At 38.2% G+C, this 52,936-nt stretch overlaps 2 protein-coding genes across 4 annotated transcripts; both read left to right on the top strand.

Moving 5' to 3' along the window:
* The first annotated feature begins 3,939 nt into the window (after positions 1-3,939).
* LOC122829832 (rab11 family-interacting protein 4B-like) lies at positions 3,940-30,208 on the top strand. 2 transcript variants are annotated; one of them, XM_044114697.1, is made up of 14 exons: positions 3,940-4,452; positions 17,381-17,622; positions 17,849-18,034; positions 18,889-19,023; positions 20,461-20,496; positions 21,526-21,625; positions 22,132-22,235; positions 23,298-23,438; positions 24,221-24,302; positions 24,713-24,850; positions 25,008-25,166; positions 27,228-27,308; positions 27,711-27,854; positions 28,826-30,208. In XM_044114697.1, exons 1-14 carry the CDS (start codon positions 4,375-4,377, stop codon positions 28,940-28,942), a joined length of 1,743 nt encoding a protein of 580 aa, XP_043970632.1. In that variant the 5' UTR covers positions 3,940-4,374; the 3' UTR covers positions 28,943-30,208. The 2 variants fall into 2 exon arrangements, with proteins under 2 accessions (XP_043970632.1, XP_043970633.1); XM_044114698.1 differs by lacking the exon at positions 27,228-27,308.
* A 3,195-nt stretch (positions 30,209-33,403) lies between these two features.
* LOC122829484 lies at positions 33,404-38,097 on the top strand. Of its 2 annotated transcripts, none has more exons than XM_044114066.1 (4): positions 33,404-33,588; positions 35,088-35,700; positions 36,908-37,044; positions 37,278-38,097. In XM_044114066.1, the coding sequence occupies exons 2-4, from the start codon at positions 35,096-35,098 to the stop codon at positions 37,451-37,453; spliced, it is 918 nt and encodes a 305-aa protein (XP_043970001.1). In that variant the 5' UTR covers positions 33,404-33,588; positions 35,088-35,095; the 3' UTR covers positions 37,454-38,097. The 2 variants fall into 2 exon arrangements, with proteins under 2 accessions (XP_043970001.1, XP_043970000.1); XM_044114065.1 differs by having other exon boundaries at positions 33,404-33,699.
* The last annotated feature ends 14,839 nt before the right edge of the window (positions 38,098-52,936 follow it).

Genomic DNA, 52,936 nt, shown 5'->3' with positions numbered 1-52,936 from the left:
TATGAATTATTGAAGTGAAGGGTTCTCGCAAACGCTGCCGAACCTTCAAAACCCCACGATTTGGTTAGGTTTAGGGCAAAAATTACGGTAAGGCATATGGTAAAACCCACAGATTACCTAGTCCTAATTCCTCTTCGAGGCAGTTAAAGATTGTGTAAAAAGTTTCAACAAGTGTTTCACCAAAACAGGATGAGGCACAATAACATCCCAAACCCATACAGATGGCACCAATTCTTTTTTTCACCATAAATGAGAAGTGTGAGCTTAAGAAAGAAAGGGTGTAGACTGTTGGTTGCAAACTTCCCGTGAAACCTCAGAGATGGTCTTTGAATTCAAATACTGCTGCAGTGCCTTTGGGGAGTTTAAATATTTGTGCTTTGCTTATCATTTGTTGTTGTTTTGGTCTATGGTGGAACTGAATCCAGCTTTAAAATTTGATACAGGATATTTTATTGTGTCTTTGTGAAACTACACTATGTTGAACTACATTCTTTGCTTAGCTGCAAGTTCTACAAATGTCTGAAACAAAGCAGTTTCTTTAGATGTGCAGTTTTCTAATTGTCGCAAGGGGCTATAATGTCTTTGGAAATATTTGAGGTATTAAAAACAGTCCACGTTACAATGTTCATAATCTTGTTGCTGACTGATGGTTGTCTCTGTTACTTCAATAAATGCTCGAAGAATTGTTACTTTTATTTTATATCACCCAAATTTTTATAGAAGTGTTTATTCTGGGCCATTCATACCTCATCAGCAAGTTCTGAAAGGTGAATTATCCCCATGTGAGAAATCGATACATCCATCATTGTGAAACTTTTCCCTACAGGCAGCACTGACCCAGTAGTTTGGTTTAACTCATATTACAGTCAAACAGATGCCAATAAATTGATGTGCCATGCTCCAGGAAATGACCCATTATTTAACAAATGAGCAGAAGGACTTGGTCTGAATATATTCTGTGTAACTGGGTTCATTGCTGCTTGTTTTTCAACACCAGGAAAAAATGTGCAAGTTGATGTATTTCATCAACTAGCAAGAGATTAAACTGCACAGACCAATGCAATACTCTGTCCTGTTTTTGGTTCATTTGCCTATGTTGCATTACAAAGCCAATTGCGGAAACAAGTTTGAGGAAGTTTGTAATACTCCCTTTTCCAGTTACAAGTTTGTGGTTATCGTCATTTAAAGCCCTATAAATAAATATGCGCTGTCTGCTTTATCATGCTTTCTGTGTCTTATTATGAGCAATCTGCCCTTTTTCCATGGTATAGATGTTCAGTAGCACCTTTTACCAGAAGTACCAATAATATAACAGTCATCTTGTGAGGAAATACTGACCCATGTAAAGTTTGATGTTTTCTCATTTCTTTCATTTCTCTAAATGTTTTACTATAGTTGCTGGTCCTACTTCATCATGTATTCCTGTACTGATTTAAAATTTACCCAAAGACACGCTCTTCCAGTTTCATCCTTCACGTTTCACTTTCTATAAATTGTTGTATGACTTGATCACTTTGCTCTCTGACTTCCTTTTTAATGGCAGCTATATCATTTCATGTAGAGCTTCAGTATTAAATCCAGCAGAATGAGCAGAGAAGGTGGGTTTTTGCTATATTTGCTCGTGAAAATGTTTTTACATATAATTTTGACACTGCTTCAGAAGTGTGACAGATCAGGCACTTCAGAGAGTTTTTTTTATCATAAAACATGATGAATCTGAAAACTTAGTATGTCATGTTATGCACTATAAAGTTTCACCCAGTGAAACATTCTGATGATCTACAGGGTTTAAACTTAACAAACTTTCCAAAAGGAGAGTGGAGTTGTTGCTTTATAATCTCTGTTATACTGATGACCTACAATATATGTGACTTTCAGCTCAATGGAGTTCCTAATATCTCAACGATGCTGCAAATAGTTCAATAACTTCGAGCCTTGTTCCACACCAAAGGGTTTTTTGGTTAACATGACCAAGTAGCTTTAAGGTTTGCTGTTTACTATGTATGTTTCCACCGAGCTTAAATGTCAGGACAACAATAGAAGATCATTCATTATTTAAGAGTGAGAGCACTGGCAGTCCAGTTTCTCCGTTGTTAAAATCAATGTAGTACCTCGTTTACAGTGAATGTTTTTTCATTTGGCTTGAATACAAAATGTCCTCTCCTCAGTGGTGCAGCTTTGAATCAATGTAAATCTAGAGCACAAAATCATTTACATTTAAACTACAGGCAAAAATCCGGTCAGAAAAGTGAGTATGTCCAAATATCATTAAAACATGTATGAAGTAATCAGTGTTACCAAAACATAGGATTCAGTTTCTCACTGAACATCTTATTTGAAGGGATTTGCAAAAAGAATGGAGAACTGCAGCAGCAGGACTGTATCCTCTTGTACTTTCTGTCTATAGTGTTAACATTTTCTGAAAGCATGTGTCAAAACAAGCCACCTCATCCAAAATTATGTATTCTCATATGAATGAGATAGGTAGGCATGAACAGAATAGTAAACGGGTTCTTTGGGAAGGAGGAAAGGGGCCAACCCTCTTACAAATTGCAAGTAAACAAACAGAAGCGGCCAATGGCTGAGCATCAGCCAACATCTTTGAGACATGAGGATGAAGGAGCCCAACAGAGGAAGAACTGAGCTGTAGGAGGGGTGCATTCCTTTCCACACAATTAGGTTTCATTGCCTTTGCTAGTATGATATCTCTTTCCTATATCTTTCTTCTCAGCATGTTTTCCTCACCATTCTATTACCAAGAGATTTCCGGCATCGAGCTTCAAGCTTCTCTGTCAAAGACAGGAGAAACATGACTCATGAAATTCACAGTTTAAACATCTCAAGGTGGAGATGGTGATATAATAAGATCCCTGACATTTCCTTTTAACTTTTGCTGCTTTTAGCTCCTGCCACAGGTTGTTGGGTCCAGTAACTAAAATAATAATAATGATTGTTTTAAAAAAATTACAAGCAGTAAAACCTTATCTAACCTTACATATGAACAATAACTCAAATGAATTCCAGATTTCTGTTTAAATAAATAAATAACTACAACGCGCAAGTCATTCCTATCACCTTTTCTACAATGCTCTCACTCTTGGGAAAGTTACAAGATTGTTTACACAAAGGTCTAAAATGTATTTTGAATTGTTTATAATATTTCTACAAATTGTTAAATACAATCCCCTTTATTAATACTCTTAGATAAAATATCATCAGGGGTCACCTAATATGTAAATATGTACTCAGGGGGCTTAAATATATGCACTCCACAATTATCAGATTTTTTAAGGAAATATGTATAATATATTTATCATTTGACCAACTGCACACAACTTTGTGTAGGCTTCCTGTAGAAAAATAAAAAAAAATAAAATAAAAAAAACATGACAAAAGGGATATGACAAACTTTACAAGAAACTCCTCAAAATCAATAATTATAAATTATTTTATTTAATAGCTGGAAACCAGTACGACACAACTACTGTACAACTATGCACCCATTTGTGTAAAATCCCAACAAAATATATTAAGGTTGTGTTGTTTCAACATGCCAAAGCAAGCCAAAGTTCAGTGGATGCTACTTTTAAAAAGGCGGAGTTTTGTTTGTTTTTCTCCTATTCCCTGCCTCCTTTTCTATCTTTTTCCCATTTTGTGTGATCGATGCTGTGGAATCTGCTGCATCACTGAAGACTCTCTGTTTCTTTCTCCCATCACCTCCCGCCCCCTCCAGCCGGCCCACACAGGCTCTGGCCTCTTCTCCGTCGGAGCCAGACAGAAAGCGGGGCAGGCAGGGCTTGCTATGCAAATATAGCCTGAGTAGGCGGCAGCCCCTGAGCAGAGTGTGCAGCAATGTGAGAACTCTCGCAAACCCCGCCTACATCGGTCAGTTGCTAAGCAACCACCTGCAAAGAGGGAGGGAGCGGAGGGGAGGGGCCATCAATTCAACAACTGTTGCCTGATCTGAGCGCTCTCACTGTGTGAATGCAAGTAAGCCGGCGAGCCAGTCAGCGACCGAGAGGAAGTGTGTGAGGGTGATAGGTGCAGAGTGTGTGTTTGATGTGTGTGCGTGTGTGTGTGTGTGTGTGAGAGAGAGAGAGGACGAGAGGGAGAGACAGAGACAGAGAAAGGCAGTTGCACTTTGTGTCGGTGCAGGAAAGATAGCCAGGCAGCCGGTGCAGTGCTTTACATCCTGCACCCTCTCTGCCACTCCGAGGACTGAACCACTACCGGGGACTCACTCTGTGGACTATTCCGACGGCTTTCCTCTCCACTCGCCTTTGAAGGGAACACCTGACCTGTGTGTGTCGAGAGAGAGAGAGAGAGAGTGCGAGGAGACTCCACGGACTTGGCGCCTGAGAGCAGGGCGGGTGGATGACTTCAGTGGATGAGGGATTGGTCGGTGGAAAGAGGGAGACTGCTGAACATGGGCTCCCCTTCGTAGTTGACGGGGTAAGAGACATGAATGCACCCAGCCTGCTGGAATGTGGGGGTGATGAAATATTACTTGACAGAATGAGAACAAAACATAGAATCGGGTCATTAGAGAGAGTTGTAGAAGAAACGCGACCAAAGCAGTGACTGCTTGTGTTGGTGGGGGAGTTAAAGGGGAGCAGTGGGTCCATTGTGGCCCCGGTTTGTGTCTGAATGTGGTTGTTAAACATTGTTGACCCTGCCCCACAGCCTGCCACTCCTTATTTCTCAGCTGTTGGGGTTTCATCCCCCTCACAACATGTCTCTTTAGTCCACTCACTTTTCATCGGCGTCTTCTTTCCTTAGTCTTGTTGTTTTCTCTCTTCCTTCCTAGTTCTGTTTCATTTGGCGGTCCAACATCTTTGCTGATGGTAATGGGATTAATTGGAAATTAGGGTTGCTGGGAACAACAGGGATTAATGAGAAGTGAGTGACAGGTATGGGACTTCACATCCAGGTAGATTATTTGTGGAGAACAGATGAGAGAGGAAATGGGATAACAGGTTTGTTGACTTTAAAAACATCATGCTGTACATAAATGAGCATTTTGTTGTGATTGGATTCCATGCATTTCATTTTAATATAACATACCAGTTTAAAACCTTTGGCCTTTATTTTCGAATGTATTTTAACATTTTTAGATGCACCCACTTGTCCATCCATAAGAGTATCCCAATGATGCATTAATGGTGTTACTAAGCTCATACTGAAAGAATAGCATATCAGAACTCAAATATAATTTTGCATTTATATTTTCGTGTGTTAAATTTATTTGTGACTCATGTTTTGTTAAAGATACTGCTCTGTTGTGTATTTTGTCACCCACAATTATCCACTAGTGATGATAACTCTGATTGGTCAGGATGTTCAAGATTTGTTCTGTGGGATTTTGCCAAAGCACAGAGATTTTAACAAGTGCACTGAAAGGTAAAACCCTGGCTTTTCTGGTTTGTTTTTTGTATTTAGCTTAAATTGGATCACAGGGCGCCCAAAAGCCACAATGTCGGAGCAGTAACAATTGATAGACTTTAATATGGACAGTGAAATATTTAAGATGAATTTTAGTTGCAAGTACTTCAACTTTCGTCAATTTGACTCTCATGAACTCCATCCATGGTGGATGGTGAAGCACACGGTGACAGTGAAAACAATTGTTGAATCTATTAATGTTCCCGTTTGAATTTGACCTCATTTGTTTCTTTGCATATTTGGGATTTGAGTAAATGTTTTTGTACGACTTGGCTAATTATAAGACTGTCTGGGTATCATCAGAATATCACGTGATGCTGCAGTAGTGCAGAAAACATTATTAGTATCTGAAAATAATCTAAGGAATGACCTGATCGTATGGTTTTTATATTTACTTGATTTGAAATCATTCCAAAGATCTTAAGTTAATCATTGAAATGTTCTTAATCCTGAAATCCCTTTTAAATGGTTTGTTGCTGCCTCATTTCCAGTGTTCTGACTATTACAAGCATGCATTTTGAAGTTGAACTTTAATTAAAAATATGAGAATATGAACAAATAGCAAGATAAATACTATTTGACATCTTCATCAAAACTCTCAAAAGTTTCTCCATGCCTTATGTGATGTTATCGGTGGTCCTGCGTGTGTATTTTGTATTGAAACGTGTGTTTTGGAGGATATGTATTATAATAATTAACAACAAAACTGCAAAACATATAAGCTGAAAATGTGTATCTGATTAAATTTGGTTGATTGTACAGAAAATTCAGACTACTTGCTGTAAAAATAATAAATAAAAAATAAATCATGTGAATAAGTAACAGTAAAAACAACATATTATCCTCTCTTCAACAACATTTAAACATTGGCCTTTCATACGTGAAGCTGAGCTTTACTTGTATTGTCGATAGCAACCTGTGACGTCAGACAGCACTGTCATTTTGAATACAGCAGGTCTGTGACTGGACATTACATAATGGGATTGGACTCCCTCACCAGAGCAGATTTGCTGGTGATTGTTTCAGGCTTGAAACGGTCCCAGACATCTTTCCTTCAAAATATATTTCCTATGCTTCCTTGCTGTGATTAATTTGAAAATAATTAGATTTTGTCTTCCTAAACGGGACCACTGCAGAGTCTGTTTTCTTTGTTAGTGTACAGTAGTTCCTCAAGCACCAAAATAACTAGATTAAGTCAGTGCTAAGATGTACAGAGTGGAGGGAGGTTAATCTGCTGTAAGCAAAGCAAAACAAAGACTCAAATACAAAGTGTGCATTAGGTTCTAACACGTTGGGATTGAGAAAAAGGAAACTACAATCTAGACTAAACAGAGGACTGCTAGCCACTAACACAGGCTAACACATAGCTGTTTAGAGTTTATGGGCAACAATGGCAGACGTTCTTGCAGTTCTCTAAGTTCACAAGTAACAGCTGAAAAGTGACAAGAACTTCACCACTTGCTGAGTCTGCCAAACCTGCAGAGTCCAGCCCTCCTAAACTCCTCCAATCAATGAAGACCGGAGGTGTGAGGGTGTGGGGTGCTGCTTGACGCTCCCCCACCCGCCGAAAGAGAGTCAACACATTTTGTTAAAAGCTGTGATGACACAAAAAGAGACAACACCTTTCAGCTGTCTTGACAGATGGAATACAAATTCAGTCTGTACTGAGACAAGCGGTATAGAGCTGAATGTTGTTCACATGTCCAGTCATGCGTTCAGGAATCAAGCCTCGGCATTGAATTTCACTCATTAACAAACACACAACAAACAATTCATCAGTGACACTTAAATCACTCACCAGGAGGGTGTATATCAAGTTCTCCTGGTTTGACACAACTACACTATAAGCAAATCAGGACGTGCACGTACGTACACTCTGGTACATCAGCTAACGTTGGGATTCAAACACGTTTGTTGACTTTAACTGTTGTAGTTTCATCATCAACCTAATGGTGAAATCATTTCCTTCTCATTAAGTCAAGTCAAAAGTGAAACATTAAATGTGGTTCATAGTCTTCCCCATGCTGGGGGTTTCACATGTGTAACTGAACTGGGTTTCGTTGACAATACCGCCTCTCAGTCTTCATTGGGCCTCAGCACTCCCTCCCTGCATTGTCCCTTTGTCCATTGCAGCATTCCTGGTAATCCAAGTAGCTACCTGGCTGCTCTTTCTGAAACAGAAGATTCACATTTGACATTCAGTCTGAATGTAATAAAGTTCTCACAATCTTCCTAGTTGTGCATTACTGTTCAGTTAGCATACCGGACATTTGGGGCGTGCTCCTGTGGCGTAGAGGGTAGCCCGCCCCACGTTTGGAGGCCTTCAGTCCTCGACGCGGTCGTCGCGGGTTCGATTCCCGGACCCGACGACATTTGCTGCATGTCTCCCCCTTCTCCTTCCCCCTTTCCTGTCAGCCTACTGTTGTATAAGGGACACTAGAGCCCACAAAAAGGACCCTCTGTTGGGGGGGGAAAAAAAAAAGAAAGCATACCGGACATTTTCTTAGTGTTTGGCATAATGGTAGTGAAATATGAGTCATTATTTCCCGTTTGTGTAATGTGTTGGTGTGCTCATGCGTAGGAAGAGTGTTGCCTTGCAGAGGAGCATTATAATATGGATCCAAAGGGAGATGGATGCACAAAAACACAAGCTGTCCTGTATCAGGCTGTCTAGGAAAACTAGAGTGGAGATAATTGTGGAGGTACAATAACAGTTGCAGATGTGGGAAAAATGGCTTCAAAGAAATTAATCTTTAAATGCTGTTGTGTAATCTTAAATTCAAAGTAGTACAAAATTCCAACCTTTAAATTAAAAAGTGGGGAATATACCTTTGATTAGAAGGAAAAAGCTTAAATCAGACACCAGGGTCATAGCTATATTCACTTATGTCAGTATTTTGTGCAACTGCCTTTTACCAAACATGGCAGCCGTTTGCATTCCAATGCTGAGTCATTTTTAGTTTTGTGGTACAGTTCCTCATGTTTTTATATTGGCATGCCCTGTTATTTCAAAAGTCTATTGAAGATTCAAAGGGCTCTTGGATGACAAACATGCCCACAGCATCTCAGATCCTCCACCATACCCAGTACTGGGCATGAAGTTCTTTTCCACACATTGATCTTTTGTTTAATGACAAACCAACCTGGAGTGTTAGTCCAAGTCTCATCTAACTAAAACATGTGAATACAGTTAGTATTCAACTTAAAAAAGTAAAGTGTACATTTATAAAATGTTTGAGTTGCTTTAATTTCAAAGGAATTGCTAAGGAGAACCAATAATTGTGATTATACAATACACCAAAAACTGGGATTTTTTTAATCTACTGGATAATTGTAAAAACTGCATTTCTGAAACTTTTTTTAGGGTAAGACTATGCAATGAATCTTATGTTATTAACTCAATATTAATATGACAGAAATATTAATGTGATTATTCTATATACAAATTGAAGGTCCACGAAACACTATTTGTCCATTTGACTTGAACTTGAGTGTTTAATTTTTTATTGTAGCTTATTCAGTCTCTCTTATAGGCTTGCTTGTCATTTAAAAATGTGACTAAATACTTAGAAACACAGTGGAATGTATAAATGTCTTGCATATTTACTTGGAAAAAAATCCCTTGTGTAGGTTTTGGATTTAAAGTGGGCTTAAATGTTCAGAACAGCCTAACAGGCTTCTCCGTCCCGGCGCTTCTTATTATCACCTGACAGGATCCAGGACTTTGAGGCAGCCAGATTTAACGCAGAGTATCAAAGCAGAGGTTAAACGCTGCACCTTTTAAGTTAGTTTTGTTGTGGCAGCAATTCAGGAGCTTAGAAGAATGGCAAAGAAGAGGGGATAAATGAACAAAGAGGGAGAGATGCAGGAAACGCCTCTGCAGAGAAATGCCTCGTCTCTCTACTCTGCCTGACAAACACAAGCAGGGAGATACTGCTGCCATCAGTCCTCCGTTTCCTCAATCCCTTCCTTTTTTCTCTTTTATCCTACCCTTTTCAGTCTCTTTTTCCTGCTCAATCCTTTTCCTGCTGACTCAGACTAATTTGAAGCACCAGCACAGTGAGTCTATAAACATATGCAAGTTTATCTGCCCGTTCATTGATGTTTCACTGAGATGTTTCTCTCCTCCTTTAAGTCCCTTCTGTTTTTCTTGCTAAACTTGACCGGATGACAAAATGACTAGTTACCATCCCAACTACTTTCGCAGCTAGTAGGCAACAGGAAAGGCGCCTTTAAAAGCTTTACAAGCTAAATAATTCCTTATAATCTAGACAGGCTCTGAAAACATGCCACAAAGATGCTCCAGAAATCTTCTCTGAGGGCAGCTTTCAGAACAGATCTCAGCTCTTTGAACATCTTCAGAGACTTCAGTATCTTTGGTGAAAAGAAAAACCTATTAATTATGAGAGATCTGGTGTAAATCAACCTAAAACAAAATGTCTTGTATTTTGCTGGGGTTTTTTTCTTTAAGTTATTTATGAGTAAAGGAAAAACTCTGCAAATGTTCAGTATGCATAACATTCTTAATAAACATTTACGGTAAGTAAAATCTCAATGTTGCAGTTATGGTCTGGAATGTTTTATGTTATTGTTTTCTTTTCTATATGGAATCAATATGGATGCTTTAGTGCATGGGCATCCATGTTGTTCTTTACTGTGATATATATTAAAGTTATTGAGTTGTTCAGCTCTAAAATGATATTGATCCTCAGCAGTAGACTGAACTGGTGTAAGCCGAAGCAACTTTTGTGTCTGTATATTGAACGACAGATGCCATATGCGTTAAATTTGTTGGAAAAATACTTTTCTTTGCTGATTGAACAGTAAAATTAACGTAGCCTTCAGTAATTAACCTGTGTCACTCCAAGCAAACGTGAGCATGTGAGCTTTTATCAAAGCATATCAACAGATCAAAACGGGCAGTTTGAGTGTAGGAGACAGAAACATTTCTTTTAATATCTAACTTGAAATATTAGTTAAATATTACAAATAATAATTAGATTTTCTGTTTGAGTTTGTCTTGAATCCCTCATATTGTAGGGCTTTTGTTTTATGCCTTGATTGCTGTGCTGCAGAAATGCCTTTGCTGATTTCGTGTCCAGTTTCTAGTTACTTATGTTTAAAATATTAGCCCATGTTGGAATCATAGACTTACTTTGACATCCTTTGATTTGCTGTAACAAACTTTACAATTCCAGTCACAGTTTATCTAGTCTTGGTTTATACTTTAGCATATTTAGCAATAGTTTCAAGTGGGCCTTTCATCTATGTGTATTGACCATCTGGGACATGTTGGGATGAAACTTCAATCAGAGCTAAAGAAAGTAAGTCAGTCTGCTGTCAGTGGTTTTTGTTCCAAGCCGTCAGCATGATGACTTTACAGAATCTTCATTAGTGCAGACAGGACATCTGCATAGCTCAACATTAAATTAAGTAAAGTTGCAGTGTGGTCATTGCTGCAACATTTGATGAGTACTTGTGTTACATCTGTTGCATGAGCGTTATGTGGAGTCTCAGATGTGTGATGCTCATTACTACAGAGTTTTTTCATATTGCAAAAAAAAATCACTCTGGCTTAGCTGGGGAATAAATTGTGTGTTTTACAGTAAGAGATGCATAAAAAGGCAATACTGGAGAGTTCTTTACTTAAAACTACATCTAATATCAACTGAAACTCAAGGCAAATATCCCTTCTGAGAACTAAAGGGCCATAATTATACCTTTGACCCCTTGGTTTATTGGCTAAACATTTGGGTATGAAACCACCTCAGTACAGTGATGGCTGCAGTGACTCCACATGAAGCAAATATCTCAATTCAAATTGCAGTTAAAGCTTTTCCTGTTAGCGTATGTTTTGTTCGGCTGCTGCAGCTTTCCCTGCTTTAGACTTACAGTAAGCAATGTGTCTCAAAGCCATGTGACTTTGACATGCAGGGAAATTCTGCATGTCATTGATATAGCTGGATAACTGGAAAGATTTCCATTGCCCTCACTTCCTACACCAAATGTGTATTTTTAGTTTTTGAGATGCTGAACCTCGCAAAGTGTAGTTGGGACATTCTGGTGGAGGAAGAGAGAGAAAAAAGCCAAGGTACATGTGGATTAATCGCAATAAATATCACAGTTTTGAAGAAAAAATGTCAAAATCACACATTTAGCTGCTATTGAACCGTCCTAATTAGGCCGATAGAAAATTGTACTATTGACCTTGTAACCACAAGATAATCTAGTGTCTAATATTTTATAGCATATCAGACCTCTGGAAGTTATCTTTTAAAGGCACATGGGATACAGTGGAAAAAAATATGAGTCCAGCCTGTTCAAAAATGTGCATGGTATTTTATCTGTTGATTACAAAGGGATGGTTGCTATAAGCATGTGTTCTTGTACCAGGACATAAGCAGCATTAGTTGAGGAACAGATAAGAAAGAACAAAGGTTTACTAAAATCTAACTTGAAGTCTGTGTACCTCTCTGGAGCAGTTGTTTCTTGGTGACTCACTCTGAACCAAAGTAAAAATACAAAAGGTTCAAGCACAAAAGTAGAATTCCTGCTTGAAAACCGCTTTAACATTCTGTTGAGCTGCAATCACTATCAATCAGCTGTCATCTTTGTTGCTTCTCTTCTTATCTGCTGCCAAAATTCCAAGAAAAGTTTCATCACCGAAACAGATTTATGGTTTATAAAAATAAAATAAAAAAAGATTCCTGGCTTTGCTTCAGTTTCCTTCTCTTTGTATTTATTCTATTGATGCCACACCATCAATGTTTGCAGCTCAACGGGTTTCTAAGCCCCCTAATTTTGTGAGGAAGCCGGTAAACATCTCATGATGCTCTCTTTATGTTGCTTGTAATGTAGAAGAAGAGCTTGTGCGAGGATTCATACCCCTTGAACCATTTCACATTTTGCTTTGTAACATTCACTAACTTGGTGTTCAGTTTTGTTCCACTCAAAACTGAAAAAGCCTCAGGTAGAACAACCTTTTGCTGTGCTTAGAGCTACAGGTTCTTTGAGGTATTTAAAAAAAAAAAATAAACATGCTTTGAACCAATGCACTAAAGCATTATTGTCATACAGTTGTTTTGGATGGAGTTCCTTTGGGAAGGTGAGCCAACACCCTAGTTTAAAGTTTTGCTATCTTTCAACATTGCCTTCGACTGTGGGGATAGTGTATTTAGGCTCATGTTCAATGTTTGATTTCCATACCCTGTTGCCATGTAGGCCAAGAAGTTGTCGTTTGACCAGAGCACCACATGTTTACTGTGTCTCCTACGTTTTCTGTTTTCTTTCAACTGTCTGTCTTCTTGCCAGTCTTTCAAAAAGGGAATTTTGAGCTGCTTGGCTTTAATTAACAGATTCTCCCACCTGGGCTGTGAATCTCTGCAGCCATTTGATGCTTCTTTGATTAATGCTGTTCTTGCTTGGCCTTCGAGTTTCAGTGGATGGCCACATCTTTGTAGGTTTCAAGGTGTGCCATGCAATGTTTTCAGGTGATGGATTGAACATTGCTCAGTGGGATGTTGAAACTTGGCATAATGGTGTGTAACCTAATCCTGGTTTAAGCTTTTCCAAACATTTCTTCCTGGCCTATCTGCTGTGTTGTCTGGTTACTGATATTCTCTAACAAACCTCTGACACGTTTACAGGACAGCTGGATTTTTACTGAGATTAAATTACACACAGGTGGACTCTATTTATTAGTTAGACAACGTCTTAATTTGGTTGTATGTAGATTTTACTTTGGCATTTTAGAGTTGATGGGACTATATGTAGATGGCAGATTTTTCATATTTTTGTCAGTGAAACTATTGTGAAAAACAAATATTGTTTTTCTGTAACTGTTCAGTTATGCACTTTTTGTTGATTTGTCTCAAATCAGGGTTGATTTGGTTCAGATTAGGAATTAAACTGAATTGGATTATACAACTGAAAGCACAACCTTTGTTTTTGTTTTATTTTTGTTGTTGTTTTTGTTTTACACACAGCGTCACTGTGGTGAAGATTGTTATGTATAGTGATGACTTGCAACACTGTTCGCGGCTGTTGCAAAATATTTCCTGTTAAACCCTGTTACTAAAAAGTTGCAGTTAGTGGAATCAGTCTGTCTAACTCTCTGCCAATTATTGACACCTTCCTGTATCGCTGCTAAACAGCCACATGCACTTGTTTTGAGAAAACTCTGTTTTGCTGACTTACCTGGTCTCTAACCCTGCAGTAGCAGCTGTACAACAACATCTACAGGTCAGTGTTTTCATTGCTCTAATCCTCCACAATGTTGCTCAACTACTGAGGCATAAAAATTTCATGACTCAACAAGATAAGTTTCAGGATGAGCTTTGCATGGTTTCATTGGCAGCCAGACATTCATGTTTTAACATTATTTAACTTATTCCCAACTGAAAACAAACTAGAAAAACAAACTGCTCTTACTGGCAATGTTTCACATGTCCTGGGTTTCTCTTTTTATTTTGCTTTTCTCTCTCTTTAACTTTTTTTTTTCACAACCTTCCTGTTTTTGTGTAATTTTCAGTCTTTTTCTGTCACTATGCTGCCTGCACTTGATGTGAATAATACATACTTTTGCATATCCTCCCTCCCAGTAAGCCAACCTTCTTCTTTCCTTTTTGCTTTGTTTTTTTTTTTTAACTACATTTCTCTTCTAAAGCATCTGTGCAAAAAGGAAACCTCTAGAGGTGTTTGACCCCGCTGTCACTTGAATAATAGTTCTACATGTTTCATAACACATGTGGCATGTATCAGGAGGCATTTAAGGAGGCAAGTGAAGAAATTAGCTGGAATGTTTTGAGAAAGACTGAAAGTTACTGATATTATGCCTGAAATTAATCTGCTCATGTAAATGGCAGTCTTATAAATTTATAATCTAATTTCTAATAAAATTTTCCTCTGGGATCAAGAAAGTATTTTTGAGTTTGAATTGAGTTAGTATTTAATCAAGGACATCTACATATAAAATATATTCAATAACTGTGCAGGTAGAATTAAAATAAAGGCAACTTGAATGTCTTCATATCTTTTTTTTTTTTTCCTGTGGTATTAAGCTCACTTGTGGGACCAGGAAGACGTGCTGGAGAGAAATGACAGTTTGTATTTTAACTAGGTCAGACTCAGCAGAGAACAATATTTTTATAGAGTAAATGGAGAAGGAAATGCATGCACTGAACCAGGCATTCATTGGAGAGTACTTATGTTAAGATGCATTTGTTTAACAAGATTCTTTACAGAAATATCTTCAAAATAACTGCAGCCCAAAATCCCTGACCAGCTTATTGACTGTTTTTATTAGAAATCATATACCTACCATGATAGTTGACTGGTGAGGGTATTATGTATAAAACAGGTATCCCTTTTATAAAAAGCATCAGTCACTGGTTTTAGCTCCAATAATTAATTCCAGACATTTTTCAGAAGAACAGCACTTAGATTTAAAAAATAAAAGCTAATTGGAGAAGTGCAGACAATAACAAGTTGCTTAGCTGGAAAGATTTCTGATATTCATAAATTCAAAAATCATAAAATCCAGAATGAACTCCAAATTGAAGAATTCTGAAAAAGGCTCAAAAGACTAAGCCACCAATCAGCTCCAGCGTGATCAAAGGTCAACAGTAATCTGTGCAGATGGTAACAGAGGTGAAGCCTCTGCGGATAGCTGTGTTTCTGCTCAAGGATATTAAACAACTTGAAACATCCTGTAGACTCATGGTGGCAGCTGAAGCCTCAGGCTGTCAAAATACATACTGAATGTAGATTTGTTTTACTTTTTCATTAGTCCGACCCCGTGCTGCTTGGAGAGTGTACATCTATGCATATGTCACCATCCATAATTGGCTGCTTTAACACTTCTGTATAGTAGCTCCTATTAGATCATATTAATGCACATATATTCTGCACACCTCAGCGATCAACTGAAAGATGTTGACATGAATGGGGAGTGTAATCCAGATAAAGTTAGTCATGAAAATGACCATAAGATAAGGTAAGCCAGGATCCTGGAACAACTGTGAGATAGTGATTTGATATAAAACAGCAGGCCCGACTCAAATTCGGGTCGAAACCAGACCGACTCCAGAGGATCAGCAGTTCTAATCATGTACACTTAGTTCTTGCAGTCAGAAGATTCTGAGCTCTGCATGTGAATCATCTGCATGCTTTGGCGCAACTCTTCTGTTGCATGTTTGTTTATCTATTATTTCAAAGGCTTTACGTGAGCAGATTAATTATTCATAGAATAACATTTGTGATTTAGATCTAGAATTTAGTGGGGAACTAAAGTTTGCTCTATACCATCTAATGTATTAAACTTCTTACCAGAACTAATGCTGGCTCTTATAGTAGTATATGCAGCACATGTTGTTCAACTTGAACATTGCCTGACATCATTGGAGTTTGTGTTCAATTCTCTGGTTGCTTCTTTACCTCGTCACACAGTGTGTGTCCTTCTTGGCTACAGGGAAGGAACGGTAAAAGACTTTTCTTCTTCTTTTGTTGTGTTTGCTGTGACTCACACTCAGAGCCCCGGTCGGCCCTTTGTTACAGAGCACAGCCCCCATTTGTGTTCAACCACTGACGGTTGCATGTAAAATGCTCTACGGGGACTGTTTGAGTTGCTTGGTAATGGCATGAGGCTGCACATAGCTCTAAGCTAAACAAATGCTTCAAATGACTGTTTCAGAGTTCTGACTTCTTTTCTCCTGTTTATTTTTAATTAAAAATACTTTCAGAACTTTTGGGAAAATACATTAAAATAGCTGCAGTTGTGAATGTCATGGGGTTCCTCTAGAGTCCTGAATAATCTGAAAAAAATATGTAGGGTGGGCGGATGGGGATGGAATATGTCCCTTACATTGTTTCCATTTCATTGTTTAATGTTATATTTATCAGTCTGGTCCTTCCAACATCAGCCTTCTCACCTTTGTGTCCATTATTCATCAATTCATTCACCAACAATGTGTCATTATGTCTATTTATGAGTTAATCTGTCCAGTCTTTCATTTGTCAGTCAGTTTATTTATATGTCCAACCAACTGTTTTATCTCTATCCATTCACTCATTAGTCTCCAAGTCGAGCCATTGTTCATCTGTCCATCTATCAGCTTGTCTATCTGGTTGCCCCTCTATTCATGTATCTGTTCATCTCATCTGTCCAGTATTTCATCCATTCATACATTTATTAGTTTGTTCATTGATCCTTTCTTCCATAAACAAATTTATCAATATTTCCATCTGTTTGTCTATCCACCCATCTGTAGAAATATCTGTCTGCAGTTCAGTTAGTTTGCATTTTTTAAGTGGAACCGTTTGTTAGCCAGAGCTTTTTTCTTTAGTTGGAAACTCATACTTATGTAAAATTGAAAGATAAACTCGTCAATCTTGATCAGTTTTTTATCAGTGTATAATATAACCTAAAGTCAGGTTAACTTCCTAATCTGACTTTAGGTAAATATTTTCTTCACACAGCCCATTTCCTTATACACACACAACCTGCTCATTGTTTCTGATGTCCTACTCATTTTTTCAGTAATAACTTTCATTGCTGTCCATTGCATTCATCAACTTTCATTGATCTATTTCCTCTACTTTCTATCGCAGCTTCTGCCATCATGATCCCTACGCTCAGTGAGGCTCTTAACGGTTTCATATTCAGAAATGACTGATATCCACTGATGCATTATATAAAATTTTGGCAGGTTTACATGACAAAAATAAGACAAAGTAGGACCTCTGACCGCTGACCCAATGTTCTTACCATTCTATATCTTTAAGGACCTGCTGTGTTAGTGAATTACTAATCAGTGGAGGAATGTTCTTCTAGCATTCAACCCTCCCATAGTAACCCCAACAGTGCCTTACCAGAACTACTGCAACATAATAAGCCGTCTGCGAATGTCTCTATTTTTACCTTTTTCTCATCTCTCTCCAGGCTGGCGAGGAGGAGCAGGTCCTCCCGGTCATCATGTGCTCGCGGACCTCTCCTGACCCTGTCCCCGAGTGCCAGTTGTTCCCTGACGAGTCGGAGGAGGGGGAAACAGAAGAGGGCAAAGAGAGGGAGTCAGACAGAGACAGTGCTGTGGAAAGCTCCCAGGGGTCTGACTCTTCAGAGGGTCTCACCAGACACTTGGACAAGGAAGACACACTGGGAGAGCTCTATTTCTCTGGGGACAAGTAAGCACAGTTCGAGCCTTTTTAACCTTTGTCTTTTCTCCTGTAATGTCACTGTAGTCGTCGTTCTGGGAAAGGTCTAAGTGATTCATTGAAACTTCTGGTTTGTTCTTACAAGCTTTGTTTCAGTTTTTACTTGTGTGTAATAGACATTGTCTTTTGGCCTTCTCTTATTGACATGCTAGCTATGTAATCAGAGGGTAACATTCATGTTTTTTGCCTCTGTCAGGTGTGCGCAGGCTAGTATCTCTATAACCTCCGACCTTTCCACACGTTCCTCCGCCTCATTGAACGAAGAGCAATTTGAGGACTACGGTGAAGGGGAGGAACCAGAATACACTCCCAGCAGCCCCTCTCCAGACGACGAGACTCGCACTAACGGTTACTCCGACCTCGGCTCTTCTGTACCCTCAAGGTAATGGAGGCCTGAAGAAGAAAACGTTCTGTCATAAGTTTTAATTTTGAGATAATTCATATAGTTGCAGTCATTGGGTTTTAGTCTAATTATGATATTCACTTTTCACTTGTTTACATAATTCATCAATTCATCAATGGATAATAGTGGTGGAAAGTGCAAAGAAAAGGGCAGGTCTGAGAGGGTGAGGGAAAATAAAAAATAAAAGCAATAAGTGTAGAAAATATTTTTTGAAAACTGCTGCACAAATCAATATTATCAATATGCAACCCCTTTGTGTGTTTTCTTTTTCCAACAAAAGCCATGTTTAACATGATCACCAAGTTGCCACAGTAACTTGCCCCCTCTTTTGTTTTTGTGTGTTGTGTAGTTTACAAAGGCTAATTTGTAATGAGGCAAAATATAAAGTGCTGTTTTGTTTCTGGGTCTTGAACTTCATTAATTGTTTTGGAGATTTAATTTGCAGGCTGCTGATCTCCAGGATATGCACTGGAGTTATACTTTCTGAGTTTTGACTGAGGAAGTGCAGCTCAGGATTTGAGGCCCTGCAGGCAGTGTTAATATTCATCAATGTGGTTAATGGGACTAATCCTCTTAGTTGATTGACTGGCAGTACACCTCCACACTCGTTCCATGCATGCCAACCAGACAAAAGACTGCAGAACTGGGATTAAAATTCAAAATGGGGACTAAGTTTTCACCAGAAGAAAACACAATCAAAATGACACAGATCCTTCCTTGTGTGGGTCTCGCTTATTTTCTTATCACTCGTTCACTGTTAAGCCTTTAGCTTGTTAAAACACCTGAATTACGTTTTGCAGGAAAATCAATAGTTTGTATGTTTGTGTTTGCAGCGCGGGTCAGACCCCTCGGAAGGTACGTCACCAGTACGCCGGCGAGCTCATGGACGTCTACTGCTCCCAGTGCAGCAAGAAGGTCAACCTGCTCAATGACCTGGAGGCTCGGCTCAAAAACCTCAGGGCTCACAGGTAACACACCTGGTTCGGAACCAGGAGGGCTTTTGTTGACCTTAAATGAATTCAGCAGACTAACGGGTCCAAATTGTTGGAAATCGTAGTTGTAGCTCTGTACAAATGTATCGAGTACTTTAAAAACAATTGTGTAATCATAAAAAAAATGTGTGATAAAGAGAAGTGTGGTCTTCTTACAACTTTTACAGAGAGCTATCATGGCCCTCTTGACTGCTTCTCTGATTTATAATCTCACTGCTCATTCTCTCAGTTTTGATTGACAGCTGTGTCCTGGTAGGTTTCCAGTTGGGCCATCTACTTTTCATTTTCAAACATTGAGATGTTGAAAGGCTGTGATATTGTTTTATAATCTGATTCTGCTCTAGACGCCCCCACAGTTTTTTCCCTCACCTCTCTGCTGTGTTCTGTGGTTTCCGTGATGCTGTTTGCCTTCTAATATTGTCGAAGATTCTTCTGCAGCTTATATAAAAGTTTTCAAATGTATGTAATTAAATGACAGTTTTACTGTCAGGCCACCCTGACAGATATTACTGATATTTTATGAAATATCTTGATGTTTTTCTTCGCCCTTTGGAAGAGTGCCATTGGTGTATAAAACACAATGATTTGATCATGCATGACAGCAAACATCCACCTTAATGTCACCAAGTCAACAGGAACAGATGCTGCCAGCTATTTTAGGCACTCTACAGGTTTTTCTATGACCAATTATCTTCCTCTCTTATTTCCACTGTTTGGTTTGAGTGCTCCTTTACCATAATATAATAAAAGTGATGCCAAATTGTCACAAAGATGTTCAAAGAGCAGCTGTTGCACGTGTACATAAACACACACAGACTAATTGATTATTCTGTAGAGCTGTCTCTCTGGTGCTTACTTCAACAGCCATTGTTTGCAGGGTAGCTATTTATGGAAATATAATCCATGGTCACCATTTCTATCTATACTGTTGACCTAAAAGCAGTAATGCACAGACTGACAGTTGACAAACTTGTTTAAACCATCAGAGTTTAAACAAGTTTAAACCAGAATAATGGTTGTTAATGTCACTACTTCCTTATTTTGTGTTGTGTTTTTTTTTCCCCCTTTTTGAAATCCACAATGACTCTCATGATGATGCTACATTACTTTTATGAATAATAAATCAGCCACAGGAAAAAGTCTACATTCGAAGGGATGGAAGTGAAAGAATAAAAGAGAGATGTAACTGAAAGTAAAAGGAAGATAACTGAGAAATATCTCAGTTATCCTCAGTTCTAAAGAGGTTAACTTAGCGCTAAGAGCGTAATGAGATTACATATAACAGTTTTTCCTTCCACTGTATTGTAATTCTTCTTTTTTATTCAGATTATTTATGACTTTTTTGTATTTTTAAAAAACTAAACTAATGTATTTTCTTGTTTGTTTGTTTGTTTTGTTTTTTTCATCTTATAGTCCCAGTCGAAAAATCTCCAGCACCGCCTTTGGAAGGTAGGTCAATCAGCCGTATATATTTGTGTGTGTGTTCATTTTTATAGTATGTATGGCTGTTTGTCTGAACTAAAGGTCAGTCAGTGGTGTATTTATGCTTTTCATGGTCCACACTGCTTGTGTTTGATCTGTTTGTTGACATAGCCACCAATAAATGGATGGAAAAGGCCACTCAATGTTTTCTTATCACTTAGGTGTTTGCTAATAACATTTAATCACTAACTAGGCTTCCAGGCTTCCAGAGAAAAATACAAGAATAATCAAGGAAGTAGATGGATAGCGAGATGCACATTGGACAAAATTGTTGTTCGAGTGCTTTTCTGTCTAAAGAAACACGCCCACGAAATTATGACCAATCACACAATAGTTTGGATGCAGAGAGAGGCGAAAAGTTCGCCTGCAGTTTGTGACAAGAAGGAGTGGAAATGATTCTGAACCTATTTTATTAGTGTGTTCTTGATTTTATCAGGCTTTTAAAAATTTTGTGGAAAAGCTAACCTCATTTATATATGTCTTATATTTGTAATATATTTATGTTTCCTGGCTCTGAAATATTCCATCTTGCCTTTGGTTTCTGGGCAAGAACTTTTTTGGCAACCGCTAGGTAACCAATAGCACATGATATGTCTTTTCTTGAAGCTATTGTCCTAACTGTAGCGACACAAACTGAATTATGGTGACAGAATGAAAATGGCCTGTCAGACCTGATCTATGTACGCAATAAGGTTTGCCCCCATCTCTCTGTTCCTTTTGGTGTACATGTCTAGTTTCATTACATCCACTGTTTTACTGCTCTTATTCCTTGTTGCCTGTTTTCCCTCTTTTCTTTCTCTCTTTTCCTTTCCTCTTCTCACCTATCTCTACATTACTCTTGCTAATGGAGCAGAACCTATTCCATCTCTTTTAAAAGGGGTTTGTTGTGTTAACATCATACAACAGAATGTCAGCCAGGCGACCTCAAATGCATATGCTGAAGTTTTCACCAGCCTTCTACATGTTCCCTAAGCGCATGTATTTGTGTCTGAGCAGGCAGCTGCTCCATAACAGCAACCTCAGCAGCCGCAACGGCAGTACGGAAGACCTTTTCAGAGACAGCATCGACTCCTGTGACACTGACATCAATGAGAAGGTGAAAGTTCATTTGTTTCGTCTGTATACACTGGCATTTTGCACATGTAGTGCTAGGACATCTTAAAATGTAGCATTAAAATGCCAGAAAATGAAATGAAAGGATGTTGTTTATGGATGTATGGCCTATTGAAAATAAAGAATATCTCAAGTCTTTAATTTAAAGAAGGGGAGGCTTTTTAGATCGATTGGCAACTTGCCCGTGAAGTGCCTTGTCTTTGATAGATCCCTGGACCCTTTAGAAAATCTAACTGATGGATGAGTTGTTTATTGTGTATGTGTTGTTAAGTTGATTATAAACAGCATATCATATTTAAAAAAAAAAAAAAAAAAAGCTTCATATTATTTGTCTAATTTGATTATTTATTTTTTTTGCATAAGTTTTCTGATTCTTTTTGTAAAACAGTGTTTTAAGTCATTCTCCTGAATATTTGAATCATGAATGTATATGTTGTACACTTTTACTTTATAAACGTGTTCAAAATATACTGAACCTGTTTCTTCCAGGTGAGTTTTCTTGAGAAGAAGGTAGCTGAACTCGAGAATGAGATTCTGATGAATAGTGACCTGAAGTCCAAACTGAAGCAGGAGAACACACAACTAGTACACAGGTAAGGTCCACTTATTATTGTTTTCTAGGTTCTAGTTGTAATGTAAGGACCCCTCACTTCAAATTAAGTCTGTGCTAAGGCTGACTGTTTTAAGAATGGTCTAACCAAACATGACAGTCTAACCAAAAGTGAGACTGTCATGGTGGTGGGTAGGGAACCATGGTTATAGCAGTGGTTTTGTCTGTTCTGTGGTGCCCACATGCACCTGCATGTAGCTGACCTTATGCCCAAGCTATTATCTTCATACTCCTAGACAGCATTCCAAATAATGTATCACTTTTGCATCATGGCTGTTATGCGCATTACATTGCTACCCTACTGTGATTATGACGTAAAAGTTGTCATGAAGTCGCTTTAATGCAGAATATAATCTTCCATTTCAACATGTACTATGCCTTATTCAGGACCCTTGAACATAAGAATCAGCTTGTGAGTGTTTCTTGCAGAAGCAGCACTGAATGCTGGGGAGGAGTTGAAAACTGTGTCCAGGTCCAGTTGCGCTGGTTGCTGGGAGACTGAGGAATGCAACGTTTTTCTGTCAGAATGCAGTTCGAACCTCTCAGACTGAGAGTCCTGCAACCATATTTAGCTTATGTTTTTATTTATTTGTAGAAAAGCAGGAATAAGTCGGTTAAGTGTTCAAAGACTTGAATAATTTCAGAGTGTGTGGACATTGCAACTCCTGCGTGGTTGTTTTGTGTATGATCCCTTGTGACTGCACCCACCAAGGTATCCTTCAAGAGCGCTGCAGGGGTAATATTATTCAGGAGGCTAAACTGGGTGATAGATGGATGCATATATCTACTTTACTAAATTATGATAAGCTCAATGAGATGTCCAGTTGTGTGATATTCTTGCACATAGTAGTGTCTGAAGTTGGAAATGAGATGGTTCTTGTTAAATGGTGATTAAATTTTCCATGTCACTTTTATATAGTTTAGAGAGACTGTGGATCAGTCTTCATCTCATGAGAAGTGGACCTTAGTATTTAAAAAAACACACCCCTCTCAATTCAAAGTTTACTTTAAAGGTAATATTTTGTGACAATTTTTTTCATGCCAGGGTAAATGAGCTAGAGGAACAGCTGAAGGACCAAGAGACTCGTGCGGAGCAAAATTTCCAGGAGGAGTTAAGAAGACACAGAGAAGCCTACAGCAAAATGGAAAGAGACAAAAACACACAGATAGAGCTGCTGACCAGCCGGTAAGAAACACACAGGCACTCTCACACTAAAGCGACCGTTAGTTTAGTTTATTTAGTATATGCAGTTTATATAACTGCATATAATGTTAATGTTAGACATTAACTTTACATGCAGTTTCTATTTCAGTTGCTGTCTTAAATCAGAAAATGCATTGAAGTTAATTTTACTTGTAACAAAAACATAATACCATGCCTAGAAAATGATGTCCAAATTTTACTATAATACTATTGTATTTGAAAATGAGGCCATAACCTTCTCCAAAGTAATGTTTTGTCTGAAAAAATTGAGTGATGATTATAGTTAGGACCTATACAATGAACATTTTTGCTGCAGTTCAATGAAGCTGCAGTAATAAGCTATGCTGAATGTTCTCGTCAAAGTTTTTCTATTATTGTCATGCTTCAGCTATTTGGATGTACATTCTATGTGGAATGAAGAATCTGATATGTGTTCTTTATCCTACCATTTATAAGAAAAGCTTAAACATCCAGAAAGCTGACATTTTCACCTGCACCTATCCACTATTTGTGTTTGACACAGTAAGATGTTTGTTGGATATTACAATTGCAAAATGTTGGAGTAAGAAAGCCTTTTTTCACTTGAGGTACTGTGCAGTCTGGGGAAAAATCACCATTGAGTGAATAAGAGTAGGCAACATTGTATGAACATATAAGAATCTTTTTTTAAACTGTATTTAAGTTTATTTTTCAGGTGATTTATTTGTATTTTGTACATATTTATTGTATTTAAACTGTATTTTTGTTGAACTGTGTGTTTTCAGTATTAAGCATCTGGAAGAGGAGAACACTGAGATGTCTGTTAGTATGTTTCGACTCAAATCTCAGACAGAGAAGCTTGATGAGGTGAGCCAAGTTTACTTTTCCTTGTTAGGAACTACCATATAAAAGACAAATACGTTAGATTTTTAGCACTTGCCACCTAGTGTCAAAACACTGTCACAACAGACGAGCAATTGTTTTAAGAAAGCGTGATGTATGGCTTCTAGAGAACTGCCTAGTTTATATTTAATAAATTATTTTTCAGTGTTTGCAGTGTGTCTATTTGCACACAAATCCTGTCTTTTAGTGTTAGACCGTAACTACTGAACTGGGATTTAGGCGTAGTGTTTACTTTTTAATTGCTGTTCTTAAATACATTATCTAATGTAACAATGTTAAATTTAAAATAGGTCTTATTGCACATGTAAATAGATGTTCCAAATATAATAATGAATAAAAAAAAAAAGAAATTTTAACTTTCCATTTATCACCAGGAGAAGCAAAGAATGACAGACAAGCTGGAGGATACCAGTCTGCGGCTGAAGGATGAGATGGACCTGTACAGGAAAATGATGGAAAAGCTGAAACAAAACAGAGAGCAGTTCCAGAAAGAAAAAGATGCCATGCAGGAGGTGGGAGGATTATTAAACAGCCTTTAAAATTTCAACATCTGATCCATCAGTTGTGTGTTATTTTTCTTTTCCTGCAGAATCTTGTGAGCTCAAAGGCCAACAAAAGTCTTTCCAACATGATATAATTTTGTTATTCAGACAATTCTGTGTTGTGTAGTTAATAGAGGATCTGCGTCGAGAGCTGGAGCATATGCAGCTGTACAAACTGGAGGCAGAGAAGCCTGGTCGGAGCCGCAGCTCCTCGACTGGACTTTCAGACTTCAACAGCAGGACCAGAGAGGTGGAACTCGAGCATGAAGTTAAGAGACTGAAGCAGGTGCAAATAAAATCATTTTTCCAATCCTTTAATCTAGCTTCATTTCTAAGTGCTTTGGCTGCTTGATGTGCCTTGGCGTGTAAGAATGAGCAGTTTTTACAAATTTTCAAACTATTATTTTTGGGGGATTTTACAGCTTGAGAATACTTTATGTACTTGTATCCAAACCCTCTGTTTTCCCTTCATCAAAAATTATTTTGTCCATTATAATATTTAATTAGTAGTTGTGTTCTACTGAGAATTTCCACACTGTTTCTATATTTCATTCTTCTTGCAAGCTCTCTAGCAAAATAATGTGTTTTTTGCGCTCCTAGAGAAGTAAAATGTGTCAAACTTTTCATAAATCAGTGAAGGCCCTTGCAGCGCTTTTATGACTACAGAGACCACACTGACCTGCGGTGCTCACTTCTCCTCTGTTAAGTAATACATTTCTGTTTCATTTTACCAGCAGGAATGACAACAAATCATAATGACCCCTGTTAGCAGCTTTTAAAATCCAGTCTTTACTGCAGCCCTGCACTGCATGAATTACGGATATTTTGACTTGGGAGTAGAGAGTGAACTCAGTCTGAACAGAGTTGTATTGGCTTTTATGAGAATACAAGTCATAGTCTACATTTGAGAGTAGTATATTTTATTGAATGTACCTTTGTGTTTCTGCTGATTATATAGATATGCACAAATATGTATATTGAATGTTGTTGTCCAACAATAGTCTTAAATTGTTGGAAACATATAATATAAGTTTGGAAACCTGTAGAATATGACCAAACCAAAGTATTGATTTAGTCATATCCAAACAAAACCAATTGGTTTGGTCTGGAAAACTGAAACTGAGTACAAACTGCAAGTGGGTTAAGGAAGTGCATTCTGGGATTCTCTTTGTTTTCTGTGTGTAGTTCAGTTCTGAGGGTCCCAACAATGTTAAAGAGGTGGAGCTCTTTCTGGTGGTCAAATGACACAATATTCAAATATTAATGACATAACCTGATGTTCGGCATTAATCTGTCCTTCAGATAACTTTTTATTGATACTTTGCTCAAATGCTCCTTTGCACAGCGTGTCTGTGTATATTGAATCACAGACACACTGTGATGATGCTTGCCTCCGCCTTATAGGAGACGTACAGCATTGTCATTAAGTAACAATAGGACCTCATCAAGGGTCATACGTTTATCTTGTGTTATTCTAAGCAGATGTCTTTACAGAGTATTGAGTCCCCTACACACACATAACACATCAACCATAGGCTAGCAGATGTTAGCTTTATAAAAGTCTTTCTATAATAAGAAAATCTTAGAATAATGATCATAATCTTTATTTTTATAGAATCTCACAAGTTATCACTGTACAGCTCCACCAAAAAAAAAAATCTAAAGTTACTAAACTGCCAGCTGGAAGTATGTAAGCTTAAATTCTCTTTTATTGCATTACGACTTCATAAACACTGGCTTTAGAGTCAATCAATTTTCCTACTCTTTCTTCCTGTTTTTAGTGGCTGATACTTGGAACAGATGATTTAATCATAAACTCAAAATAGAAAATAAATTAATATTTTCTACCTCCATTGAGGAAAAATAATAAAACGTGGTCTGGTAAAGATATAAAACACTGCACAAAGATCCAGTAGAGCCTCATTATCTCATTCCTTTTTAATGGAAAACTAAAATATGGCTTTAGTAATAAGAATTAGGTATTTAATAGCAGCAGAAAACGAAATGATCAACAAAGCACACTCAAAAAAAAAGTTAACAAGATGGAAATAAAAATGAACAGAGTCCAGCAGTGTGATGGACAATCTGGTGTAATGACTGTAATGTCTCATTCTTTATAAGAGACATAATGTTCTGCATTTTAAGAACCCAAAGAGCCCCAAATCTGTTTTTTTTTTCTTATTTAAATAAACATTTAGGCATTTAACTTTTTAAACACCTGGAGGGCCAGAGACTGAAACTTTGTACCAAATCAAACCCAATAAGCCCCCTTCCTGTAATCCATGAGAAAGACAGACACTCACATTGAACTGTGCACCTGTGTAAATGTGTGTATGTGTGTGTCCAGCAATGTGCATCCCAGGACTTTCTTCCCCCTGACTTCCATCTCCTGGTGTTGTCTGGGGCTCAGCGCTGCCCCGCACTCATGGTAAAATTGCCTCTGTGACCTTTGACGTCCCAATTAACAACTAATAACACTGGAGTAGAGTAATCTCAGCCAAGTGTGATTGGGGTCAGCGCTGCAGCTCCCTTGTTTAATGGCTGAAGGTAAAACAAGGGAACAGCAAACTGGCTTCCTGTCAGCAGTTTTAAGCAAACTAAATCATAAAGCTTTTTTTTAACGCAGCAGACCGTGCAGGAAAACCGTTAACACAGATAACCCATGCTATGTCCTCATTAGCGTTTGCTGCCTGATGAGCAAACGGGTGTTGTGTTCTTGATGTATGTGTTAACATAGATTAGTTTCTTCTTTTAAAAACTTGTTTTACACACTTATCTTTCCATCCTGTTTTTCTCTCCCTTGCCTCCCACCCTGATTTGACATTTTTAGGAAACCCAGAAGCTGAGGGAGCAGAATGAAGACCTGAATGGTCAGATTCTCAGCCTAAGCCTCCATGAAGCCAAGAACCTGTTTGCCACCCAGACCAAGGCTCAGTCTTTAGCTGCTGAGATTGACAGCGCCTCCAGAGATCAGGTGAAACTTCCATCCAACATTTTCTATTGTTTTAACTACTGACTTTCTCCAAGGTTGTCCTCATGCTGTAGTTAGGCCTCATGTATTTCTAGGACATATCACAGAATGACAGTGTAATAAAGGTTACATTAGTCATTAAGCTAGTGTAGCCAGGTTTATTGGCTACATCTTATGTATTTTCTAAATGCATAACAATAACAGCAATGCACACCCATCCTAAAATGACTTAATGTAATCATATGGCAAGTTCTTTAGGGTTTTATTATTCGGTAAAATAAAAAAAAGTTATGTTGTTTTCTAATTTAATTTGATTCATTTGGAGATATGACAATTATTTTTCATTTCAAACTGAAGTACCATCTGAGACAGTTTTAATGCTTGGTTTATGAGTCATTAACAGTAGTCTTCTAAGATTAGACATTTACTTGTACAGAGTCCAAAGATCAGTAAAAACCTGTTAGCTAAATGATGAACAGCATTTATACTTTGATCTGCTGATATGCACCAGGAGTGTAATTTGGTCAGGAACACCTTTGGATCTCTTCTTTTGGTCATGTACTTGCATTTCAGGCACTTTGTATAGGTAACATTATTGTGATTGTGATCACAATAATGTGATCAAAAACGCATTATTGTGAGGGAGACTGATTGTGACTGTAACATGAAAAAACAAATGGTCACTAAACAAGCATACCAACCAAAAGCAGATGGGGTGACGGAGTTAAACAGCATGAACAACAACAATAGCAAAGACTATTTTAAAAAGAAGACCTTATTTATTGTATTAAAGTGCAAAAATATACACTTGTGTACCTCTGATAGTACCCTTGATAATGGTCAGGGGTACTATCAGAGGTACACAAGTGATTTCCCAAATAAAATCAAGAGACCATTGGCCAGTAAACATCTTTGGGTAATATTTTAGATGATAGCGATAATAAAATGTGTTTGACGTTCATGTTTCTCCACAGTTGATGGAAGCCCTGAAGGAACAGGAGGACATCAATTTATGCCTGCGGCAGTACATGGACAAGGTTATTCTGTCCATCTTGGATCATAACCCTTCCATTTTGGAGATAAAGAACTAGCAGACGCCTATCTGGGATGGACACCATCAGTCCTAAAGTTGAATGGTTGCCAGTTATCTGTTTTGGGAATCTGTACAGGAGGACGGCAAAAATGAGTGGACTTGGTTTATGTAAATGGACCTGCTTTGCCCTCTGCTGTTTGTTCTGAGGACATTTTCTCCCCATGGACTAATATTCAGCGATACATTTTGAGGGACTTTTCCTCAGTGAGCGAATGCTAAACAACTGATGGTTATGCAAATGTGACTGTTGGTCTCAGTCTGCACTGTTTTCTTACTCTGCTGCTCTGTTCTGTTCATGTTGTTATGACTTTTTTTTATGTTACAAGCTGGTAGTTTCTAAGCAGGAATAACCTGAGCCCAACCTGCTTTTAAGACTGATGCAGTCAGTCAGTGGAGTGCACTGGAATTGATCTAAAGGGCATAAATACTGGAACAGCCTAACACATCTTACCTTCAAAAAATAATTCTGATATTATTGAACGATAAATGACTGGTATGGTCTATTTTTGGAAAAACAGTATGTCAGATTAAAAAAAGGAAAAGGATGGCAAGTAGATGGTTACCCTGTTCCAGACAGACATGAAGGCAGCCATGTTGCCTGACCTGTGTACAAGAGACGATGAATGCATGTAATCATTAATTTGGACAAGCATGTATTTTGAAAAGAATAAGAAATGAGCAAAGACTGCTCAAAGAAAGAACAGAAGGAATGTTTTTGGAAGTTGAAACAAATAACAATGAAATGCTTTGGAATGTTGGACTCTACATCCTGCAGAATAGTTTCTTTGTGAAATCAGTGAAAGGTACACTGAAGGTCTTTTTTTAATCCTTTTTTAATCTTAAGAATAGTCTTCCAAAAAACTTTGCATCTATGTCAATCAGAGCAGTAGTCCTAGGTTGGCTCAGAAGGGTTGAACTGATTGATCGAAGCTGTTGCCAAGGAATGTCTTTAAACTCTAAAGAAGAAGCCTGAGCTGGAAGAGATTTGCAGCTGGTAGTAATATACCCAAACAATGTTGCACAGGAACGTTTTGATATGAATGTATGGGGTTGCTACATCTGAGTGATCGATGGTGTCTGTAACAACCCATTTAAACACATCTGTAAACCCAGAGAGGTCGACTTACAAACCAGACATGAGTGTGCACAGGAGATTCGCTTTTTACCGAAGACTGGATCAGCAATCTCATTGCCACCTTCTAACAACAGATTTACATGAAGCTTTGATTTATTTTGTGTAACTATTAAACTCCTGTAAATATAATGAACTAAATGTTTTACTTCTTGTGTGGCCAAAAGGCATTTGTAATTTAATGTAATTGGTTAAAACATGTTTTAATACACATGTACAGTATTTAGTACTGCAATTGAGGGTTACTTTAAGGGGATAGGTTGACATTTTTGAGGTGAGATTCTGGCAAAAGCTTACAAACGGTTAATCTCTTACCTGCAGTAAATAGCTGCCTCTTGGTGTCTACATTTAGTATAAATCCATATTAGCTGGTCTCAGAAGATAATGCTAAATTGTAGTAGAGACTTCAGTTGCCATTGGGTTTTTTTGTTTGTTTGTTTGTTTGTTTGTCTTTAATAAAAAGAAAAACATAATTATTTACATGGACAATGGAATTCAGCTCCTATGTGCCACCACAGAGCTTCCGTTGTGGAAAAATAGATCGACACCAGAATATGTACAGTAAAGTATTTCCATTCAGACTAAATCTCTAATGGAAACAAAAAACATGCAATATAAAAATATTTAGTTTTGATTTAAATTAGCCTATTTTTTAAAATTTACTTTTACACACCCATACTATGCTTTAATTTCCCAGTATGTGTTTCACACAGGACGATTTTTGGTGGTACACATCCTTTTATCTTTATATTTGTGTAAATAATTATTATTTTCTGAAAATAACCACTTAAAGCAAATGTAATAACAGCTCAAAGGTTTATAAAATACTATTGACAAAATATTTTTGACTTGGGCTTTGTTTAAAGCTCCTGTAATCCACTATGGTCTTGGTCATCCTCAAGCTAGCTGATAGCCCTTAGCTGCAGCTGGAGAAACCATCTAATCTGGATATTTACCAAATGAAGATGCTAACAGAATTACTGCAGGTAAAATAATACTGCTTATAGTCCTTTAACCCAGGAACTCAAGTCAAACTTCCTGAACTATCCCATTAAAGGAGGAGCAATCAAAATCTGCTGTATTATGTAATTCTCACAAACTTGAGTTTTGCTTCCTTGCACAAAAACCATCTTGTTTTGTTTTGCATGGCTTACATTTTTCTCTGTCTGTGCCTTCTGAGGACATTTTTTCAAGATGAACTTGCTCTAGACTTACACATTTTTCAAGGTACACTTCGTGTCTGTCAGATTTGTTTTCCTGACTTGTAAATGTTGAACTGGAATAGTAATCATTTGTATAGATGTGCCACTTACCACTCTTTTTAAGACTGGTACTAAAAAAAACTATTTTTACAGTTTTATCAAAGAGAAACCAGCTTGTTGCCTAGGTGCTTTGTTGGATGTATAGCACAATGCTTTGTATGGTACTTAGACTGGCTCCTGTTTTGTCTTTATAGTGACTAATTCTCTTTTAAATTAGTGTCTATTTCTTTCATTTGTTTTAACTTTTTGTTAGCGATGGTCAGATGAGTAATTTTCACATTGCTTAAAACTGACTTTTTGTATGGTTGTAAACCGTCTTCCTACTTCAACTGTGAGCATTATGAGCAATATTAACTTATACAAATACTGGCTCATCGGTTCTTTCAACAGCTGCTTGTGCCATCCTCAATTTGAATAAAATCCAACACAACATCAAGTTGTAAATCTGAAGTGTTGTTGCTTTTAAAGGCCTATTCATTGAAGTCTAGGTAATTGATTTGGCAGTAAAAATGTTTGGGCTGTAATAATGCCGCATCAGATTTTAATCACTTTGATAGCTCTCAATTCAAATCGCAAGAAAGGCTATCTCAGGTTTGCTAATAACTAGATAAACATGCTTAAGATGTTTTTGGATTCTGTTCCAAGGATTGTTATGCATTTTCTCTTTCAATATTTCTATAACTTTTGCAAATGTTTTGGTCAACTGCCTAGTTTTAACACAAAAGTTTAATTTAAATATGCACCAAATCTTTTAAGACTAAGTAAGTACATAAATAAGAATTAGAGCTGGTGCCTATCCAGTGTCGGGATTTTGGCACAATTATTATTCCACCATATCTATTTCCAATGGCTATTGAGGGAGAGGAGAGGTACATCCTGAATAGGTCACCAGTCTATTACAGCTGAAGCAAATAAATAAAGCATAGAATCAAAAATAGCAAAAATAAATAAGAAAAAAAAAACCTACAGAAATTCATAGATAAAAATGGGATGTGTTAAAGCTCAAGAAAGGAAAATGGTTACATCTAAATTGAAACAGAGTAAAGCTAAGAAAAGGAAGTAAATGTATTTCTCCGTAGCTTGGCGCCACCTATCTGTCACCCCGTTTAAATAACTTTTTTTTTTGGGCCGATTGGTTCTTCGCGGGGGTCAGGCCTGCCTGCAGCTTCACTACAGGTAAGAAATCAATTCTGATGAAGCCCGATGTTAAGATTACTAATTCATTTTTATTTTAAAATGATCATTTCTGTTTCCCGGGCGCTTAACCTGTGTGATGGTTGCCGTTTAACGCGGTAACTTTTACAGCGAGGAGCCAGTCAATCACAGAGCTACTGTTAGCTAATGAAGGCATGTTGACACCAGGCGGTTACATTGAAGCCGGCTCAGAGTGGAGTTTATTAGCTTCTGTGCACATTAAGACCATCCTGGTGCAGCCTGACTCCAGCTGAGTCTGAGAGGGTTTTACCTTTTAAGCGCGATTTAACCCTGATCTGCATCCAAGCATAAATTTTGGAGAAAGTTTATGTTTCTCCGAAGTTGAGGAACGCATATTGAAAAAAGTAGCTAGTGTTGGATTCAGAGTAAATGCCTCCAAAGTACGACAGATCAGTTCACAAAAAAAAGGTAGATTAAAGTTTGCTCTAAGTTGTTAAATCTCAGTAGCTAAAAAAAGGGAATTTCAATAGTTGCAGTCTTTTTTTTCCTGCAAGTTTTAAGTTTAATTTAACAGAGCATTAGAATACCATTAATCCATGGATGCCCAGAGTGGGTCCTCGAGGGCCGGCATCCTGCATGTTTTAGTTTTCTCCCTGGTTTAACGCACCTGGATCAAATGATGGCTCCTTAGAAGGCCTAAGATGAACATTGAGTTACTGAAAAGGTTGTTACTACCACCAGGGAGAGAACTAAAACGTGCAGGATGCCGGCCCTTGAGGACCGACTTTGTGCACCCCTGCATTACATTAATCCTATTGAAAAATAACATTTTAAAACAGAAGTGCTAGGCTTCTGGGGTTAGTACTTGGTTGGGGCTCCTATTGCATGATTTACTACATGGATGTCTAGTTCTCAAGGGAAAAGTGAACAGCTTTAGATGAGTGTCTGCCTCCTCAGAGTCCTGATAATGAGCAATCATTTGATGCAGGTGCGTTAGAACCAGAGGGGGACCTAAAACATCCAGGATACCTGCTCTTGAAGACTGACTTTGAATACTTCTGTCTTACTGCATCACAACGGTGTGGCTTTGCTGAGGTGCAATGGAAAACAAGGTTGCTTTGATAGCTGTCTTCAGGTCAACTGCGCTGTTGGGTCTGGGTTTTCTCCTCTTCATCTTGAATAGATTCTCTATGAGATTTAGGTCTGGTGAGTGTGCTGAAATGACTAAGTGACCAAAAATATTGAACTTTTTCAAAATATTCAAAAAATGTTTTTGAGCAGAACGTATACTACTAGAGTCCTGTAAAAGCTATTTGCCGCTTACAAATTTCTGCTGTTTTGCTACTCTAAATGTCAGATTAAACTCCTATGTCAGAAAAAGATAACCAGATGAAATACAAAATGCAGTTTTCAAATGAAGGGAAGCAAGCCATCTAAACACCAGCTTTGACTACTGCCCATTCTGTAGGATATAGAAACCACCTAAACAAAACTTGTTTCACAACATAAAGTAGGTTAGGTTTGGTTAAACTTTATTAATCCCGTAGGGAAATTGAGGTTATCCGTTGCTCACACATTAATTCACATCCATATAGCATTAAAATCGTACAGCTGGAGACATCCATAAAAGGTATAAGAATATAATAAATAAATACATTGCCACTAAAAGAGGTCAAGTGAAAAGTGAAAAATGCTTAAATATGTTAAAATACTAGTTACCCTGTTTCCCTCCCTATGCCCTACCACAAATAGCAGCATTGTAGAGCCTAATGGCCTGTGGGACAAAGGAGTTTTTAATCCTCTCAGTTGAACAACCCAGTGAGAGGAACCTGTCACTGAAGGAGCTCCTCTGGTTGGAGAAAACAGTGTACAGAGGATGGCTGGTGTTCTCCAGGACTAGACTGAGTTTAGACAGTGTCCTCTGTTCCACCACTGTCTCCACAGACTCCAGAGTCACACAGACCACAGAGCCAGCTCTGCAGATGAGGAGGTTCAGTCTCTGTGTGTCTCTCTTCCTTACACTGGCCCCCCAACAAACGATTGCATAGAATATGACAGTAGCTTCTTCAGCTGCTAACTATGCACAAAAGGGTGATTCTGAGAGTTTTCTGCGGATGTTCACTATAATTGATCTGATCACTTTTTATATCATTATATATATATACATAGGAATGCACCAATATAAAAATTTGGGCTGATATCAATACTGCTCTTAAGGCTGATAACGGATATTTTCTGCTGTTATATGTAGTTCCATACTTCTTTGACATTAGAAAAACACAGCTGACATTGCCTCTGTGCTTCAGTTAAGCATCACACAATCCTGTGATGCATTATTGTCACACATCCAAACATATGCCATGACCATATACTTCTCCTGAAACACTAACAAGATTCAAATAAACTTTGTCTGTTAATATCAGAGCAGTTCTAGTTATCAATACCGATATGTTAAGAAAATCCCAAACAGCAGCTGACACTGATTTTAATACAGATGTTCTGCATCTCTTTATTTTTAGGTTTTGTATAGAAGGAAATAAAGAGAATATGTACTATTTACTATGTGTAATAAACCCTTTAACCTTGTGTGACAGGTGACGTGATGCCTCAGTGTGAGTTCAGATTCGAGTCTGGACAAAAGGGAGCTCAGCACAACACCTGTAGGCCCAACGATCTGCCCAACGGTCACATTGCTGATGCACGTTGGGTTAACAGGGCAAGGCGCCGACATGGAGCCAGCGAGAGTTCTAGTGCTGGCTTTCTCGACCGTAGAGACAGGAGTACTAGCACTGTGTCTCCGAAGAACCCCTGGAAACAAAAGGGTGCTTTTTCACCAGTCACTAATGAAACACCAGCTGGAAGAGGGAGAGTTGCAGATGTGCCTCGGTACACTGCAGCCAACGGCCACCAACGTGGAGCCAGCAAGAGTACGAATGCTGGCTCTCTGGACCACAGAGACTGGAGTACTAAAGTTGTGTCTCCGAAGAACCCCGGGAAACTACAGGGTGCTTTTTCACCTGTCACTAATGGTATGAGAGCTGGAAGATGGAGAGTTGCAGATGTTCCACAGTACGCTACGGCCACTTGCACCGGCAGTTTTGGTTTCGCTCAGTACTATAAGCGTGAACAGGCAGCACCAGATCCCAACTTTTCTGCATCCGAGAAGAAACAAAGAGGAAAGAAATGCTTCAGAAACAAGAAGAAAAGGTAAGCCAAGACTTCTTCTGTCAGGATTGTTAACTGAGGAACACATTTAGTCAGTGCTGCTGTGCCTTTTAGGCAAATCTCCACTACATAAGTGTTAGCTTTTACATGGCAATTGTATAGCTTCTTTTAATATGATACGCCACCCGTGTGTCTGGTGTGGGTAAACTACAACACACTGTTAAAGTAGGGCTGAATGATACAGCTGAAAAAATGTATCACAATATAATATTTTGATATCTGTCTATTGATAATTGTTGTTTTTTTTTTAGTTTGTTTTAAATATCTGAAATACAACCAAACTGATGACAGTTTTAAATGTTTTATTCAGTATTCACCCAGTGCTATTGTTTTAATTTTTAAGCAGTCATAAGGCACAGTGGCAAACTCTTAAACTGCTGCTGTGCATATTACACAGACATTTGTTGCTAGGTAACCAAAGAGTGAGTGAGTTGCTAGGTAACCAAAGCAAGAGTAAGTTACTATCTTACCAAAGAGTGAGTGAGTAAATTAGTTGATTCCAGCAACCTTACTTAGCTGGCTATGCAGTTAGTGATTCCTCTGCCTACATCCCCCAGAATGCTGTTTGGTTCTGAATCGGAGTTCAGTGAAATTGCTGATTCTGTTCTATCTATTGATATTGATCTTGTGTTTATTATGACACATATATATATATATATATATAATATTATTGATTCTTTCTTTGTCCAGGCTGTTTAAGTAATAGTTAATGTTGAAGTAATAGTTTTTGTTGGATTTCTGACTTTGCTATCTCTTTCAACCAAAGGACTGAGCCAGGTGTCCTTTCAGCAGTAACTCAGAAAGGAATTACAGCTAAACACCAAAGCATCGAGGCAATTTTACTTTCTATGGAATTTATAACAGTACGCATTGGTAATTTCAACAATACATCCTTTAGTGACCGCATCCAGGAAAAAAAACGCAAGACCCGTAAGCACTGAACCAGTTATATCATGTTGTATTGTTGTTTCCAGTTTTTTTATTATTATTAGTATTTTGACAGGTTTCTGTTCAATTGGCCTCAAGGATCAACATCTTCCCCAAAATGTGGATTTCCTTTCCTAACACATTTAGGTGTATGCTGTTCAAAACATCTCCAAATACATTTAGACGTATGTGCTTACATATTCAGACCTCAAAAGAGGACCTACAATGATATTGAATCCCACACCATTGGTCTTTTTTACAGAGGTATGGACATGACCTTTCCAGAAGGTTATAACCCACTCCTGATGTCCTTGCAAGAGAAGGAAGACTGGGACAAAGAGATCCAAGATGTCACTCTCAAAAAGAGGGTGGAGTTGAATGTCGTGACCGTGCCTTATGGTAAAACAGACTTTTACTAACTCCAGAATCCATTTGTCCATCAATGTACAGTATAGTCTCTACAAATGGAGCAGTGATGATATTATGATGGTAACAATGTGTCAGACCTGATCACATGATCACATATGCCACAGGAAGTAGAAAAATCAGTAGAAATTATGAAGCTAAATTTCTAATTCATTTCAGAAGTGTGCTATATTTAGGCCCTCACTGGCTTCATGTGTCTTCTCTAGGTCCGGAGGATGTGCTCCACTTCTCTCTGCAGGATTTGTCACTTCGGCAGAGCAACATAGCCGATTCACCGGTGGGGGATAATTACAGTCCAGTTGTGCACCACGCACACCCGATGCGATGGCGCCGCTACCGCTTTGCCATTGAATCGGACCAGTTTGCAGACGCCGAGGAGTGAGGCAGGCGGTAGTCACATATTGTAAGCAACATCTTATAAGACTTTGGTGCTTAGTGTTTTTTACAGTTGACCCCATGTGGGGATCCTGGAAAGTAGCTGTGAATAGAATATTTGTCATATGGTCTTGTTTTTCCCATTAATACGGCTTCGTTTTCATAAATTAAAGGTAAATATTTACTTAAATTTCAACATCAAATATGTTAGTTGTCTTAAATTATAAGATAGCATAAGTTGTATGTAGTTTCTTCTACGTTATATTTTATCTGATCATTTGTTTTAGGATTTTAGTTTTTTATTTGTTGTTTTTAAATGAATAATTTAGCTTTTGCCTTTGTGGTCTTAAATGTTTTTAGTTGTCTTCCAGACTTTGTTCTTCTGCCATACTTTGTGTTTTTATATTTTTAAATATAAATTTAATAGTTTTGTTTTAAATGGCCAAAAGACTGTTGAGGATGTTGATAGTGGATAATTTAAGAAAAAAATTCAAAGGATTGTTTATAAAATAACACGTTCATCAACAACATGTAGTTTGTATTTTAATTTATTAGTCAAAAAAGTAAGCTTCAAAGTGGAAGTATGGTTTATGTAACACCAACAAATCAGCTTGTTCATTTTCTTTGCCAGAATAAAAGATTTTCCTCAGACTTCTGTTCTAATTTTTTTGCCTCCACATTATGCTTTTTGAGATATGCACAGTTGGAGTCACAAGTTTTGTAACAGAAATTCAGATTTTCACAAACTTCAGTTTTTAGTTCTTTTTTAACTTAAATATTTTGAAATGCTTTTATTGAGAAACGCTTGTGGCTTATGCAGACCAAGCAGTATTACAGCATTGACCTTTCTTTTTGATTTGCTGGATATAAGATTCTGGTGCAAATCTTGATTGGTGACCCAGTCATGACTTAGCAGTGCTTGGAGGTCGGCTCATTCATTCAGAATGGCAGAGAAACACCACCTAAGTGGCAGTGGTGGAACATAAATGAGTTTTTTTGTTTTCTTTTAAGCTACATTTTATTAAATGAATAAATTAAATTCATCTACTCGTCAGATACACCTAAACGTAATTGAAATTGCCATCAAAAAAACTGAAGCTGTGATGTCTGCAGAACGCAAAAATTCTTTCCGTATCAAAGCTTGTATTCGAATAATAACTCCTCAGGTTTTTCTCTGAAACATGAGAGCTTTATTTGCCAGTGATTGCATTTGCCAGCAGCTAGATGGTGCTGTCGGTGCATGAGTAGATTTTTCTGAGAGCTTCCACTCACCTTGGGGAGTTCAATGGGTTCACTCTTGAAGGCTTGAGAGGCACAGGCTCTTACTTGCATGCTGCTTCCCCCCTGTTCTTTATTTCACATCGCAGCTTACAGTGGGATTGCTCCTGAGCAGATCAAGGCAGTCTCATGATTGTTAATCAATAACCTTCACAGACACCATGTCAGGGCTGGATTGAAACTGCTTTCTCTACTTCACTCTGTTCAGACTCAGAATTTTAAGTAGCTGTGTTGTTTCAAGTATGAACAGATAGACTGCAGCATCAGAGCTGCGATTATCAAAGAGTCTCAACTGCTTTTGATCTGCTCCACCCTTTAACATAGCTTCCATTGTTGATGTCACTGGCAAGTGTGACTAGAGGAGTAGAAATGATACAGATGGATTTTATAGTCTTTGCATACTCCCACTCAGAAGTGGCTGTAGGGATAGGGTCAAATTGTCACAGAGCTGCTCATATCAGTGTCATAGTGTAAGTACTGTGTAGTGACTTTAGAGCCTAATGTTTGATGTCTCTGCTTTAGGGTATAGAGTCTTTTTCCTCGGGTAGCTTGCTGACTTGTGGCCTAATTGATAGGGGATCTGACGCTATTTACAGAGTTTTAGCATGCAGTAGACCCCTGTAGAGGGTGCTCTACAACCAGCTCAGTTTGGGATAGTCTTAGCATCTTAACTCTTCATCCATGCAGTACCTCTAACGTATCCAAGTCGCTCTGTCTATTCTCTATTGAATTATCACTTGGTCATTCTAGCACAAGATTATGCTTTGATGTCAGCCATGATACTGTTGTTCAGGTTTTCCATCCTGCTGTAAGGTGATCAGTCTAATTTTTATTTTTGCTTCCTCTACCATGAGGCTGTCCTCAAGAGCCGGTAGATGTTTTAGATGACTTTGGTCCAACACAGCTGATTTAAATGGTTCCAACTTAGCGTGTTGATGCTCTGCAGAGGCCTGCTAGCAAACCATGAGGTGTGCTGAACCAGGGAGAGAACTAAAACAGGCAGCATGCCTAGAAGACTGAATTGGACACACCTGTTCTAACAAGTTTACAAGAACAAGGATTGTCTTGTATTTAGCTCCGTTCATCTTCCCATCAACACTGACTGGGTTGATTGGCTGGTTTCTGTTTTTCTTTATTCCTCATATTTCTGATATTGGTAGGACTTGTTGGTCGATGACGACATACACTGTTGATACTCTCATGCTGCATGGACTGCTGTTGATGTTGTTTTGGCACATTGTCCTGTCACTCGTTTTCAGAGTTCCACCTGTGCTTTTCATTTTGCTGCAGATTATCGACATTGTAAATCTTTCACATCTTGAAATTAGAATCTCCTCTAAAGGACAGTCTACGTTTGTAACTGATGAGATGGATCCATGTGATATAGATTAATGTGTAATCTACATCATACCTTAAAAGTGTGACAGATGTTCTTTCCTGTGATGTGAAGTTAGTTCCAGCTGTTTTCACATCCATGTGACAAGTTTTTATTTTATAGTTTCTCCTCATAAATGTCTGCCCCCCTCCAGGGACACTCAGGCTGTACATACCTCATCTGTTAGTGATTGTCACTCGAGTTCAGTTTTTGCTCTGCAAGACTATTCTAGGTTCATGAATCTTGATTAAGTGGCATTCAGAAAAAAAAACTGCATCTCCCTGGGGTTCGAAAGGATTTCCCTCGGAGTGCTGGAAGTAGCTGGAGCAGTTCTGTTTTCACATATTGTTGGGGGTGGTATCAGAACTCCAGAGTTGAGAAACACCACCTCTTGCATGTGTTTTAATCTTGGTGTGTGAAAGCACCCCTGTATGACTCCAGTAGATCACGTTCTGTGTTTGAACAAATAAACTGATGCACCGGAGATCTGAAATTAGCAGAGTCACTCGGCATCCTCACTGCTACATTTCGCTTATGCAGCTTTTTATTACAACCCAACTACACTGACTGACTTGTGCAAGTTATTTATATAAAATGCTCTGACCTACCTGCACTGTGGTTATGTAGTAGTTGTAAAGTTTTCCCATGCGGTGATGGTAATCAGTTCCAGATTTTAAAGCCTTATTTCCCACACGTGAGTCACCAATTTTGTCTGTTTCAACTGTGACTATTCATTTATTGTCCTGGCAACATAATGGTCTGTTTGGTCCAGCACATTAAGAGACGCTGGAAACAGGAAGGAGGTTTGTGGTCAGCTCAAACTCCAGTCGCTAAGTAAATCACACATATTCTGCTTGTGCGCTTTGTTCTTAAAATTGTTCGTTCACCAGTAGGGGCCCATAAACCTATACGGTGTTGTGAAACCTCTCTTTTTGTATTTTTTTTTTTAAATACTAAAGTATTTCAGATAAAACAGATTTTAATATCAAAGACCCTGAGCAAAAATAAGGTGGAATTTTCAAATGATGATTTGATTTGGTTTAATGGGAAAAATTGCAATGAATGTTTTAAATCGCGGCAGAGGAATTTCACCACATTATCTTTGCTGAATAGTTCAAATTCAGCCACATTGAAGAGTCTGTAAGCATAAATAGCTTGTTTATAGTCATGCCTCTGAATCTCAGTCTCATCATTTTAAGTCTGGACTTTGACTAGACCGTTCATCAAAAACCATTTTGTATGCTTCAGATTATTGTCCTGCAGCATAACCCAAGTGAGATTGATCTTATTGTCATGACCTGATGGCTTGACATTGTTCTTTAGGACTTTCTGCCAAAGCAGAATTTATGTTTCCACCAATTATAGTAAAGCAGCCCCAGACCATCATACCAGCACCTATATGTTTTAGTTAGCATGATGTTCTTTTTCTTAAATGAAGACTGCTTTTCAGAAACCTCTGCCCAATCTGCCTGAGCATAAAAAAATTTGAACTATTCAACAAAGATAATGTGCTGAAATTCCTCTGCCGCAATTTAAAACATTCATTGTAATTTTCCCTATTAAACTAAATCAAATCATCATTTGAAAATTCCACCTTGTTTTTGCTCAGGGTCTTTGATATTAAAATCTGTTTTATCTGAAATACTTGAGTATTTAAAAAATAAAATACAAAAAGAGACGTTTCACAACACCGTATAGGTTTATGGGCCCCTAGTGGTGAATGAACCTCAATTTTAAGAACAAAGAGCACAAGCAGAATATGTGTGATTTGCTTAGCGACTGGAGTTTGAGCTGACCACAAACCTCCTTCATTTTTAGACGCGTGTGTAAAGCTGACGGAGTCATAAGCAACACAGGCTTCTCCTAAGAACCGACTAAGTAGACTGAATAGAAATGGATGCTACACTTTTTATTTAATAAAACAAGAGGTTGGATTTTTCCTTCCATTCCACAACTGTGGGATGGGGGTTAGGGTTACAGTTGGTATCAGAACTCCAGAGTTGAAAAACATGTGGGATGGGAGAACAGATCAACACAACTACATTCTGTTGATCTGTCCCTTTTGTTTATGTGATAGAATCCTTTTATAGGGAACTCTGTCATCTAGCTTTTTACACAGCAATTTCCTAGCAGCCAATAAGTTACAAACCTGTTTTTTTTTTTTTATCCAGCACAATTTTCACATGAGAACTTTTCTAAATTCCTACTTGTAGAGGGTCATTTTAATCTTCAGTTAATCATTTGCATGGTTTAGTTTCTACTTAAATCATGCCTAAACTAGAATCCCCAGATTTTTCTGAACATAGATAATAGAGACATCTTTTCCCAAGTTCTTTGGAAAACTGTATTAACGGATAGTGGTCAAGCCTTGTGTGAGTTCAGTTGAAACAAAAAGTCATTTTGATGCACTGTTCAGGAAACTGCTCTTTGCCCGCTCATTTGCCCTTAAAGAGTATCCAGTGTTCAGCATAGCATCCCTGCCCCATTCCTTAAATGACCTCCCACAGTGCATGATAAATGGTACAACCAGTTCAGAAAAACAACTTTATGTTTTTCCTTTGCTCTGTGACTCACCTCCTGCCATTGCTTTTCCATTTGTCTTCGGCACAGTTATTCTTTGCCTTTTTTCTTTCTTTTTTAACTCGTCTTGCAACAGCTTGTTGGCAAGTACAGAATAAATCCGTGGTGGGCCGCGTATAGTCAGAACTAACCAGTACAAAATCCTAGATAAATGGCCTGTTTTGAAGTTTCTGGTAAATTGGAACCATAGCATGCAGATGGCTAGTCGTTAAAATTGGTAAAAGATGGAAACTGCACCGGGCTTTGGAAAGCCTCAATTAGCCTGCCCCCATGGCAGATTTATTTAATTTGGGGTTTTTTATTTGCTCAGTGTTGGCAACATTAAACGACTTCTGGGAAATTCTTAATTCTTCTGACTTTCAGGAAATATTTGTCTTGTTTTTTGGGGTAGTCAAATGTATGATCATCTGTTTATTTAACAGCCCTTTGCAAATATTTTCCTACTGCTTAAACTTCCTTCGAGATCAATATATATTTTACTGGGATTTTATGTGATGAACTGAATCAGAGAAAATCAGAGAAACAATCAATTGCAATAAATTGCCTCCACAAGTTACCTAATTAGTAAATAAAGCCCCTCTGTGTGTGTTTTCTTCTCAATATAAATCCAGCTGAAGACTTCAGATGTTGGTGAATATTAGGGAACAAAATGATAAAAATGTAAGGAAATGTTGTTCTTGTTCTTTATTTTTCTAGTTTGCTTGATTGGACTCCTGAGCTAAACCGACAGCCCGGGAAAAGAGTTTTGATCAAAAAATCAGGTAAGAGGCCCATGGTAACTCTAGAGGAGCTGCAGAGAATCCATCAACAGGAAACCCTGTTGGTGATGTACTGAACAAATGTGAGCTTTATGAAAGCGTGGCAAGAGGAAAGACGTTGTAGTGATGTAAACAAAAAGTGATAAAGTATAAATTCAGGGGACTGAGTACAAATGGATGCCACTGTCTTCAGTCTCATTTGTGTTTCTCCTAATGAAGAAATGTTGCACTCTGCTGTCACTGGCTTGACCTAATGGGAGAAGAGTCAACATACAGAGTTCAAATATTTGGGGGAAGAGTTCACAGAGGCTGTGGAAATAGTTGGCAGAAGTGACTGTGCTCTAAAGGTTATGATGGCCTTGTGACCAAGCCACTTGTTTCTTAACTGTGATGAAATGTAGAGGTCACGCAAGGCCCTTGCTTCTTATTTAAACTTCCAAACCCCGAGCAGTAGGTTTTTTTTCATATTTATTGGGGGTTGTCGCAGTTATGTCTTCATGTGTTGGTGTTTGTCGGTGGATTGTTCTGAAAGGCATCATTGCCACATCTGGTGAGCAGAGGAAAGGCTGCTGAGTCAGAGTGATCGAAATCAAGACACGTTTGCCCAGAGTCAAGTTTCCACCATATGGTGAAAATGTTGCACTCCCACTTTTTACTGGTAAATTCACTTCCTGGCTGTCACTGTGATGTTATTGCAGGACGTTTTTGCTGAATGACTCACTGTTGAGAAAACTTGCGCTTCGACTGTCCTCTTGAGTTATACACACCCATATCCAGTCTAATAAAGACAAACAAACTGCAGCACATAAATTGCTCTTGTTCACAGCTAAGATGAAAGGGAAAATAGGTCATTGTGTGGTACAGATGATGCGTTTTCGAATGTGTGACGACTGTAAATCATCTTTCGCAACAGCGAATTAGATTTATCTAAATTTAGGAACATTTTAACATTGTGCATGACCACAGAATAAAATATATTCTGTTTTATATAGACAGGATATAAAACACAGCTAAACAGGAAATTATAGAGCAGAAGGTACTTTCAATGGACAGACAAAAAGAGAGTAGATGTGAGCAGTGACTCAGTCAATTGTGCCTTTTAAATGGCTTTAAGACCTCATGAGAGATTGAACCACTAATCTACAAAGAAAGAAGTTTTTATATTTTATGAAGAAAAAAAATTATTTTATTCAAAAAGAAAGTTAAAAATAGATTTCTAAGTAATTGGTTTAGACTTGAAATTTAATTGAATCTAAAACTGGCATTTAGTATATATTTAATGTTGATAAAATTAATAAACACCAACAGAATAAATTATGTCAACGCCACCACCCTAAAAAGTTAGATTAGAGAAAAGAAATATTAAAAACTATTTAGAGTATAATAAAAATGTCTGATGTAAAGTCACAGTTGTGTCTCTTTAACTAAAATTATCCATTTGTACTCTGCTGAAATGTGCTAATTGATATTTTAGCATATTTTAAATATCAGTTTAATGTATCTCCAGAGTCCTTGTTGTCCTAGTGAATGGGAGATTTCATTGTTAATTTTAGACGAAGAGCATTAGGACAGGAATTAATATTTTTTGTCTTTCTTTCTTTCGTTTCTCATATTTTCTTTCACTAAACTCAAAATGATGTTTAGTGTTTTCCAAAACCAATGAAATAGTGATCTGGAAGCAATCTTCTTCTCTGGTTACAATTACAACCCCTTCACGCTAAAGGGGCTAAAAGTTCTACCTTTTAATTAAGCACATTACCCAGTGTGGAAAAATACCCACATTAGGAATTAACTTTTTGTTAGCTTTTTCTTTTTTGGGAAAATCACAATTAGTGTTACTCCTAAAAATACCAATGAAGGAAATGGAATTGTATAATTTTTGTAAAACATTACCCACTTCACTATTTTTTAATTTTTTTATTTTTTACCTTGATCAGACTGCGTAGAGTAACTTGTGATTTGGACGGGTATTTATGTGAACAGACGCCCATTTCTTTCCGTTGCAAACCCGAGAGGATTAGTCATTTAGGTTAGGAAGATTCTACTTACCTAAACTTGCCCACATCTACAGTCACTGCAGAAATAAATTTTTTTTAAGCTACTTCAACAATTTGGGGTCACGGAGTTTCAATCATAGCTATTAGATGTTATTTATATGCAAGTTGGTTATTTAGGCGCCTTTTCTGCTCCATTATGACAAACATAAATATGTGGATTTTAAATTTTACAGGGATTTTATTTGTTTCTGTTTGGTCAGACAATACTTTGAGTTTTTCAGCTACCAGATAGGTCTGGTATTAAACAAGGGGTGTGTATGTATAAAAAAAGCTTCTAATAGCTGCTGCTTGGTATGGCAAAGGATCTGTGATGCTGTGGGCCAATTCCTCTGCCAAAGACCCCTGGATGGTGTAACTAATTATATATTTTTAACAAAATATATATAGTAAAATCCACACACAGTTCAGCAAATTAGCTTTCTTCCATGACTGTCTCATCACCCAGATCTAAACTGTACTAAAATCTGTAAAAGCTGAAAAGAATAGCATGAGGGAGGATCCAGAACTCTGGTCGATCTGCAGAGGAATGATCAAAGACCCCTCTCTACGATCTGTATGCTCCAACCTTGCAAAATGTTATGGGAAATGACTAATTTCTGTCCTGTTGGAAATAAAAAGGGGATTTTCAAAGTCGTCACAGCAATTAATAAAAGGACACTGTTGATTCTGTTGAAATGAAGTTATGTCCCATTTCTTAATGTAGGACTTTTTTCCTTCTGCATAAATGTTTTTTTAAAGTAAAAGCTGGACTTTTCTAAATGTTACATTCAAAACTGTGTTTTTAGCACGCTTACCAAGGGTGTGTATAAGTATAAAGGACATTGTGGCTGTGAACTAATATTTTTCTTAACCAGGTGAGCTTAATAACCCTTATCATCCTCCTCCTCATAATCATCATCCTGCACCTGGTGTGTTGACCAGCTGTTCTGGCTGTTCTGTCAATATCTCTTGCCCTCTGTCTCTGTGCCACTGCTAATGTTTTCCCAGAATTCCTTCCTGCAGGGAAGCAATTTGTAGCTTAAAAAGTTTTCCTTGGACATGACTTGAATGGCATTTTTTTTTCTTTTTTTTTTTTTTTACTTCTGAGCTTTTAGGGGCATTCATACATGATGGTTGTGTCATGAATCATTACTTGCTGTTACTTTATGTCCCTCAGAATCAGGCAGATTAAGGGACTGATGCCCACATGAAAAAGATAGCAATAGAAGAAACATGTGAAGGTTAACTGACTGTAGAGTTTCGTTCAATAAAAAGGCTTTTTAGTTGTTATGTTAATGAAGCAGTAATTTGACCTGCTAGTTCTGAACAATACTGTAATTTCCTTATTTCTTCTTCCCTTTGCTAGTCTCACATTTTTGCAAGAAATAAATATTGGTGCTATTTAAAATTACTGATTTGCATTGATTTTTACACAATTGCAAAAGCTACATTTGGCATTTGGTCAAGGAGTCAGCAGACAGCCTTTCTCATTTAGCAGCTAACTTTGCCTTGTCTATGCAAGCAAAAAGCTAGAATGGCCTGGTCAGTTCTTGAAAGCTATGACCGAGCTCACCTGGTTTTTATTTTTGCTTTTGTGTATGTGTCAGAATAAAAAAAAAGTACATGTTTTTTTTAAAACAGAACAAAAACAATACAATAAAAAATGACATTTTAGCAGTAATGGGAGTTAATTAACAGCAGTCAAATATTTCTTTCTTTATTACTTATTTGCATGGGGACAAAGAAATACAGAACACTATAACATTTAAAATCTTGGCTAATTTGCAATATATGTCCCCAAATGGGCCATTAACAACAAAAACAGTTTAAAAGTAAAAAAACAACATAAAAAGATAAAATATCACACATGACATAAATTCTAAAATTTACTTAAAACAGACCACAATGGATCAACCCATCAGAGTCATGGAGCGGTTAGCCATGACTACAACTCCCCCCTTCAGTCTCAATCTAAAAATGTGCCAGTCTGGAATCAGTTTCCTGTCTTCAGGAAAGGAATTTCACATATTAATTAATGTTCTAGATTTTTGTTTTTGCAGACAATGTGAAACTGTTATATTTTACTCAGGAAATGGACCCATGCCGAGTTCACTCATACGCAGTCATTTGATGCCTGCAGTTCTGCAGCAGGCCCAGAGAGAGGCAGTGTTCATCAGCCACACAGCTGCTGACCCGCTGGCCTGTTGGGATGCAGGGCTTGTAGCTCAGCCGGCTGCTACGCATCACCAGCCTGTGACGACCTGCTTGTCTGACGATTCCGTTTGCCTACCTGTCTGTCCCCTACTCATCTGCCTGTGTCTATCATCCTTTATGTTTAGTACTGTTTAGACACACTTCCTGTCTGTCTACCTGGGCAGCCTGCAGGCTCTCGAGACATTTTCCTTCTTGCTGCTTTGTTTCCCTTACGCACCTCCCTCTCTGCCTGTCAGTCCTGCTGTGGTAACTGACCGGTTGTCAGTCCTTCCTGCTCTCTGGCTGAGGAATGTCTGGATAGGTGCTGGATAACAAGCACCCTGCAGACACTGGAGGAGAGGTACATGAGGATGGTGTGAGAGTCTATCTCACATCATCCATATGTACCTCTCTTCTTGACACAGGGGGAGGGAGGAGGTAGTCATGAGAGATTGAAGGAGAGAAAATAGGAAGGTAGGAGAAAATATGTTAACCTGGAAAGAGAGGCATCCTGCCATGGGAAAGAGGAGCTAAATCAGATGGATAGGTGGCTGAGTGGAAGCTGTGGAGTGACAAGAGACTGGCAAACGGAGAGTCTCACTGCTTATTAAGATGCTAACGCTCGGTGGCTGGGCTTTTATTGAATTAACACGTTGATGTACTGCTAGTCTTTGGAGGAGCGGGAATGTGACTCTGCCAGGGTTTCTACATGTGCTCTCTCCTGCTATCTCTTTGACATCTCCTCTCACACCTTCTCAGGCAGTTATCTGGTGTCATACTGGGATGAGAGTCACAGCTGAGTTAGGAAGGAGAAACTGTAAAGGGCTTCAGTCAGAAAAACGCAGCTGATTTGTATAAGGTGAGACTTTTAGATGATATAATTCTCACAGAGAGATAGAGGGAGCGGGGATCTCCCTAAAGGAGTATCTGCCTGCAGGTGTTTCTTCCTCTAGTTGAATTTGCATCACAGATATTTTATGCTGAATTGAAGTCAAAGCCTTCCAGCAGTTGACAGATGAGTCCAAATTATGTTGCAATTTCTCTATTCTGTATTAGCTGAAGGGGCTTGACTGTCAGCTCATTCCACTGCATTTGCTCTCACCTTACAGAGGTTAGTTGGGAATTTTTGTAATGTGTCTTTCTGGTGAAGTACACCTTACTATAACAGTTGGACTTTGTTTATTTTAAATCCAATTTTCTAAAGCAAAGATTGAATCTCGGAATCTCGGCTTTAAACTAACTAATTGTTAGTTTAAAGCTGCAGTATGTAACTTTCATATATAAAAAAACAAGCCACTATGCTGTGATAGTGCATTATGAGACAGATAATCTGTGAAGCATTAGCAGGCATTTAATTATACTTTTCCATAAAATTTAGAAAAAAAAAAAAAAAAAAACCCGCAGCGCTTCAGGCCATAAATTCTGTTTGGGTCGAAACATTTTGTTAAACTATAATTACATTTGTGGACTGACCTCACCATGAGTTTGACTTCTCTGCCCAGTTCTTCATTCATTAAAACAGAAAGGGAGAGTGATTGCTTTACTACAGGCAAGGCGCCGATCTGCCAATTGATCCGCCACCATCACTGGAAAACAAGACACCGAGATACCTGAGCAGCTGAGTCAGTCCTCCAATTTACTGTTTAGGGTTTTTTCCACCAAAGTAGCTGATGATAGAGCCGGTTCTATCTGCTTCTGGTTTGGTTTTCCACAACCGTAGAGCCAATGCTGAACCAGGTCATTATATCTCTGTGACAGTCTCCTCTTTTTATTCAGAATTTTTGTGCAAACCCAGTTTATCCAATCAAATAAGCAATGGTTGTGAACTCTTCCCAGTCCCAACCAACACATCTCTTCTGCACCAGCGGCACTGCAAGAAGCAGGTAGATGACGTTTTACAGCAGGCTTTGTTAACCTGATAGATTAATGGTGTTACTGATTGAGTTGAAAATACTTTGTGAAGCTCTGTGATGGATGCAATCAAAATAAACATGCAGAGCATAAGAGACAGGGAGCTAGTGTTATTAGGGCTAATCTGATCTTTTAATATTTCTTTTTTAATTTAATTTTATTATTTTTGTTTTGTCTTACATAAGGCAGATCACATCAAACTTACTGCAGAGTTTATAACATGGTGCCACAGTATTTTACATGGTTGTTGGTCTTCACATCCCACATCCAGCTTATGAAAAAAAAAAAACTGTTCTTTCCTCTTGCCCCGGTCAGAGCTGATGCTAAGAAACAACCACTTGACCATTGCCAGAGCTTGAGGTTGTGGAAAGACAAAGAACCAGTGCTAAGTCAGCACAAACAAAACCCTGTTGAGAGCCACAGGATTCAACTTTTATACAAAGTATGCATCAGCAAAAAGCAGAGGAGAGACCCAGTGACTTTATCTTTGTGAAGCAAAACCAGACAATCTCCACTCCACAAATACACCTTTAGATTTCCATGATCACCACACACAACATCAGTGGCCATAGACAGCTCTGGCAAAGATCAACCAACACTGGTAACAAGCTGGTTTTTGTGTTAGCATTATACACAAACTTCCCCCAACTTGCCTTGGGGGTCACAGTCCTGGGCCTGCTGTAGAGCCAGAGAGACAAAACTAATCTATGCTATTCAGCTGAAAGTTACAATTCATTTGTATCAGATAATGATTGTGTCAAAGTTTGATTTATTTTTTTATAATTTTTTCAAATGTTCAAATGTATGCGTCCTGCTTTATTTGATTGTAAATAGCTTTTCAATTAAAATGCAATATGCGGATCAGTATTTAAAACATTTAGTGTTTCTGTGAATAATCAGCAGTTTTTGATCTCTTGTTTATATGGCTGCTGACAGGTGATTGTTTTATTTTTTACATTTATGTTGATAAGATTTGGCTAGGTGACAGAAAACCATCACTACTTTGGCAAGACATGCTTGGTATCAGGATGTACATTGGATTGAGACTGCATTCTCAGAAACAGTTGACATTTTTATTGAGCTCACCAAGATCCATATGACGTCCATTGAGAGATCACTACTGGCGTAAGCCTTGCGTTCAACTTTGGTGTGTTTGTTTGGAAGGGCTGGAAGGGAAGAGAGACGTTTGTGCATCAGCGTCTCCATGTCTTTGATCAACAGGCAGAACCTAGAATCCTCTTTCTCCACATTTCTCTGTGGAGAAGTAAGATGAGTTGTAGCTAGTCAGCTAACACCTCCTACGCCTGTTTGTGCAACACACACACGCAGACACCATACATCAACCAGGAATCTGCCCTTTTAAAGATGAATCACTTTCACTTTCTTGTCTCTGTCTGCCTCTCCCTTTTTTCTCTCTCTCTCACACACACACACACACACACACACACACGCCGACGCACACGGCCAGTCTCCCAGCTGAAACAGGCTAATACGTGATTAAGTCCAAGATTTTACAACATGTCTGCCATCCATTCAGAAAAACTTACCCTTTTTTTTCCTTTTTAACCCATCTTCCTCCCTTATTTGCCTCGGCCCATGCGTTCTGTGTCCAAGCCTTTTCTAGCTGCGGTCATCAGAGCCATCTCTGCTGTTGCATTCAGAGTCGTAACAACAGCACATAACAAAGGAATGTGACCCGACTCTCACAGCTGATAGAGATATCTGTGTTCCTGTGAGCTCTCTTGCATCCCATCAGTATCTGCTACTTGCAAGCCACCAGCTTCAGCTTGATTAGTGTTTGTGTCAAATAAGGATTTTAAAGAATGTCTCCATCAGTCATTTTTTGTTCACTCTCGATTCCAAGACTTTAAGATTACTATCAGGTAAAAGCGGACTTTAAGTTGTGTGCATCGTTTCAGATGATGGTGTTACTGATTGGTCCTAGGTTTTCTGCTAAACTCTCTGATATAGTTATTGCTATTCAGACTTCTCACAAATCATTTAGTGCAAATAGTTAGGATATATAGAAGAATCCACTGAACTGATGAGCAATACCAACGGTGTTGACAAATTAATGAATGATGCAATTTTACCAAATTCTTTGAAATATTTCTTTTAAATGAATTTTCAGTGAAAACTCTGATTTCTAACATTTATTATGCCTCCATGGCTGTATTATCAAAACCCAGATTAGTTAAAGAAGACAATGAGGCACATTCACACTATTACCACATTATTACCATCTGAAAAACTACATTAAATGTTTGTTAAGCTCACTGTAAGACAGACTGAGCTGTGTTTTTCTTGGAGCTGCACCTCTGTGCTTGTGGCTCTGTAACCTGGCACCAGGTGCAGGGAGGTGGCAGCGGGCTGGGAGTACACTTGGCAGACAAACTGTGGAGCGGGCACCATATTCAGGACAAGCAAGGACGCCTGCCGGTTGATTGAGTGCTTGTAGGTGTGGGTGACCTCCTTCGCTTCCCCTGGGTGGCAGAAGACAGAGGAGACTGAAGGGAGGAGAATGCAGGAGAGAAGATGAGGCTGGTTCTGAACATTGTTCTGATGCTGTCTGTCCCACTTGCACTTCCCTCTTTAATTTTGGGGCTGCACGCTCAATAACAGACCTGATCTGCCATTAACAGAATAGACTTCTGTACGTAGTCATATCAGGCCAGACTGTAACCTTCCCTTCATACTTACAGTTTAGTGTACATATTATATGTTGCATATTCTGTGTATCTTGTGTACAGCGTAAACACACTCACAACTCTTGATCCTTTTCACATTTTGTTGCAACCACCAACTTCAACTTTATTGAAATGCTATGTGTTATACCAGCACATAGTAACAGTGAAATTGAAGTAAAGTGTGATGTTTTCTTTGCCCTTTAGAGTCAATACTTTAAAGGGCAAGTATTGACCTTTAATACTTGCAATTGCAATTGTAGTAGCAATTGGAGTAGTACAATTGCTACTCCAAGTCTTTTGGTCTTCAGATATATTTTCTCATCTTTCTTTGGAAAGTTGATCAAGTTCAGTGAGAGCAAAATGAAAAATAAATTTCAAGTCTTGCCAATCACTCTAATTTAGATATGTCTGGACTTTGACTTGACCATTCAAACATCTCTAAACCTTTCCGCTGTATTTCTACCTGTGAGATGATGCTGTTGTCCTGCCGAAAGGTCAACAAGACCCTGGTCGACAAGAGAAAGGTGAATGATGGTAGTCCACTGAAGTCAGTAAAGAAGGGGAGAGGGCAGAGCTGCTCTATGCAGTCAGAAAAAAAATTAAATTGCTCTTGACAAATATTTGGGGTTTTATTTTAACCCGTAAGAGAGCTGTGGCAGAAACATTTTTTCT

Source organism: Gambusia affinis, linkage group LG04 (genome assembly GCF_019740435.1).
Source record: "Gambusia affinis linkage group LG04, SWU_Gaff_1.0, whole genome shotgun sequence".
Taxonomy (NCBI): domain Eukaryota; kingdom Metazoa; phylum Chordata; class Actinopteri; order Cyprinodontiformes; family Poeciliidae; genus Gambusia; species Gambusia affinis.
The sequence above is the reverse complement of the archived record's forward strand: the minus strand, read 5'-3'. Positions and strand labels throughout refer to the sequence as shown.

What these genes read in the sequence shown, in the direction of transcription:
- LOC122829484 (XM_044114065.1), top strand. Translation starts at nt 33,594, where the DNA reads ATGGAAAACAAGGTTGCTTTGATAGCTGTCTTCAGGTCAACTGCGCTG. An exon ending in CTCTATGAGATTTAGGTCTG is followed by an intron (nt 33,700 to 35,087) that starts GTGAGTGTGCTG and finishes CTTGTGTGACAG; the next exon opens with GTGACGTGATGCCTCAGTGT. An exon ending in TGTCGTGACCGTGCCTTATG is followed by an intron (nt 37,045 to 37,277) that starts GTAAAACAGACT and finishes TGTCTTCTCTAG; the next exon opens with GTCCGGAGGATGTGCTCCAC.
- LOC122829832 (XM_044114697.1), top strand. Translation starts at nt 4,375, where the DNA reads ATGACTTCAGTGGATGAGGGATTGGTCGGTGGAAAGAGGGAGACTGCT. An exon ending in GGCTCTTCTGTACCCTCAAG is followed by an intron (nt 18,035 to 18,888) that starts GTAATGGAGGCC and finishes TTGTGTTTGCAG; the next exon opens with CGCGGGTCAGACCCCTCGGA. An exon ending in AGACAGAGAAGCTTGATGAG is followed by an intron (nt 24,303 to 24,712) that starts GTGAGCCAAGTT and finishes ATTTATCACCAG; the next exon opens with GAGAAGCAAAGAATGACAGA.